At 40.6% G+C, this 72,089-nt stretch overlaps 2 protein-coding genes and 4 pseudogenes across 4 annotated transcripts; all 6 read right to left on the bottom strand.

Moving 5' to 3' along the window:
• Positions 1-1,049, bottom strand: part of LOC115677608 (protein ACCELERATED CELL DEATH 6-like) — a 5,037-nt pseudogene extending 3,988 nt beyond the window's left edge.
• Positions 1-4,405, bottom strand: part of LOC115668002 (uncharacterized) — an 11,731-nt pseudogene extending 7,326 nt beyond the window's left edge.
• Positions 4,406-17,837: 13,432 nt separating this feature from the next.
• Positions 17,838-21,427, bottom strand: LOC130139028 (protein ACCELERATED CELL DEATH 6-like). Its single transcript, XM_056315008.1, has 3 exons — positions 20,403-21,427; positions 19,239-19,777; positions 17,838-18,944 (listed from the first exon to the last, which is right to left on the bottom strand). The coding sequence occupies exons 1-3, from the start codon at positions 21,115-21,117 to the stop codon at positions 18,258-18,260; spliced, it is 1,941 nt and encodes a 646-aa protein (XP_056170983.1). The 5' UTR covers positions 21,118-21,427; the 3' UTR covers positions 17,838-18,257.
• A 12,615-nt stretch (positions 21,428-34,042) lies between these two features.
• LOC115677605 (protein ACCELERATED CELL DEATH 6-like) lies at positions 34,043-71,451 on the bottom strand. Of its 3 annotated transcripts, none has more exons than XM_056317348.1 (3): positions 70,509-71,423; positions 35,728-36,266; positions 34,043-35,474 (listed from the first exon to the last, which is right to left on the bottom strand). In XM_056317348.1, the coding sequence occupies exons 1-3, from the start codon at positions 71,212-71,214 to the stop codon at positions 34,719-34,721; spliced, it is 2,001 nt and encodes a 666-aa protein (XP_056173323.1). In that variant the 5' UTR covers positions 71,215-71,423; the 3' UTR covers positions 34,043-34,718. The 3 variants fall into 3 exon arrangements, with proteins under 3 accessions (XP_056173323.1, XP_030456648.1, XP_030444025.1); XM_030600788.2 differs by lacking the exon at positions 70,509-71,423 and adding an exon at positions 37,208-38,014; XM_030588165.2 differs by lacking the exons at positions 34,043-35,474; positions 35,728-36,266 and adding exons at positions 68,440-69,164; positions 69,429-69,964 and having other exon boundaries at positions 70,509-71,451.
• On the bottom strand, positions 47,087-52,045 carry LOC130139732 (protein ACCELERATED CELL DEATH 6-like; annotated as a pseudogene).
• On the bottom strand, positions 55,408-60,548 carry LOC115677607 (protein ACCELERATED CELL DEATH 6-like; annotated as a pseudogene).
• Positions 71,452-72,089: the final 638 nt, after the last annotated feature.

Raw genomic sequence — 72,089 nt, 5'->3', positions numbered from 1 at the left:
AGGTCCCTGGACAATGGCTTATACTATGAGTATCGACTACTGAAATGTTAGCATTATGACATTCTTCAAGGGGTAATTCTTGCCAGGTCCCAAGTCCAAAATTTATGGGAAATCTTCAATAATTGATGCAGGCTTAAGAAAAAGGTTTAACCATTTTAGGAGAAGAACAAAACATGCAGCTGCTTTATGAACGTGACTTACAGGTTCAACGGCTCGTATGGATCCAAAGTGGACACGCATATAAGTGGTCCGACTAATAAATTTACGCAAGCGAGAGCCATAAGCACAATCACTGACCTAACTTTTGGTGCATCACGGCTCCGTGAACCGGCGACACGCCTTCAATCCAGGACAAAGGGACTTCATTCCCATCCACCGCTTGCAGCAAACGCAAGAGAATCTTCAAGTCCCCCATCTCGACTGCCAAGTACAGCGGACACTTGTTCTCCTCGTTCTTCTCAATCACCGATGTTGACCCTTGACGACGCAGGAGCAGATCGATCAACTCGTAGTCACCGTTCTTCACAGCCTCATGCAACGCCTTGTTCTTCGCCTCGTTCGCTTTGTCCAAAAAACTGCCGCAGTCGAGGAGGAGCTCGGCCATGCGGATGCTGCTCGCTCTTGCCGCTACGTGAAGCTGGGTGTCCCCTCTGACGTTCGCCTGGGCGGCAAGCTGCTTGTCCTGGATGACCTCGAGGAGCACTTGGAGGATGTCGGACTTCTCGATACCCGCTGCGACATGGAGCAACGAGTTCCTTGAAGGGCCCTGTATATGCATAATCTCGGACAAAGAGACCCTCTCTTCGGCAGAACACTTTTCAAGGGCTTCGATGAACTTGTCGATGTTGCCTTCTTTCGTGGCTGTGTGTAGCAGTGGATACACACGATAATTGAATTCCACTGGGGTGTGTGGTTCGTGTACCGACTCTAGTGCTTTCAATCTGGCCCTTCTCTGCTGCCAGATTTCATCATCCTTGATAGTTATGCTCACGCGATCGCGATGCATCTTTAGACTTCGAAATTTGAAAATCGTCTCATCCAAACTTAGACGATAGTCTGGCTGAACTCCTTCGCGGTGTCTCTTCTCCAAGATTTATAGCACAGCCAACAACTTGGAGATTTTTTCTTCTCTAGCTGTCTGTGCACAAACATGCGGCCAAGAGCAATTCTTTGAAAGAAAAAACAAATCTTTGGCGCGTGAAAACATCCACCACAGAATTCATTCTCAAACATCGTACCGCATTTTTGTTAACAACATTATCCACAATCTTCATTTTTGTTGAATATATAAATTTTATTTTTAAACTTAATTTTTAATTTTTAAACTTAAATATAAATTTGATCCACAATCTTCATTTTTGTTGAATATATTTCACGATTGAGCTAAGTTACAACATACTAGTTACCTAACCGTACAAATTGTCTAAAACTAACTCATGGACGTCCTTTGAACTTAGCGCGCGCACAATGACATCATATTATATGCACATAAGAGTCACTAAACAAAATTTTGCAAAACAAGTCAGGTCTTAACTCTTGCATGTGATTGAACTAGATCACATTACACAATTACATTATTGAGATAAAATAGCCCAAAGCTTGAGTCTTGTTATTTGTGAAGGATTGACTGTGGGACACTGGTTAAATATAATGATAAGAAATGTTTCAATTTAATGCATTGATTATACATGATACGAATGTAGTACATTGAAATCCGTAAATTTTTTGTATGTGTGATTGCTTAATAAATGTCTCGAAGTACTCATTAACAAGATGTAACTTAAAAATATCCTTCAAATTTAGCTCAATCGAATGTATTGTAACATAATTCAATGCTAATGGGAACCAAAATCACAATCATGCAAAAATTTAATTTTGAGAACTCAATTTCAAGTTTAATTATATTTATTTTTGTCGTGCCTGAATTTATCGAGTAGGTTTTTAAGTTTGACCATTTTCATTGAATCTTGGGTTTTTAAAGTTTTCGCGAGGCTAATATTGTTCTTCAAACATATAGTTTACTGGGGTCAAAATATAGAAATTAGTGGGGTCAAAGTCGGCGACGCTTGGAATATTTATGCAAATAATCAAAATAACTGCAATTTGTCTAGGGCTAATTGCCCCCACTCCTTATAAATTGTCGAAGCCACTGCTGACTGAAAATAAAGAAAATTAAAGTGCGAAACCGAAATTATACTTTTGCAATCGAAAATGAAATTGGAATTTAAATCGAAACTTGGAAATCACAGCCTACTAGAATCTAATGACCCTTTAAATAATGACATTTAGGAAAACACGCATAGGGAGAGGAGACGTGGGAAACATAAAATCAAAGCTAAAAGTGAAATATTGCAAATTGGAAAGGAAAGTCAAACAAAAATTCGGGAAATTTCTGGCATAGTTGAGGGTGTCATGTTCTTCCACTTCTTCAAGTATTTTAAGATATTGGAGCTCTGCGACTATAGTCTCCTCTTCCCATTAATTTCTTCACATTCTCAATAGTTATTTCATCGACTCGATCTCGATCTTTACTGCTCAAGTCTTTCTATATGTCTTGCTTTAATTTCCCGTTACTCTTTCGGTGTTTACCTGTAATCCTCCCGTTCATTCAATTTTGGCGAGAGAGAGAGAGAGATCAGAAGCTTTTGTTTGTTGCTTCTTCTTTTTTAAGTATTGGGCCTTTTTTTAATGCAGTGCCACATTAGCTCCACCTGTCTTTGAAATAGATTTGGTCTTTTCTTAATGCGGCGCTACATTCACTATCACATTGGTGGGAAAATTATCCAATTAGTCCTAAACTTATTGTACGGATGCCAATTTAGTTTCAAACTTTTCAATTTTGTTAATTTTGTCCTAAGCCTTTGCACGGAATTCCAATGTATTCTCTCAGGCCAATTTTTGCCGGAAGTCGCTAAAATGGCGGTGTGCCACGTAGGACGACCGACGATGACTGGACTGCCACGTAACCAAATTCAAATGAAAATTAATCGGAATGACTACATTGGAATTTCTTGCAAAGGTTTAGGACTAAATTGACAAAATTGAAAAGTTTAGAACTAAATTGACATTTATATAATAGATATAAGAATGATTAAAAAATTTTACCCCATATCGATCAACATCACCCGTCCTCAAAAATATTAAAGAATGACATGTTAGATTTTTGCATAAGTTAAATTGGATAGAGTTAAGGCATGTAATTAATTGCACTTTTCGACAAGGATTTATCTTCTAGACAGAGGCAGTTTATGAGTTTAGGCATAAAAAAAATCTTATTTTGGGTAATCACCGTAGAGTAAATTTAACCATGGTTACTTGTGTGGTGGCAAAATGTAAATTAGGAAAATTTCAAAGTTGAAATATCAAATCTAGAGTATCAAAGTTGAAAGATCTTACTGCATTTTTTAACTTGTGTTGCTGCCATAATCGCTGAGGACATACCCTTGTAATTGAAATTTTTTTTGTCACCAAAAACTGGCATCTTCCCATTTCGGCAAAAAAAAAAAACATTTCCAGGGCTTTTGCGCATCAGATAGATTTTAAATCACAGAGTACTTTCGAAAGCTTGATTTTTAAGCATTCTCTTTTATTTAGAAGATTCACAAAAGTCTATAAAAAATAATGGAATTTAGTGCTAATAATTAGATTAGATGTTCTATATTTGAACATTAGCTGTTTAGCAATCAAACATGATGAATTGTTCATGCAATCCATTACCTTAGTGCCGACACTTTGGCAATGAAAGGAAAAAGAAATCCGCAAAATCTTCAATGTATAATGTGCAGGTAGACAAAGGATTCTTGGTCGGGGTTTCTACGTAATCTAATGCATGTATGGGGATGAAAATTGAAAGCAAAGACAAGGGATGAACCTTAATATCCTATCGACAAAGGGCATCTTTTTTTTTTTTTTCTCTTTGTTATGAATTTATTTAGATGTCTTGTTCTTAGAAATGTTCTTTACAGGGATTAGTTCCAACTATCCAAGAGATTTTACACTTGGCAGAACATAGAATGTGCACTAGACATATTTATGCGAATTGGAGGAAGAATCACAAGGGCAAGTCTCGACGACATTACCACCATATCCATGCTTGAGGACATAAGAATCCAGGGGATGAGAAGAATTCAAGTGAAGATGTCAGTTGCTGCGAGATGGAATGCAGAGTATTGCCCCCGAGTTCTGACGAAATTAGACGAAAACAAGGCTGCAACTGAAAGCAATTATTGCCGTGTGGATTGGAATGGCAGAGAAGGTTATGAAGTGAAGCACAAACCAGACAAGTCTGTAAATAACATGGAAAGGCAAACTTGCTCTTGTAGATCTTGGGACATACCTTGTATACCACGTCCTCATGCAATTTGCGCCATAGATTTCAAGCGAGAGGAACCTAATAAGTATTTATCTAACTGCGACAAGAAGAAGTAGACACAAACATATTTGTTCACCTTGGAGCCTGTGAATGGTGAGGTTTACGTGCATGTGTGTATATATATATATATATATATATATCTTTTTTACACTACTATTTCTTCTGTCCATCTTCAATGATGTTGGTGTACATTGTGCCAAAAAAGAAAAACTAGCTTCTCCATCTTTGCCCGTTAGATAACAGTTTAAATCATCTGGCTCATTAAAGAAATTTATTTGTCAAAAGTATAATGAATATTTCGAAGGAGGACACCAAATTTAGGTTTTTGGCATGAAGTGTCCTCGTTTTCTCAAAAAAAGATCCGAAGTGAACTTTGTCTCAAATAAGGACCCGAAATAGTCATTTAGTCTCAAATAAGGAATCGAAGTAATCATTTAGTCTCAAATAAGGGCTTCACTCGCCGGCCGGCTAACAGATGCATCTCCCGTTTGTATTCCAGAATTCGGTCAGAGGAATTTTCGTCCTAAGATATATTTGTGTTCTTTCTCTTCTTTTACCCTGTTCATATTCTTCTGGATCCGAGCCATGGTGTCCCTTTTCATCATCTTCTTCGTCAATGTTGAAGATAGGCATTGCCCAGATCAAGAACCCCGAAATTGGGGCGCACCATTTTCTGTGTTCTCAGAGACATCTACCTATGACTTTGGTGTAAGTATGAGCAGCAAATGAGAGAGAAGTTTCCGTGAGATGAAAGGCAAAATTGGGGCTAACTAATGTTTGGGTAAGGATTGCTGGGATTGTTTCAAATAGGCACATGAGAAATGCAACATATGACATCTCTCTCTTTTTCGGAGTGTATTACGTATCCATCGACACTCATCCTTGACACGAAAGATTCTGAATTAAGCGGAGGTTTCAACGCGAGCACGAATGTAAGAGATGGCCATGGTGTTTGTGAAGGGGTTCAATCTGAGGTCGCATCGGAGAGAATGCCCCCGACTGTACCATGGTGAAGCAAAATTGGGGAGGAAGAAGATCCACGGCCTGGAACCAAATTGAAAAGACGAGTAGAGGGGAAAAAAGGAAAAACAAAAAGAAAGAAAAGTACAGAAGCGACGTGGCCATACTCTGCCTTTTCTGCAACCACTAAGTCCACTCTGCCAACCTCTCTCGCAAGCACCTCCGCTCCCAGATCTGCGACAACTGCGCCTCCGCCCGCTGCTCCATCGACAACCTCGTCCTCTGCCAGGATTGCGACTAGGATGCCCACGTCGCCTTCCTCATCCCCTCCTCCCACCATCGCTTCCGGATTGACGGCTTCTCCGGCTGCCCCTCCGCCCTCAAGCTCACCTCCTTCTAGGGCCTCGATTTGGACGACATTAATCTAATGCCTAACGAAGAAGAAGATTTTTTTTTTTTGGTCAAACGAAGAAGAAGATGATGAACAAGAATAAGAGTGAAAAAAAATTAAATTGCCTTTGACAAAAATACCCCTGAACGGTTGCCGGAATACACACGGTAGAAGCATATGTTCACCGGCCAGCGAGTCAGGTCATTATTTGAGACTAAATAATTACTTCGGATCCTTATTTAAGACAAAATACACATCGGATCTTCTTTTGAGAAAACGATGGTACTTCATATCTCTATTTGGAATTTTCCTCTTTGCCTATTAGATAACAGATTAAACCATCTAGCTCATTAAAGAAAATTATTTGTCAAAAAGTATAATGAATATTTCGAAGGAGGACACCAAATTTAAGTTTTTGGCTTTATGTTAGTATAAATAGATAACTTTTAGGACTTTTTTTTGTTTGAAATATTTATGGGATTAGAATTCTTAAATTTACAAAAAACTATTTCCTTATCTATAAAGTGCGGAAAATCGCCTAATTAATCTTTTTAGATTACTATAATTCTAAAAGGTACTTTTTTTCAAATACATTGAGTTTATGTTTATTTTTTGAGATCAATAATTTTGAAATTGCTTTATATAATATTATGAGATTGAGTTGGGCTTACATTTTATTATATTTTATAGGAATGGTAGCAATAATAAGGGTTTTCGTATGAGGGCAGTCTTGTCTCTTCAATTAAAAAGCTGTGCTCCGAGCAATTTCGACTGCGAAAATAGTTGTTCCCCTATTATTAAGTAAAAAGGATCTTTTTCTCAGGGACCACAAAAGAAAATCCGGCCAGTGTTGATTAGGAGAGGTCACTGTCTCCGTACGGCATTTATTTCTTTATTTGTCTGGTTTGTCTAATTGAACCAGTCGGCAACCATAATCGCACCGATAATTCCACCTTGTCAAGCTAAGACATAAATTGGTAATTCATTGACCGGAACAGTAACCATGCGCCTATTGTCGTGGCCTCAGTGTCATGGAAATTTCAATGCACAAGCGAATCCAAGGGGACGCCTGTCCAGGAAGAAGAAAATATATGTGGCAATTCTGATGCAGAGGCAATGAAAAGAAGTGGATCCAACAATAATGACACCGGAAGACACTGGAAGAAATGGACAGAGATTTTTGACGAGGACCCATAACAAGATTATCACATTGCTTATCATCACAGATGTAACACACACCCATTTCTGCTTTGGATCATGCCAGTTGATTGAAATGGAATCTCAAAAGAAGACCTGCCAATGTTTTAGAGTGCCTGTGCTGTTGGCAAGACTATGGTCCAAAGAAGCCCTCGAGGAAAAATACATGAGTACGCGTTGAGGTGGCAAGAATTATTCATTATTGCTCCCTCCTGTTTTGGCCTCTCTTTGCCCGTACTTCAGGAAATTTCTTCTCATAGTTAAATTCATGAGAATCAACGTGTGAACCTATACTACTATTACTATATCTACTTTCGTTGTATCTACAATTCATGACCTTTTAAAATAAAAAAAAGGGTAAGTGCACAAGAAATGTAATGCGTGTGATAACTGTGTGGAAATCGTCGCTAATTACGAAACAGTCTGCTATGTTTTCCTTTTTGAGTTTATTTATTTATTTATATATAATTTACATAGATTCTCTCTCTTATATAGTTGTTACGCGAAGTTGCGAGGAGATACACTGACAGGCAAAGGCCAGCCTCGCCAGATTTGGCAAGGGGAGCCTTCGCTGGGGATGGCCCTCGCTTGGCTGGGGCTTGCCTAGGCTATGCCAGGCCGGGCAATGGCAACCCTCGACCAGGTGAGGGCAGCTCACCTTGCCATGGCCGATGGCCAGCCACCGACAAAGGGACGAAGAAAGAAAAAAAAAAGAAAAAATAATTAAAATATTGAAATATTATTAAAATATTATTAAAATTGTCCACGTCAGCACCGACGGTGTCATGTAGGCAAGCTGGCATCCACGTCAGCAAAATCCGGCCAAAATTAGGGAAGGATTGAATTGGTATTAGTTCAAAAAGTTTAAGACTAAATTAGCACCAGAAAAAAGTTTAGGACTAAATTGACATCAATGCAATAGATTTAGGATTTTTTTGACACTTTTCCCGTATCATCCCACATTTGTAATATCCCGAATTGTCCTGTATTAGTTACATTAACAATAATTAGGGTATTCTCTCTCAAATATTAATTTGATCCACAATCTTCATTTTGGTTGAATATGTTTCACAATTCTTGCTCATGATCGAGGTAAGTTAAGACATATGTAGTTACCTAATCGTACAAATAATCTAAAACAAACTCAAGAACGTCCTTTAAATTCAGTTCATACAAACACACACATGAGAATTGTGACAGCAAATTATATGCCCATAAGTGTCATTAAAAAATATTTTGCAACACAATTTAGGTCATAACTCTTACATATGATTGAACTAGATCACACAATACAATTACATTATTGACATAAGTCTTCCAAAGCTAACTAAAAAAGAGTTCTGTTATTTGTGAACGAGTGACTTCAAGACACTAGTTAAACATATATGATAAGAAATGCTTCAATTTTTATTGCATTGATTATGCACAACATGAGAGAAATAGTGCATTGAAATCTGTAAATTTTTCTTATGTATGGTTACTTAATAATGTGTCAAGACACTTGTCAACAAAAATGCAACTTAAAATTATTTTTCAAATTTAACTTAATTGAATGTATTTTAACATAAATTCAATGCTTATGAGAACCTAAATCACAATCATGCAAAAATGAAATTTCGAGAAGTAAACTTTCAAGTCGTTGTTTTTTTTTATTTTGGACAAAGCAATTTGAATATATAGTGCTGGTTTTGAAGTTTGTTCTTTTTCATTGCAGCTTGGTTTTTTTTTTTAGTTTTAGTGAGACCAATTTTGTCGTTCAAAAAATTTAATTTAGCGGGGGTCGGGATATACAAATTAGTGGGCTCAAACTAACCGATGCTTAGAATATTTATGCTAATAATAAAAATATCTGCCATTTGACTAGAGGCAATTGTCCCCACACTTGAAGTTCAATATTAGAGAACGATTTGAAGTTTGCCGACTTTTCCGGTTGGCGACAAGAGTGTCTAAGTATGTTGCTCAAAGGAAGGGATAAAAAGCCACATAAGGAGTTCGAGTATAATATGACTATAATCGATAACTAAGGCTGCGAATGGTAACCATTCTATTTCAGAAATCAATTTCTTGCCAGAAATTGATTTTTTAATTTCTGTTCCTGGAGGAGTTTCTTAATAAAAAAACATGTTTGATAACGACACAAAATTTCTATTCCAGAAACAGAAATTTGTTTGATAACGGCACAAAATTTCTTCTTCTCGGGTGGTCGACGGGCGGTGGATGGTGGCGGGAGGAGGGCGGGTGGCGGCGGGAGACGGTGGCCGATGGTGGGAGGCGGGCGGCGGCGGGAGGACGGTGGCCAACGGTGGGAGATGGTGGCCGATGGATGGCGGGCGGCGGCCAACGGTGGCCGGCGATGGGAGGTGGGTGGCGGCCAAAAGAGGGCGACCGGCGTCGGGAGACGGTGGTGGGCGAAGGGCGACCGGTGGTGGGATATGGTGGCCGGTGGAAGGCGGCTGGCGGTGGGAGGTGGGCGGTGATGGCGAGAGGAGAGAGGCCGGGGGTGGGAGGCGGGTGGCGGCCGGAGATGCTGGTTGGTGGTACGGCCGCCGGTAGGGGGAGGAGGGTAGGCGGCGGCAGGAGACGGTGGCCGGCGGCAGCGGCCAACGACGGGTAGCGGCGATCGGCGGGTGGCGGCGGCCGGCGATGGGCAGTGGGTGAGCGACCGGCTAGTAGTGAGGGAAAGTGATGAGAAGAACAAAAAAATTTTGTTTCTCATTTCTGTTCCAGAAATAGAGAAGCTAAAAATTTTAACTTCTGATTTCTGTTCCAAACCTATTTCTGGAACAAAAATTTGTTCCAGAAATAGAAATTGGAATTTCGTTACCAAATAGATTTCTGTTCCAAACCTATTTCTGGAACATAAATAGAGAAACAGAATGGTTACCATTCGCAGCCTAAGAGACGGGAAACAAATAGAATCAGATGAAAACATGGAAGTGGCGGCGGTAATAAGAGATGATGTTAACCAATTCATCCTGCCTTTGACAGTGATTTTGGATTTTGCTCCAATGAAAGGAATAGTAAACACCCCAGCTAGAGAAATTAATAAGAGATGATGTCAACAAATTCGTCCTGCCTTTAACATTGACTTTGTAGATTGATCCAGGGGAAAGAATACTAAACGAGAGGAAAAAATCATAATAAATAATCTGCTTTGATGTTCTCAAGGCTTTTGTCCTTGGTAAGGAAAAGTTGGTGGAGAAACCTACGAGAGGAAGTTTCTCTTATATGTGGACAACCACTTGAACCTTAAGAACCATTAAGGAGGAAAGTGAAGGTGTAGAGTGCCCAACCATGAATACATTATCTCAACGTAATGGGAAACTGCCCCCTTTTTTTTTGGTTACTTTGATCTTGCATTGTTGTGCAGTGCGGTTTTAATAGATTGGTGCACAAAATATGCAGTGCAAGGACGTATGACGGTTTGACCGACTCATATTCTGACGATTTATGGGATGTTAAGGGTGATCTAAACCTTCATACATCAGAAAACGGTTACAATTACTACACTCAACACGGTTCCTGCTACGGCCATGCAACATGCAACGAAGCATTGGCAAAATCCGATTGTTTCAATTGCTTGGGAACTGCTAGTGACATCGCCAATTCAAGGTGTGGCACGAGCCATGGAGCTCAAGTCCAACTTCAAGACTATAAAATGAGATATGAAGATTATCCATTTACTGAATGATTAAGTTTGAGGACCGGCGCGAAATTATGCCCTATCTACAATGCATGCATATGAATAAGCTACTATCCATAAGAATACAAATCACAGTAACTTGAAGGATGGGCGCTTTTGCATAAGTTACTTGCTCTCATCCTCTCTTTTATTTGTATTTATTATGGATACATATATATATATATGAATAAATTATTAAATGGAGCGAATGCATGTAGTCTTAGTTCATTTTGATTAGATGTTAACTTTACATAACACATTTAAATAGAAGTAATGGGATTCCCATTAGTTACCATGAAAAATCCCAAACCGATACATATGTGATAAATTTATCCTAAACTAATTTTTTGACTATAAAAAATCCTAAACTGGTACACCTGTGATAAATTTACCATCCGTTAGTTTCCGTTAAATTTTTATAGTCAAATTGTTGAGTTGGATGGCACGTGACAATTGACGAGTGTACCGGTTTGAGGTTTTACTCTCTATTTATCACAGGCATACCAGTTTGTGATTTTTCGTAGTATTAATCCAATTTAACGAAAACTAACAGGAGGTAAATTTGTTATAAATGTACTAGTTTGGGATTTTTGGAAGCCAAAAAATTGGTTTGAGGTAAATTTATCATGGGTGTACTAGTTTGGGGTTTTTGGTGGTTAAAAAATTAGTTTGGGGTAAATTTGTTGCAGATGTACCAATCTGGAGTTTTTCATGGTATTAATACTTATCTATACATATGTTTTGCTTACCACTCATAATATACCTGAGCATGTTATTCGCATCAAACAATTCCTTTAATATACAGTCTATTAGACAATGTAATAAAACATCCTTATAGTTATGATTCGCCTTGATTGGTGCAAGATGTGAAGCAATTTGTATGTTTGATAGCGAGTCCATCAATGTATTTTTGATTAATTACTAGATAAAATAATACTCTTTAGACATTGAATTAACTCAGGCAAATCAAACTGCCGACCAATTGGTGATACATAGTTGGATCCTCCAGATCGTTCCCTTCTTCTGCTCAAAATTTTGCATTAACCTCCATGGGTGTTAACAATGGCCTGCAATCAAGCATCCCAAACCTTGCCAATAAATCTTTGGCATATTTTTCTTTGGCCCAGAAACAGACCATTATCTCTTCTATCCACTTCAAGTTCGAGAAACTGTTTGAGCTTGTCAAGCTCCTTCATCCGGAATAGAACTGATTGCTTCTCCTCAACAAGTGAATTTCCCTTTCATCGTCTCTGGAGATGATGAGGTCATCCACGTCTACTAGCACTGTAGCCCATTTATCATCTCGTGCCTTCACAAACAAACTTGGATCCGCAGATGCTACTGAATAGACACTTTGAACCAGAATTCTAGGCAATCGTGCTCTACCATGCCTGACCGCTTGTTTCCACTCATACAATGCTTTTTTCAACTTGCACACGTAACCGAGATTTTTCGTACTTTCAAATACTTAAGTTGATCATTTAGATCTCACGATTTAGCTCTCCATGTAAGAAGGCATTCTTCCATCCATCTGCTAGAGCTTCCATTACTTGCTGGCAGCAAGAGATAGTAGAACAAGTACGGTTTTAGTCTTGGCTATTGGAGTGAAAGTCTCATTATAATCTAGTTCATTGCTGAGAGAATCCTCGAGCCACTAATCAAGCCTTCTATAGCTCAATTGAACCATTTGGCCTTGTAAACCTATTTCCATGACATGGGTTTCACATAACTCGATCGTGGTACAAGATCCCAAGTGTTGTTCTGCTTCAAGGCTTAAATCTCCGCTTCCATCGTCTTTCTTATTCCTCCTTGGAAGCCGCTTATTCATATGAAGATGGTTCTCTCACTCCAACATCCTCAGTTAGCGCTGCGTTTGCTTACTTCATATCTGGTTTCCTTGGTCGAGTTGATCTCCATGGAATTATCTGGGCCTCTTCTTCTTACTCGTGACTCAATTTTCATTCTTCAGGAGTCCAGACTAGTCAATCTGTCCAGTGTGTTATTTTCAGAATCCTCTTTCTTCCATGGATTTACCCTCATGTGTCGTTCAGCTAATTTAGGAATTTCCACACTTTGAGCGTCTCCTCCAATCTCTTAAAATCAAGCAATAATGTTACATGAGACGAGCACCATGATGATACTTCATCGAACACCACATCTCGTGGAATGTATGGTCGATTGTAAGGCTCACACTACCCTCATCAACTTTTGCTTTTCGAACACGAACTTGATGCGAAGATGGCCGATGCAAGAACGAATGTATGGTCGTGCGCGACAATGATAACGACGATTGTAAGGCTCTCACAGCTGAGTTATCTGGATAAAGGGACAGTACTATCTTAGGATCCTTTGCCTCCTACTTTTTGGTAAGTAGACCATCCTCTACAGGAACGAATAAAATTCCACTCTTGATTCGAGCGGCAAGTGTCTTAATGACACAGTAGTTTATGTTATATTCCAGCTACTTCGGCCATCGCCGAGGATTATCTCAATTTGAGAGTAGCCTTTTGTGATGTTTGCACAACTTACCGATGCAACTATTGAAGTAGATTTCAGTCTCCGGATGACGAGGGAATTTTAAATCCACATGTAATTAACCCTGGATTTTCGCTTTGTCAATCCAATAGTGCTTCCTACTGGGTGTCAATTAGGGAGATAATTCCAAGTTTGCGTCCTAATTGGGTTTAAAACCTACCACAGGGCTAATGCAATGTATGCTATCCAAAGTGTGATTTATACTCAGGTTCTAAATCCAATGTATAGAATATCTTACTTCCGACCTAGCCGTCAAAATAGTTTAGTCCATTTGTTATAACCTCTTTTATGTTAAAAACCAGGAAAAAAGGCACCTAAAGTCATTGAACTTTTTCAAATCATTTAATTAGGTGTCTAATCTTTTGTTTTGTGGAGTTAGATCCCTGAATTATATGTTTTTTTTTGTTCAAGTGGGTTCTTCCATCAAAATAGAAATAAAAATGCTGATATGAACTAATGCGTCAACACAACGACAATGCTGAGTAACAAATTAATGTTTACTTTTAATTTCATTATGTTAATTGGATAAAATATTTATAAAAAAAAAACCAGAAAGAGAGAGAGAGAGTGCAAAATAGAGAAGAGGCTGGGAGGGTGTTAGCAGGAGAGTTGGAGTTCGAAACCGATTGAACAATTCATAAAAATTAAGGGATTTCTCGTGCCTTTTTCCCTAAAAGCTTCCCTCAAATAACGTTTTTTTTAAATAAGCGATAACAAATTAGCAATTAAAAGCAAAAGATCAAGAATAACTTAGGAAAAAAAATCTCAACTTGTTCACTTTCTTTTATGATCATTTCATGTTGGCACCTGAATTTTTGCCGACAAATCAAAACATACATTTTTGCAAAAATAAATAGATGGATCAAGTAGATAAAAATAAGTAACAAATAAGAAATAACGTAATAAAACAATAAGCCCATCAGATCGGCCCAGCACTCTCCAGCCCATCCATAAAAACCCGACCACCTCAGCTTCATTGGGCTCGGCCCGTCAAGCTCGTGACATCCACAAGCACAGCCCAGACCAATAGATTGCACCCAACCAAGCCCATGAAGCAGGACCCCCTCCAACCACCGATAGCCACCGTTCATTCTCCATCGCCGACCCGCCCCCCACCGACGCAAAATACATACACGTAGAAAACAGAGCATGCTAAGAGATACGGAGAGTTGAGCAAAATCCTCACGGTTCATAAACTTCTTCACTCTCATTCCTCTCTTCCACCACCATGACGTGCGCCATGTGTTTTGGTGTTTAAAAAGGACCACCATTCGTGCATACGATGATGTGTCATGCTCGTGTTTCCTTTTGAATAAGTCCGATCTTGGTTATTCTACCCATGATTTGATTGGTTCATGACGTTGAGGCCATTGGATGTCATCACATTGTCTTCCATTGAAAATTTCGTTAGTGTTGGCCGCATATTTTGTTGCGAAATTCACCAAAGAATTGCGCGGGAATAATCACAGACACTTGTTGGCCAGACTTAGTTGCTGCGTCGCATGATTCGTGATGAGTTTTGGCATCCGTTAAGCCTGATGGTATCATGAGTGCTTTTTAGAATTGCATATTTAGAGATTTTCTCGATGTATGTCTTCGTTTTTAATATATTTTAGTGAAAATCTTTTAATAGATAGCTCTCTCTAGTCAAGATTAGATTTTGACTTTGATTTTGAAATTAACTCACGGGGTTCATGTTTGGGGGCTCAAATAATGAGCCTCCGTGTACTCTTTTGCCCAATGTCGTATTGGGTTTATTTTCCCGCATTTCATAAATGTGATAATTTCGTGTTAATTTGTCACGCCCCGGATCCCACCGAGCCCGCGACATCCCGTCCATGGTCGAATTGAACGTGACGTCCCAGGACGCGTCGCCAATCCAAACGAACTACGCAAGCGAAAGCGAAATAAAACAACCCAGACAACTAATATGATGACGAAATGATAGCACGAAACAATAATTGCATAACATCATAAAGTAGTCACTATTACAGAACGATAACTGGGCTACCAATTTCAAACCACAATTTTAAAAAGGGGGCGGTGGTTGACAAGCTTATCTCCTCTACAAAAAGGTACTCAAAAGACAGGGTAAACTTGATCTATCCTTCAATCCCTGTAGTACTCTGGCGGCATCTTCGAATCGATCACGGTCGCGAATCTGAAAGTGGTTATATAATAACCGTGAGAACGAGTCTCAATAAGCAACACCCTAAACCCTACGTAGGCCAATGTGTACCCAGACAAGTCGTACAAGCAATCTAACCCTCAACACAGAGAATTCACGTCATTGTACTTACCTCACCATCAAACGCATGCTCTGCACGTTAGTTAAACGTGATAATGCAATATTAATAACCTAATAACATATCACAATCACTCAAGCACCAACCACACTAGCACTCAATCAATCCAACCAATTCAATCACACATTCAATCGGCCAGTCCAATCAGTTCAATTAATTCAATCACACTCAACTCGCATGCGTGGCCGAACAACTTTCCACGACCTCCCAGGTCCTTTCACACTGCCCGCGCCACTGCGCCTCAGGCCCAATCTCACAGCCCGCGCCACTGCGCCTCAGGCTCAGCCCTCAAATCAAGCCGGGCTCGGTCCCGCGTAACCACACCTCAGGACATTTTTCCCCTTCCAATGACCCGCGTAACCACGCCTCAGGTTGGCAGCCCTCCGATCAATCCGGGCTTTTCTCATGCACATGCACCGTAACACAATTCGCCATTCTCACAAGTCGTACCAATCAAACTCAAGGCATGCTCGCCACAATATTCCACCAACCCGACCTTCAAGTCGGCCACATTCAGCTATCAATTCCACTCACAAACGCCACGATAAGCCAATCATTGACCCACCAACAATAGCCACAAATATGCACCCACAATCATCCCAATTCCAAATCACAAGCTTATGATTCCGACATTCAAGCCGGCTACCATCACACGTCAATTTTCCCCACACACGCCACGACAATACGGATATTTAACCCACCATAATTAGCCACTAATTAAGCTCCACAATTATCACAATTTAATCTAACAAATACGCACATACGAATATTGATGCTAATCCACGTTTAGCCCCTAACCGATACTAAACACATCCTAAACAAGTCTAAAAATACCCATAGTCATAAATAAGGATTAGGAGGTCACTTACTTCAATTTGGCCCGGGAAAAATCCGCACGGGCTCAAAATGACCCGGATGAATAGTAACGGGCGAGGGCGCGACGGGCGCGGGGCTCGGCCACGGCCCGGCACACGGCCACGGCCCGGGGCAGTCCGGCCACGGCCTAGGCACGCTCGGGACGGCTGGGCAGCGGCTAGGCGAGCTCGGCCACGACTTGGGACGCTCGGGCAACGGCGATGACAACAGCGGTTGGGCTGTCCCGACGAGCACAGCGGCTGCAAGTGGCTAGGCAAGGTCGTCGGGGGCCGGGTGGTGGCGGACGGAGCAGCGGCGGCGGTCGGAAAGGCGGCGCGCGGTGGCTGGGTGAGGCGGCGCTGGGGAGAGCCCAAAACAGGGGAGGCGTCGGGGAGGAAGAAAAACAGGGGAAGGAAGGTGGTGGCGGCCAAGGGAGGCAGCAGGGCGGCGGAGGTGGCTGGGGGGAAAGGCTGGGTGGCGAAGGCGGAGCGGCAGCGGCCGAAACGGCGGCACACGGCGGCGGCGAAGTCAGGGGCCAAAACAGGGGAAGGCGTCGGGGAATAGAGAAACAGGGGGAGAGGAGGTCGCACGGCGGCCGGAGGCGGCACGGCGGCGCCGCGAGTGGCCGGGGCGACGCAGACGAGCCGGCGGACAGCCGGGCAACGCCGGGCAGCGGCAGACGTCAAAGCTGGCTGCTCGCGTGCGCCATGAGCGGGCAGCCCGGCAGGCGAGCGGAAGGGGGCCGACAGCGGCAGGGGCCAACAAGCGGCGGTCGTGGGTGATGAGCGGCGGCGCGGCTCGGTCGGGTGACGGCGGCGCGAGGCAGACGGCGGACGGTGGCTGGGCTGATCCCGGTGAGGAGCAAGCAGGAGGCCAGAGCAATCGCGGCCGGAAGAGAAGACCAACGGAGAAGAAGAAGAAGAAGAAGAGAGGAAGAAAAGAAGAGAAAAAAAAGGAAAAAGAAAGAAAGAAAAGGAAGAGAGAGAGAGAGAGAGAGGAGTGGATGGGTCTGACAGGGGGGGACAGACGTGCGCAGGGAGAAAGGTGACCGGAGAGAAAGAGAGAGAGGGAAAATCAAAATGTCATCGAGTGCGATCTAACGGTCACGATTCGAACCCACAAACGATCCAATGGTCCAAAATTAATCCTAGAATATAATAAGGGAGAAAGGCCAAATTAATTAAATCACACTATCCCGAGGGAGGTCTACTAGTCCAAATCCGCACCCGGTCAAAAATTCACTTTACACATATCATGGGCAATCTCGAGGCTGGCCACAACAATATCGACACCGTCCAATTAAATTCGTCCCGGAACTCCGAGAAATTCGACACCAAAGTTTGGGCTCTAAATAACGGCAAAATTCGATCGAATGCGATTCTATTGAAATCTCAAATTTAAAAAAAAACAATAACCGATAGTGATCAGTTCCCGGGCGAAATTTTACTATAAGCACACTGACGAATTACACGTTTTATAAATTCCAAAATTGGGCCGAAATTTGGAATGTCACATAATTCCTTGATGGTGATTATAAAAAAATGATTATTCAGTGTGAGAAGATTAATTTCATGTTAATCAATCTATCTCTATTATTTAATAGTTCCAAAACCATTTTCTTATCAACTGGGGATTAGAATGGGCACCAAATGTTTCATATAAATAACCAAAATATGAGTTAAATTACATTAAAATCACATCACCGACTTTTTCATCGTCCATGACATCAAAATATAGTATTTGATAAATATAGGATGGGCAATCAATCCAAATCCGAGAAGTAGGAAGAGCTATATGCCAATCATCGAACGACGATCTTCGGGATTTGGGGATTTTATTGTATCCTAGAAGCGACTTTGCTTATCCCATAAGCAATATAGTGGGGGCAAATATCACTTCAAGAAAAGGGATCACACACCTCAAATCATGAGTTTTTACGGGCGACGTCCATCTAAGGGTTCACCAGTCATCAGGATCAGGAACTCTCTTACACTGGGCAACTGCAAATCCGTCCTCCTCGAAAGTTCCATCGGTCCCGCTCCTTGAAATTAATGTAACAGCTCTAATGATGTAGTTGGCGAAGAGCTGTACAAGACGACAAGTGTACGCAAGCGGAACGAACAAGGCGATGTAAAGAATCAATATAACGAAGAGGGCGGTGATTCCAACGATCAAGGCAACAACGGTGATCCAAGTGCGTTTGCTTATGGTCACATAGACCCCTGCCATGAAGGCCACGGACATCGTGGCAAGAGCTATGAGTAGTGGCAGTCTTGCCATTCGAAGGGCATGAAGCACCACACACGAATCATTGACCTGCGTCCAAAGAAGGATCACAACTGCAATTATCGAGTTGTACATGGCAACGGAGTTGCAGATCACGAAGACATCGTACATGGGTTTGTTCAACAGCGTAGCAAATCCAGCATCTGATTCAGAGTCGTTAAATCCTCCAGGAACAGAAAGGCCAGCGGCGAATGTCACAGCAGCAATGAGCGTTGCCACGACCATACGGGTATTGACCTGGTCCTTTAGTCTATCTAAGTCCGGATCCCATCTCTGCGGGCTTAAACCTCTTGGCTTGGAAATTGCTTTGTCTTTGCTTCTTTGGGTTCCAGCAGATACTAAGACTATTTGTGTTAAGCGCTGGTGAAGCGTAATAGGAAAAAAAAAGATATCGTTATTATTCATGAAGATGGACTAACAATCAAAGATTTAGGATTAAAATAAATGAAACCCCCGTCAAGCGATACACAGATTTGCAAACGCATTCTTTCTGATCTTACTGTAGAAACTTAATTCCACTTGGTAACTTCAGGGGAGTTCAACGGTCAAAATAAACTTTAATTTCTTTTCTCTCTCCCAGAAAGAAGTAGCCAAAACAATAGTGAAAAACAATAGTAGACAACTTGTTAATTTATTTTGTAGATGTATCATTACCTCGTGAAGTGGAGCATCGATATCCCACGGTTGATCATCTACGATGTCAAGAGCCGTCAAGTTGCCGTGGTTTGTAATATTAAGATCGACTCTGTTGTCCCGGGTGAGATAGAGCAGAACCTCGGGTTGCCACTGTAATGTGGCTACATGTAGAGGAGTGTTTCCTGCCTCGTCTTTCGCATTTATAAGCTTCTCAAGCTTGGGATCGCCAAGTATGTACTTCACTACCGAGGCCCTTCCATACTTTGCCGCAATATGAAGTATATTTTGCCGTTCCTTTAAAGTAAGCAACTCTTCTGGATCTGGCCAATGTCGAAGCAGCTCCTTCATTGTTTCAAGATGACCCATCTTACATGCGACGTGGATCGGAAAATAGCCCTGTCTGTCACCCTTGATGGCGCTCGAAGCGAACTTGTCGACCAAGAATTCAACTCCATTGATGTAATTCTCATATGCTGCTAGATGGAGGGGAGTTCCCCATCCAGCATCTCTCAAATCAAATAGTTCCTTCTTTTGCTCTGACATCATTATCAGCATATCTACATCATTAGAGAGTAGGAAATGAATGACTTTGTGCCGTGCTCATGATCAAGGGTCTAGTAACTTTACCCTCTAACTATTATATTTTTCTTAAGATGAAACAAACATGCGATATTACGTGGAATAAATAATTGAAACCTCAACTTTTGGGGGATAATTTCAGTATAGACATTGGAGAATGCTTCAAAGCAAAGAGACATTCATCTCCAAGTAGTAGTTTTCCACATGGGAGTAACAAAGGGCAGCCATGACATGAGTCTCTTCCTCTTTCAAAAAAGGTTCTTGGACCATAATATAAGTGGTGTAGTATCTATAGTGGCTTATACTATGAGTATCGACTACTGAAATTTTAGCGTGATGACATTTTTTAAGGGGTAATTCTTGCCAGGTCTCAAGTCCAAACAGATCGTATTTGTCTTCTTCTGGTTTAAAGTTTATGGGAAATCTTCAATAATTGATTCTGACTTTAGAAAAAGGTTAAACCATTCTAGGAGAAGAATAAAATATGCGAGGACAGCTGCTTTATGAATGTGACTTACAGGTTCAACAGCTCGTATAGACACACATATAAATGGTCCGACTAATAAATTTACCCAAGCAAGTGCCATAAGTACAATAACTGACCTAACTTTTGGTGCATCACGGCTCCGTGAACCGGCGACATGCCATGCATGATTTGCATCCAGTGCGGAAGGACTTCATTCCCATCCACCGCTTGCAGCAAACGCAAGAGAATCTCCGAGACCCCCACCTCGACTGCCAAGTACAGTGGACACTTGTTCTCCTTGTTCTTCTTATTCACCGATTTTGAGCCTCGACGCAGGAGAAGATCTGTCAACTCGGAGTCACCGTTCTTCACAGCCTCATGCAACGCTGTGTTCCCTGCCTCGTTCACTTCGTCCACAATACTGCTGCAGTCAAGGAGGAGCTCGGCCATGCGGATCCAGCCTGCTCTTGCTGCGACGTGGAGCGGGGTGTCCCCTCTGTCGTTTGCCTGGGCGGCAAGCTGCTTGTCATGGATGACCTCCAGGAGGGCTCGAAGGATGTCAGAGTTCTCGATACCCGCTGCGACATGGAGCAACGAGTTTCCGGAAGGGCCCTGTACATGGATAATGTCGAACAAAGAGACCCTCTCTTCGGCAGAATACTTTTCAAGGGCTTCGATGAACTTGTCGATGTCGCCTTCTTTCATGACGGCCTGGAGCAGTGGATACGCACGACAATTGAATTCTACTTGGGTGTGTGGTTCGTTTACTGACTCTAGTGCTCTCAATCTGGCCCTTCTCTGCTCCCAGAGATCATCATCCTCGATAGTTATGCTCGTGCGATCGCGATCCATCTTTTGACTCTGAAATTTGAATATCGTCTCCTCCAAAGTTAAAACTTGTTTGGACTCTTTTGCGGCAACTCTTCTCCCAGATTAATTACACGGCCACAACTTGGAGATGTTTTCTTCTCTAGCTGTCAGTAAACATCTTGTGGCCAAGAGCATTTCTTCAAAAAAAGATATCTTTGGCGCGCGAAAACATACACTACGGAGTTCATTCCTGAACATTGTACCGCATTCATATCAAGAACATTGTCGGTAAAGACTATTCTACGCAAGTAATCCCTGGAAAATCTGCTAGCGCTGCGAAATTGCACAAGGCGTGAATCTAATATTCAGAAGATTTGGAAAAACAAATCCAATTCTAATTCGACCACAAAATGATTGAATTATCAATGTCGCGACCTTCCCGCGGCGCCGGCTCTCGAATGGGCTGACAAGGCTAGTTAAGAGGCGAATGGATTGTTAAGTCTAAACCTATGACTTAACTCGGGCTCTCCCAAGCCCATACCAACTCGCGACTTAGGGTTCAAATTATGGACAGGCAAATTAATTTTATCTAGGAGTCGTCACTAATCAGTTTATGGTGAGTCGATTAGAAACCTAAGTAAGGCGACGGGAGAATTGCCTTACTCTTATGAACCAGAAATTCACATTAGTTCGTTGACTTGATTATACTAATTATCTAACTAGTACTCTTTCGGTGCCTAACCTTGTTTAAACAACATTTAAAGACATTCATGCAGTCTTCCTAAAAATTGTAAATCCTAGGGTTTTAGTTCTAACTAAACTAAGGAAAGGACCATTAATGCATCGAAAGTGTGCAAACAATAGCCCAACATGCCTCTAATCGGCCATATGCAAGGTTGAATTAAACACGCGATTCAAAATATACAAAGCAAATAACGTGCAATTAATCATTGCATTAATCACATAAAATATGTAAGAAAAGGCAATTCCAAAGCCCAATTTCATTTTTTTGATTTTCAAATTTTTTTTAAATTTTTTAAATTAATTTTTTTATATTAAAATATTATATTATATTATAATAAACGGACCCGGGTCGGATACATCTGACCCGGGGGCGCGGCCTGGGTCCACTACTGGACTAGAATGGGCCTAGTCTGGCCAACCCTAAAAAAACAAATAAAAGATAAGCCCGGCCCAAACATATTTTCTAATCCAGCCCAGCCCACTAGACAAAACCCCAGAGTTCCGGGTCGGATTTTCATGCCCGACCCGGATCCGACCCAGCTGACACGCGACTTCCCCTGGCCAGACCCAACTCTGGCTTCTCTCCCAGCGCGACGTGGTGGCGACGGCTGAGACGAGCGGCGTTGCTCATCTCGGCCTGGCAGCGCGCCCACTCTGGCGTCGCCTCAGCCAGCTCAGGCCGCTGTTCCCTGGCCGGCTCCGACGCCATCGGCTGAGGTTACCCCTCTCGGCCAAGTGTGAAAACAAAACGGGATGCGACGAAACGGCCGAACGGCCAACACCCGGAAGTCATAACGTCACCGGGACCCCTTGACCGGGCGAGATGGTGCCTGGACGACTCGACGCTGGCCAAAACAACTAAACAAAAACCGGATATCATTGTGGCATTTCAACGAACAAGTGGTGGGCGCTTCAAAAATGAACGATTTTTGGCACAACCAAGACTCAAACACGAGCCGGGACGCTCGACAGACCACTTTCAACAAGCACAGCAGCCAAACAAAGGACCGACGGGGGCTGGAGCTCGCGCAAGCCGGACCAATGCGAGCTCCGGCCGGCGTGCCCCAAAAACAGGGGAAAAACAGGGGCTGGCCGGTAGCGAAAACCAGGGGCGTTGACCGCGAGTTGTCCCTACCCTGCTCGGCGACAGCGGCTTGGAGGCGAGCCCGAGACAAGTCGGGCCATGGCCAGCCGCCTTGGGGCCGTCGAACCGAGATCCTTGGGAAAAACGACCCCTAAACCAAACAAAAACGAAAACCAGCGAACCGGAACCTACCAAGGCTTGGCACGGGGGAGGGGCGACGACCGCGAGTTGTCAGCCGCGGCACGAGCGTGGCGGTCGACCGAAAAGCTCTCCGGCTGTCTGTCTCGCTCAATCTCTCTCTGGATCTCTCTTGTCTTTTTTTCTCTAAAAATTGGCACCCTTTTCCTCTCTCCTCTCGTCGGCTTTTATAGCGGGCCGGCGGCCACCTGCTCACCCCCTCTCCTCCACTCATGCTCTGCTTCATTCTACTCCACTTATTTTCGCTTGGTTGAACGGCGACCAGCCTCTGCTCGGCTGTGAATCGGCCACCGCGACGGGGGAGGAAAGAGAGGGGAAGGGGAAGGGGGGATGCCGGGCCAGCCAGGGAAAAGCTCCTCCGGTCCCGCTCCTTGAAATTAATATACCAGCTCTAATGATGTAGTTGGCGAAGAGCTGTACAAGAAGACAAGTGTACGCAAGCGGAATGAACAAGGCGATGTAAAGAATCAATATAACGAAGAGAGCGATGATTCCGACATCAAGGCAACAACGGTGATCCAAGTGCGTTTGCTTATGGTCACATAGACCCCCGCCATGAAGGCCACGGGCATTGTGGCAAGAGCTATGAGCAGCGGTAGTCTTCCCATTCCAAGGGCATGAAGCACCACATGCCAATCATTGATCTGCGTCCAAAAAAGGATCACAACTGCAATTATCGAGTTGTACATGGCAACGGAGTTGCAGATCACGAAGACATCGTACATGGGTTTGTTCAACAGCGTAGCGAATCCAGCATCTGATTCAGAGTCATTAAATCCTCCAGGAACAGAAAAGCCGGCGGCATAGGTTTGGTAAACACTTGAGATGCCTCATTATCCAGCATGAGAATTGTGACAGATTGTGAAAAAACATAAAGATGACACAACTTGAGATATAATTTGCCTCATTATAATGCCTCATTATCCGCCGGCAAATTATATGACGATAGATTGTGAAAAAACATAATTTGCCGGCGACAGATTGTGAAAAAACATAATTTGCCGGCGGCATATGTCACAATTCTCATGTGTGCAAAAATATCCAGCATAAAAAATATCGGCATATAATTTGCCGGCGGCATAGGTTTGCAAAAATATCTACGTGAAAAAGTTATGGATAATGAGGCATCTTTATGTTTTTATCGTAAACACTCCATGTATGCTATTAATTTTTGTCAATCCAAAATGATGAGATTTCATTGGCATTTAAAAAAAATTATTTTTGTACAATGTTTGATATAATTAAATTTCATCTTTTAAAGTTTCACATTGGAAAATATAACTGTGATTTTACTTTGGAAAATCTTTAAAGAGGGATTTTTTTTTTGTTTCATCCTATCATCGCGTTAGATTTATCTGTATATAAAAGACAACCGATAAGAAAGGATTTGATGGTGATATGCACACCAAATTTAAAGTTTATAAACAAGTCATTGTGTTAAAAATTGCATATCTTAATTTTTTTTTTAAGATTTTATTTGATAAACGATCTATAAGTTTGCTCAACAACGTAAAAAAGAATCATGTTTTTTGAATGTTTTCTTTTCAACAAAACTAATTTCTATGGAAGTAAAATCTAACAATAAAAAAGAAAACACGTGAAATTCTTAATTATGCAAAAACAAACGTGTGAAATTCTTAATTATGGCAGTTAAATCTTAGATAGAAATAGAAAAACTAAGAAAAGAAGGAAAGTAAATAAATTTTCCTCACCGATTTAAATTGCAATTAAATGATTTGGGGCAACTTTGTCTTTTTGTTGAAAATTGGGTGGATTTAGCCATATAAGGGATGGAAATAGTGCCGCCTGTTAGATAACAAATTAACTCATATGGCTCATTAAAGAGAATTACCTGTCAAAAGTATAATGAATATTTCGATGGAGGAAACCATATTCAAGTTTTTGGCTTTATGTTAGTATTTTTTTTTTTTGGACATATGTTAGTATAAACAGATAGCATTTAGGACTTCAATGGAACTGTTTTCAACCATATAAATTTAAGAATTCTATTCCCACAAAATTTTCAAAAACTATTTCCTTTCTAAATAGTGGCCAAAATCGCCTAATTAATCTTTTATATTACTATAATTCTAAAAAAGGTACTTTTATTTTAGATATATTGAGCTTATGTTTTTTTTTTAGATCAATAATTTTGAATTTGCTTTTATATAATATTATGAGATTTAGTCGCGCTTCCATAGGGCAGTCTCGTCTTTTCAACGAAAAGCTGTGCCTCGAGCAATTTTGACTGCAGAAATAGTTGTTGCCCTAGTGTTAAGTAAAGCGGGTCTTTTTCTCAGGTGCCATGAAAGAAAATCTGGCGAGTGTTCATTACGACATGTCACTGTCTCCGGATGGCATTTCTTTCTTTATTGGTCTGGTATCTAATTGAACCAGTTGGCAACCATAATCTCACCGACAATTCAATCTTGTCAAGCTAAGACATAAATTGGTAATTCCTTGACCAGGAACAGTAACCGCGTTCTTACTCTAGTGCCTTGGTGTCGTGGAAATTTCAATGCAAAAGCGAATCCAAGGCGACGCGTGCCCAGGAAGAAGAAACAATTTGAGGAAATTCTGATGCAGAAGGAATGAAAAGAAGTAGACCCAACAATGATGACACCGGAAGAAACAGACGGAGAGATTTTACAAGGACCCCATAGCAAGATTATTAAATTGCTCATCATCACGTGTAATACAGCCATTTCTGCTCTGAATCATGCCAGTTGATTGAAACGGAATCTCAGAAAAAGACCTGCCAATGCTTTAGCGTGCCGGTGTTGTCGGCACGATTTCAGTTTAAAGCAGCCCCCACGGAAAAATACACCACGATGCATTTAGGTGGCAAGAAATTACATTATTGCTCCTTCCTGTTTTGCCCCTTGTTTTCCCATACTGCAGTAAAGTTCTTTTCATAATTAAATTGATGAAAAATCGTCGGGTCGATCCTATATTATTAGTATCATAATCACTTTCTTTCTAACTACAATTCATCACAAAAATAAGTACATTAAAAGTTTTAAAAGTTATTGCAAAAATGTAATCAAGTCATAAAATTTTTCAAAATAGTGCAAGAGTTGTCTGTTGTTGGGCTAAGTCTGTATTTTTAATTCTTAGTAATAAGAAGGCTCTTGATTTTGTATTAGTTGGTAGTATATTTGGTTTGATCAAGTTGTTTGTCTTCCGGGCTTTATTTGAAACAAAACTTTCCATATACAGATTATGTATATATGTCTATTATCAGAATCCAGTCCTTGATCTTACATGAAACACCCACACCATGTTCAACAGTTCTGCAAATACCTCAAAATAGTACATACCCGGGAAAATTGTCCAAAATAATATTTTAATAATTAATGAATTTTTTTATGTTTTTTCTCTCTCTTTTTCTGTGCTCTGAAGTTAGGGCCGGCAAGGGTGGCTGGCCGACCCTCGCCGGCTCTGGGCGGGGGCCGATCGACCCTTGCCAACTCTAGGCGAGGGCCGCGACACCCTCGCCTAGATCCGGCAATGGTCCCGATGCGCTCGCTAGATTTGGCCAGGCGAGGGTTTGGTGGCCCTCGTCGGCCCCAGGCGAAGCTTTTGGCGGCCTCGTGTGCCTCGCCTGGGGCCGGCGAGGGTCGCCAAGCCCTCGCTTGGCCAGATCTAGTGAGGGCATCGTGACCCTCATCAGATTTGGGCGAGGGCTCGCGCGTCCTCACTTTGCCGGCGAGGGCCTAACAACCCTCGCCCAGAGCCGGCGAGGGTCGGCCGGCCCTAATTTCAAAACCTAAAAAAAATAGAGAAAAAGAAAAAAACATAAAAAAATCATAAATTATTAAAATATTATTTAAAATGTCCACGTCAGCGCCACGTGGCCGTCCAGCATCCACATTAGTGATTTTTTGCCAAAATTGGCCGGATAGACTCAATTGGCAAGAAATGAAAAGGTTTAGGACTCAACTGGTAAAGTTGAAAGATTTAGGACTGAATTAGCGAAAGTGCAATAGGTTTAAGACTTTTTGGACAATTTTCCCGCACATACCCACGTGAAAAAACTGAACTTCAATATGATCATCAGTCTGCTTTCTCAATGGAGCGCACTAAACTGGACACTAAACTGTTGGACATCAGGACATCAATAATGTTGTAATCTTCTCTTGTTTCCTTTTCATTGGGAATCTTTTTGAACCGTGTGGTTTTACACTAACAGCTTGCATTCACATGCATTTTTTTAAGCGGATGTCCATATAATGAACCATCAAGAACGGCAAAGTCCGTTCCATTTGTCAAAAACAACCAAATTGAATGATGGTCCAAGCTTTTTTCCTTTTTCAAACATAGAAGGACACCGGAAGAAACAGACAGACAGATTTGACAAGGACCCGTAGTGAGATTATCCCAGTGCTTATTACTACAAAATCATATCATGTGAATCCCGTTTCTAACACACCCATCTCTGCTTTGGATCATAGCAGAAGTAGCCTCCTCTTTGCACGTCTTTTGAGCTTAGTGATGCACATGCCACATTTTCATTGTATTTCGAGGCAACAAATGTTAGCTATGGCCACCGATTGAGGGGCCACGTAAAAAGGCTTCTTTTGACCTTAATTGAAGAACATAGCGGTCATGTATTGCGAGCACTTGAGAACATCCTTTAACTAGTTTATAAGGAGATGATCTCAACAATAATATTGTTCCGGCCATATGTTTTAGATCAGGAGTTATATGTAAATGTTGCTGCTCTTTATCAATAGCTTGAATCATAGTAGTCCCTCCCTTTATACAAAGGCTAGCAAGATGATGAAACCCTAGGTCGCTTACACGTGTTGATTTGAACCCATGAGATATAAGTAGGAAAATCGCGAAAACTAACTTGAAGTTTATACTTACATAGAAAACACTATAATCGCTGTACTTCACTTATTGCTCGTGACTTTACTTCTCCTCGAAAAATATTGGGACTTTTTCTAATGTGCAGCTATATTTAGCATCAGTTGTCCCCAAAAATACTAAAAAAAAATGGCATGTTATATTTTTCATAAGTCAAACTAGATAGAGTTCATGTAAGTAATTAATTGCATTTTCAACAAGGGAATATCTTCCACACAGGCAGTGCATAAATGTATGCACAATCAAACCGTAAAGTAAACCCTGGGTTAGTGGCAAAACCTAATTTAGGAAGATTTCAAATTGAATTATAAAGTAGAGTATTAACAAATGAAAGATATTATTGCATTTTTTTAATTTGTGTTGCTACCGTCATACCTGAGGTCATACATATATCCTTGTAATTGAATTTTTTTTATCACAAAAATTGTTATCCATTTCGAAATAAAAGAACAGGCGTTTCAAAGGTTTCTTGCACATTCGTTCAATTTTAATCCACAAAGTGCTTTTGAAAATTAGATTCTCAAGTCTTCTCTTTTATTTAGAAGTTCAATAACCGAATATTAGTTGTTTAGTAATCAAACTGGAATGAATTGTGCGTGCAAGACATTACCTTTGTGTTGGCACTTTGGCAATGAAAGAGAAATCAGTATAATCCTTAATGTAAAAAGTGCAGGTAGACAAAAGATTCTTAGTCATCGTTCTGCGTAATCTAATGCATAATATGGGGATGGAAATTAATGGCAAAGATAAGGGATGGACCTTCATATCCAATCAACAAAAGGCATCTTTTATTTTTCTCTTTGTAATGAATATATTCTTATGTCTTGTTCTTAGAAATATTCTTTACAGGGATTAGTTCCAGCTATCCATGAGCTTTTACCCATGGCAGAACATAGAACGTGCGCTCGTATATATGCAAATCAGAGGAAGAATCATAAAGGCACGGCCCGACAAAAGCACTATTGGAGGTGATCCCAAGCAACATCACCACTATATCCATGCTTGACATAAGAATTTAAGGGATGAGAAGAATTCAAGAAAAAATGTCAGTTGCTGCGAGATGAAGTGGAGAGTATTGCCCACGAGTTCTGAAGAAATTACAGGAAAACAAGGCTGAAAGCAATTATTGTCATGTGGATTGGAATGGCAGAGAAGGGTGTGAAGTGAAGCACAAACATGATGAGTTTGTGGTTAACATGGAAAAAGCAAACTTGCTTTTGCATCCGATATTACAAGCAAGAGGAACCTGAAAAGCATTTATCTAACAGGTACAAGATGTACATACGAACTTATTTGTTAACCTTAGGACCTGCGAATGGTGCGGTTTATGTGCATTTGTGATCTATATATATCTTTTTAACTCACTTGAGGAAGGCATCAGACAACTCCTCCGAGGTCTCCATCAAGTTGATCTTCTTCATAATGTACCATCGTAGAGCAAGCCCATCTAGGCTTTCTTGAAATGTTTGAATCATGAGAGGCATGTTCTCGGCATAATGTGTCATCTTGATCGGATAGTATCGCAGGTGGAGTTTAGGGCATGTAGTGCCATCATACATGCTAAAATCCGGCGATTTGACTTTTTCGGGCACTTTGACCTTTGAAAGCTGGGAAGGATTCTTAGGGACATCCTCTTCAAAGCCAATGAGCTGCCTTAGCTTTTCCTCAATTTTCTCGAGTCGTTTGTCTCTTCCATCGTTAGGCGGGTGTGCGATTGCCGAGGAATCGTCAATCAGTATACCTTTGCCTTTGTCTTTCGAATCAATGCCGGTAGGTTGCCCAGAGGCCGATGGGTCAGCATGGAGCTGCACAGGCACGAGGGGAGCTGGGGGATTGACCAGTATTTGCTCTAATCGTCGGGACAGTTGAGTAAGAATGTCTAGGTCATTGTCCATCTTGCCTTTGAGGTTGATAATTCGAGTGGTCTGCTCGTTCGAATCGGCCATCGTAGCTCGGGAACGAGTGCGGATCGACAATCTCCATTTGGCCATGATGTGACAATTTAACCTTGAATTTAAGAAAAATGGACAATAGAATAACAACTTGGAAAGATCGGTCCACAACAATGGTCAAATGTCAGTTAACTCAATTATGGTAAAAAAACGTTCCTTTCACAAAATCAAATTCCTTAGAACATCAAACTAGGAAAATGAAATTACAAACTAGAAACCATGAGTTTAAAGCATTTTTCAAATGAAGAATGGCTTACTTGCCATGGACCGACACGAAATTAAAAATATGACAAAGTAAATAAATAACATAGAGAAGAGTGCAGGAAACTTATCAGAAATGATCACAAACCGTAATAGGCTTTTTATTTATTTCACCTTATCGGGAATGATCATGAGACTTGCCTTTATATAGGATTGTTACATGATTAATACTTTAAAATGACTTATAAATATACCTAGCATCCCAATGAGATAGATTCCCGAGAATTTACAAAATATTAAACTAGACATAGAAATTCAAACAGACTTTTGAAAGTAAAACTACAATAAAGAATCTCTCAATTCATGCACCAGTCTCGGGAGCCAAATAAATATCGACATCAAACTTGTAAATCGACAACCAGGTAGCCGATCAACAATCATAAAATCGACAACTTATCCACTGAATCGATAATCTCTTCGCATAATCGGCAACTTCCTCTGAAATGAATTTGATTTAATTACTAACAAGAGAGATGATGTGAACGTGAACTCTCTTTGAAAGAGGACATCTGTGAGATATATGGGACATGAACTGATGGACTGATAAGACTCAGGTCTCTTCTAGTGAGCGTCTGTGAAGATGAGACATTTATTGATGAATCATCATGGACGTCGGTATGTTGAAGATGGTGGGCATGAAATGATTGAGAACGTGATAGTGTGGCCTCCTTTTGCAAAGTGGATCGGTGGTCACTTCTTATAGCTCCAAGAAAATCTCTCATGTACCATGGACGGATTCAATGTACCCGTGAAGTCCCTTGATCACGGAGATTTTACTTTCCTGTAAGAAGCTAATTGGCAATCTTTTATTGACTAAGGATTATTGACTTTTTTCTCTAACATGCCACCAAGAATTTCTATCGTTTGGCCGTGAATCTCTTGAATTCCTTACTCAGTTTCCCGACTTTACAGAAATTATTGTTTCAAGAACATGAAATTAACCTCTTCTTTCCATGGTAGCCTTTGGTCGAAATCACACTTTTATTAATTGAAATTTCTTGCCGAGAACGTGGTCCTCAATCACGGCCAGATTTTTCTCATTAATTTCCGATTGCCCCAATCACGCGCCCACTTTTCTTGCCAACAATCATATGTATTCAGCCCATATTTTTCTTTTTGCTCCGTCCCATAATCTTGCCAAGAGCCGAATTTCCCATCTTGTATTTGGCTGAAATTCTTTGCTTTGGATGCTTTACTTTTCCAACTCAGACGTAGTGCGCAGGGTACACGTGAAATTCAGTCATGTAATCCACCACCAAGCCAATGAAATTTATTCAATGCGGACATGCTTTAAAATGTCTAAATGGAATGCAATATTAATATTTTTGTTTATGGATCGTGGTTGATCTCTAAATTTTTCATGTGATAAATGACTAGATGGAAAAGTTGAAATTTAAGTGTTAATAGCTGCCTCTTTTTTAAGGGAAGCTCACAAAGGTTTCCTTTAAGGACAAATGACACCTAAATTTAGACCGTGTAAATGCAGTTCAATGATCTTTTCGTTGGGAATAGGCTCCAAGGAATCTAGTCCCATTTTCAAAACGCAATGACATCTAATGTTGATGCTAACTAATTTAGGTAGAATACGTACCTGTCGTCACTTACCTAGAGGTCTAGGAAAGCAAATTTGGGCATGGGAGAAATTCATTGGTGGACTTGATATAATTGAAAGATTTAGAACTAAATTGATAAATAGTTAAAATGTTTAAGACTAAATTGGCCAAATTGAAAGTTTAAGAATGAATTGGTACAAGTGTAATAGGTTTAAAACTTTTTTGGTAATTTTCCCGTTCCAGGTGAAACGTTATTTCCATAGCTTGTAAATTTTTTAGGTTCGATACTCTAGCCAACATGCCCATTGATCAGGTATAATTCTAGGTGAAATGTTTTCTGTGATATTTACTTAGAGTCGGTTCATTGAAAAATGGCAACATATAAGGCTTATTTGACAGATATAAAATGTTACGGAATCCTTCTCATTATTTTCTGAACGCTACTGAAATAAAATGTGATTCTTTAGTGGTATTGATAAAAAAAGAAATGAGAGACTCCAAAGAAAAAACAGTAGCAAAAACATTTCCTAGGATTTGAACAAAGAGAATGCTTGTTCAATCTCCGCACTGAACATAGAAAAACCTTATCGTATTCTCACTGCTATCCTCCATAACCATAGGAGCAAATTTGACAGGGCACACCTGCTTTGACTATGATTCACCAAAAGGGTGTGATGTCATTTGCCTTCTCTAGTTGCCCGTGCTTTTTCATGATCTTCTATTCGGTTTTGAATATGAACTTCTTCATTTGCCTTCCCAGGTTGATGCAAAATAATAGCAGCGGCCCTGGAAAAGGAAGATGAATCATGATATTCCAAATCAAAGTGATTACTAGGACCGGACAGGGTACTATGTTAATCCATTCTGTTATGTTCAAATTGCTCGAGTTGCTAATTCTGATGGGCCATGGAGGACTTGTCCTAAGCATAACTCAAGGAATATGTCATCTTTAACAGTCACTGATCTTTTTCAGCAAGCATTAAGATGTAAGCACTTGCCAGGCAATTTTGCTTATTAAGATCTTAAGTCAGCTCGTGGTGCATTTCCATATTCCAAGTAATTTACACACTGATAGAGTGATCTAAAGAAATAGCTAAGTCGATGTTTCATCGGATTGTTATCTAGTTTCGAGTTCATCGCTAGGCCTACAGAATTTGGTGAAGGTTTGAAGCCTAGAAATGAAAGGAACCTGAGGTTCGATCCAGATGTTAATTTCACGACCCTATCCAACCGTCAGATAAGTGCATTTCGAGACGATCTCTCTATCTGGATTGTGTCTTTCCATACAAGAGAGTCTGCGATGTTTAACCTTAAAAATCCGAACCAGAGCTTGATGTGGTCAGTTGACATCATCAAACTAAGTTTAGAAAACAGCGCGCTCTTCAAATCCTTCGTCCTTCTGAATCCAAGGCCACCAGTGAATTAAGCGGTACGAAATTGTTTACCATATGATTTAGTGGTGAAAGGAGTCTTTTTTTTTTGTTAACAAAAGTTGCTGAATTTTCTAATCCTATACTGCGATAGACAAATTGAGGCCACGTATACTTATCGCTTATCAGGACCACGAGCATTCAGAGAACCAATAGAATAATTAGTAGCCTCTATATTTTCTAATGTCATTTCTGTTGGGGTGTGGTTCATACTTCCCACTGACAGGAAAACACGGGGTCCCGCTCCTCGGTGAGCGAGCGGGGGTCGTAGGGAGGAGCGCCCAACAATGCCAGAAGGCCTTCATAATATGGGCATTTATTTTATTAGTAGTTTGAGCTTGGATCTATGAATATCTACTGAATATATATAATCTATTTCTCTTGTAATTAAGAGATGTAATAGAGATGTGCGAGGTTCTAATTATAGTGTAATACTCTGATGGACGTAGCCCTAGTTTAATAATGAACCAAGATAAAAACCTTGTGTCTTGATTTCTTTTTGTCGCTTGTACTCTCTATTTTCTTGTGATTATGTGCCGAATCTTAACACTTTTGAAGTCTGACTTGAACGGTTATAGGCAGTGGAATTCCATTTGAAAATATACCATTTTGAGTGAAGAGACATTTTTCTTTTTATCCAAGAGAAGATCTTGCACTGAGTGAAATAATTATAGAGAACAGGGGAGAGTGTTTTACAAATTATTGCTAATCTCTCGTATCTCTTAAATGTATAATTCTCTCATTTAGAATCTTTCATGGAATTCAAGAGAAGTTGCAAAGAAAATTACGATTGCATTGTTTCTCATGATTTTGAATTTAAGCGCCATAATTGAGGCAAATATAAATTTAAAAGTAAAGTGATCACATAACACAGAAACTAGCAGGATTTTGCAATTTATTCAATGTGAAATCGCCAGATAAATAAACGAGGAACATTAATAGGACACCAGAGATTTACGTAATTTGATCCGAGTGTCAGTATCTACTTCATGGGGAGAGCCAATAGCAAATAATCAACTATAATCGGAAATCAGAATTTCGATCGCTTACTTCCCACATGTTGATTAAACCCAAACTAAAAGTGTTGACAAAAAACAAATATAAAACTTACAGTACAAATCGCCAAGTGTTCTGGCCCAAAGCAAAAACTTTACTTGCGGCAGTCCAAGAAGCGTCTCTGGCTTCTTTTCTTTTTCCCTGTGTGCGGCATCTGCAGGTAAGAAGAGTAAAAGCAAAACCCTTGCTTTTTGTTTCTCTCTCTCACAAAGACTTCTCAACCTGTAAAAGTGTATGTATATATATAGATATCATAATAGAACATGGAGCCCCTAATTTTGTTTTGTAGTGCCACAGAGATTTTCCTTTTTGTTTTATCCGTAGTGGAAGCTCTTTTTCTTTGAATTTCTTTGTGCGGTCAAACTTAGATACTTATCCCACATAACCAAAACAAACCTCAACATATATAGTTATATGCCCTTCCAGATAATTGGATTTCTTTCCTATGATTTAACAAACCGATCTATATCATCCACCTGGGTCGAGACATAACTTAATCCGCCTCAACGCTATGGGTTTTTTCATCAGCGACATTTGTTGATGGTGCCGAATCAATTTTGGGAGATCCAGCACAAGGTTTGAGGATTCCAAGAGGATACTCAGGCTGCCACGTGGCCCTTTCTACGGTCACACTTTTTGAAATTGATATACCAGCTCTAATGATGTAGTCGGCGAAGAGCTGTACAAGACGACAATTGTACCCAAGCGGAACGAACAAGGCCATGTAAAGACTCAAGATAACGAAGAGGGCAGTGATTCCAATGATCAAGGCGACAACGGCAATCCAAGTGCGTTTGCTTACGGTCACATAGATCCCTGCCATGAAGGCCACGGACATTGTGGCAAGAGCTACGAGCAGCGGTAGCCTTGCCTTTCCAAGGGCATGAAGCACAGCATGCGAATCGTTGATCTGTCTCCAAAGAAGGATCACAACTGAAATTATCGAGCTGAACATGGCGACAGTGTTGCAGATCACAAAGACGTCATACATGGGTTTGTTCAACAGCGTAGCGATTCCCGCATCTGGTTCGGAGTTGTTATATCCTCCAGGAACAGAAAAGCCAGCAGCGAATGTCATAGCGGCAATCAGCGTTGCCACGACCATACGGGAATTGGCCTCGTCCTTTAGTCTATCCAAATCTGCAGGCTCCAAATCTATCCCCGGGCCTAAGCCTTTTTTTGGCTGGCAAATTGCTTTTTCTTTGCTTCTGGGTGCTCCAGCAGACAATAAGATTGTTCGTGTCAAGCTCTGGTCAAGCATATAAAAAAGACCGTTTATTATCCATGAAGATAGATTTAGAGTTCAGAAAAATGAAACCTTCTCAAGTGATACCCAGACTTGCTCCAGAAGACAATAACCTGACTGTAGATATTCCACTTGGTAACCACCGGGGGTAGTTCAAACCTTAATTACTTTCGTCTCTTCCGCAAAGGAAGTAGCTAAAGCAACGCTGGAAAAAAAAGGTAGATAACTTCTTAATTCATTTTGTGGAGATCATTACCTGGTGAAGTGGAGCATCGATCTTTTTCAGTTGCGCATCTACAATGTCAAGAGCCGTCAAGTTGCCGTTGTTTACGAGCTTAAGATTGACTCTATTGTCCCGGGTGAGAGAGAGCAGAACGTCGGGTTGCCATTGCAATGTGGCCACATGTAGAGGCGTATTTCCTTCCTTGTCTTTCGCATTTATTAGCTTCTCGAGCTCGGGATTACCGAGTATGTACTTCACTATGGAGGCCTTGCCGTACTTTGCCGCAACGTGAAGTATGTTTTGCCCTTCCTTAAAATTTAGCAACTCTTCTGGATCTAACCAATGTTGAAGCAGCTCCTTGATTGTTTCGAGATGACCCATCTTGCATGCGACGTGAATTGGAAGATAACCCTCTTTGTCGTATTCAACGGCGCTCGAAGCGAACTCATCGACCAAGAATTTGACTCCATCGATGTAATTCACATATGCTGCTAGATGGAGGGAAGTACCACCTCCAGCATCCTTTAAATAAAATAGCTCTTTCTTCCGCTTTGACATCTCTTTCAGCATTTCTACATCATTACAAAACAACAAATGAATGAATTTGTATCATGCTCGTAACCAAGGGTCTGGTAACTTTACCCTCTCACTATTATATTTTCTTATAATGAAATGAAAAATGCGATATTACATGGAATACATAATTGAAATCTAAAGTTTTGGGGAGAATGCTTCAAAGCGTAAAAACATTCATTTTCAAGTAGTAGTTTACCGCATTTGAGTAATCAAGGGCAGCCATGACATGACTCTCTTCCTGTTTTACAAAAGGTCGCCGGACAAAAATAGTAGTGTAGTATCTAAAATGGCTTATACTATGAGTATTGGCTACCAAAATGTTAAATTTATAATATTTTTCTGGGGGAAATCTTGCCACGACCCAAGTCAAAAGGTACGGTAATCTGTGTCCCTTCTGGGCCAAAATATATAGGAAATTTTTAGTAATTGATGAAGGCTCTAAAAAGTACAACCCTCATATCTATTCTCAATTCTCACCCACAACTTTTTTTCTATCTCACATAAAATCACAAATTTTGCTCGAATTCCGATTTTTACCCAAACTTTTATTTTTGTCTAATAACTCGAGCTCGTGTCTCAATTTTGATCCAACCTTTGCTTTGTCTCATAAAAAAGTACTCACTATCAATCAACACTCAAATCCAGCCCCATCAAGTTTTTGTTGCAGAATGGAACATTGAATCTTTAACGGCATTACTAAACGGAAACTAGAGAAAGGCTAGATTTGAGTACCAATTGACCTAATGTTGATACTTTCTTATGAGAAAAAAAAATGGCTAGGGTCAAAATTAATACCCAAGTAGAGTTGAAAATGCTTTGTGAATGGGGGGCATCAACGTTCAGCGGCTCATGTGGAACCATAAAGTAGACACTTATAAATGTGTCTGGTCCGACTAATATAATTGCCGGAGGGAGAGCCAGAAGTACAATCACTGACCTTTCCTTTTGTAAATCACGGCTCCGTGAACCGGCGACATGCCTTCCAATAAAGAGACTTTCTCCCCATCCACCGCTTCCATCAAGAGCACAAGACTCCTCAAGTCTCCCATCTCGACTGCCAGGTACAGCGGGCACTTACCCTCTCTGTTCTCCTGGTACACCAAATTCGACCCTCGATGCAGCAGCAGACGGGTCAACTCGCAGTGACTGTTCTTCACGGCCTCGTGCAACGCCGTGTTGCCCGCGTCGTTCGCCATGTCCGCGATCCCGTCGCAGTCGAGGAGGAGCTTGGCCGTGTGGATCCTCCCGGCTCTCGCCGCGACGTGGAGCGCGGTGTCCCCCCGGAAGTTCGCCTTGGTGGTGCGCCGCTCGTCGCGGATGACCTCGAGGAGGGCTCGGAGGATGTCGGCGTTCTCGATGCCCGCCGCGAGGTGGAGCAGCGAGTTCCCGGAAGGGCCCTGTATGTCTATGATCTCGGACAAACGGACCCTCTCTTCGGCGGAATACTTTTCGAGGGCTTCGATGAAGTTGTCGACGTCGCCGTCTCTCGCGGCGGCCTGCAGCCGCGGGCTTACACGCCATTTGAGTTCTGCTGGGTGGTGGGGTTCGTTCAAACACTCCAGTGCTTTCAACCTGGCCCTTCTCTGCTCCCAGATTTCATCATCCTCGATAGTGATACTCACGTGATCGCGATCCACCTTTAGGCTCTGAAATTCGAACATCGTCTCCTCAGATGTTAACGATGGTCTGGTTGAACTCTTTTACAGGGTCCCTCCTCTCCAAAGATTTATAGCGCAGCCAGAAACTTGGAGATCTTTCCTTCTCTAGCTGTCCGTGAACATCATGTGGCCAAGAGCAATTCTTCGAAAAGAAAAATATATTTCGCGCGTGAAAAAACAGCCACCACAGAATTCATTCTCAGACACATCGTCCTGCAGTCGTGTCAGGAACATTGTTCTGCGCGAGTCAATCCAGGAAAGCTGTGGGTCCTGCAAAATTGCAAGGGGCGTGAATCCTGGAAAGCTGTGGGTCCTGCAAAATTTCAGACGATTTGGAAAAGCAATTCCGATTCTAATTCGACCAGATACTGATGAAATTATCAAGTCCATGTTTCTCAAATTAAAATGGATTTGCAAAAATGTATGTGAAAATTCAAAGAAAACTAAACTTCTCGACTAGCAATGGCGGGGCTAGGATTATTTTTTAGTGAGGTCAATAAGTAAAATGCTAAATTCTTTTTTATTAAGAAAATTTATACACGATTCTAAAGTTTTGATCAACACCAAAAATTTAAACATAGATATTTTAGTTTATAAACTTCAATGTTAATTTGACCCCCAATCTTCATTTTGTTGAACATATTTCACAATTCTTCCTCGTGATCGAGCTGAGTCGTAACATTGCTAGTCACCTAATCGTTCAAGTAGTTTAAAACTAACTCAAGAACATCCTTTAAACTAAGTTCACACCCATACACACGTATAAGAATTGTGGCAGCAAATTTTGTGCACATAAATGTGACTACACAAAATTTGGCAAAACAACTTAGGTCGTAACTCTTGCACGTGATTGAATTAGATCACACGACACAATTGCAATATTGACATAAAGTCGCTCAAAGTGTTGCCATGCCACTGCTGAGTCAAACAAAATATAGTTAAAGCGTGAAATCGAAATTAAAGTGTTGTAATTGAAAATGAAATTGAAACTTGGAAATTCAACCTATAAGAATCTAATGACGCTCAAATCATTGCATTCGCGAAAACATGAAAATCATATTCACGGGGCACACAGCGAAAGGAAAAGTGGACAGTTGAGTGGTCATCTTCGTCCTCGGTTTTCAAGTATTATAAGAGATTGAAGATCTGTTGACTATCTTCTCCTTTTCCCACTAAGATCTTCACGTTCTCAGTAGTTGTTTTCTCGACCCTATCTCGATCTTTACTGCCTCTATACCTTTTGTTTTCTTTTTCTTTTAATACGGATCTTTTTTTTAATGCAATGCCACTTGTCCTAAAAAAAAATTGAGTCTTTTTCTAATCCGACGCCACATTCAACACCACATCAATCAAGACCACTTGTCCTCAATATAATTGAAAAATGACATTTTAGATTTTTTTTTCATAAGTCAAAATGGATAGAGTTAACGTACTTAATAATTGACTTTTCGACAAGGGTTTATCTTCTATACACAGGCACAGTATAAATCTAGGAAAAAAAAATCTTAATTTGTGTTGCTAGTCTAATACCTTGAGGATATATACATTCCCTTTTGATTGAATTCGTTTATCACCAAAAACTGGTATCTTCCTATTTCCAAATAAAAAGAAATATTTGAAGGTTTCTTGCACATTAGATCGATGTTGAACCACAAAGAACATTTGAAATTTAGATTTCCAAGTAGTCCTTTTTATTTAGAAGATAAACTTTCACAAAAGCCTAAAGATAAATGATTGGATTTAATGATAATGATAGACTAGATGTTCAATAACGGAAAGGTAGTTGTTTAGTAATAAAATATGATGGAATTGTTCGAAAGAGACATTACCTTTAAGTCGGCACTGTCGCAATGAAAGAAAAAAAGTCATCATAATCTCCAATGTAAAAAGAACAGGTAGACAAAGGATTCTTGGTCGTGGTTTCTGCGTAATATAATGCATGATATGGGTTTGAAAGCAAAGACAAGGCATCGACCTTAATATCCAATCAACAAAAGGTTATCCTTTTTTTCTCTTTGTTATGTATCTATTCTTGTAAATGTTGCTTGCATATTTAGATACACTATTAAATTGCATATATGTTTCGCATATATCCAAAGGCTTTTGCCCTTGGCAGAACATAGAATGTGCGCCCGATATATTTATGCTAATTGGAGTAAGATCACAAGGGCAAGGCTTGAAAAAAAAGCGCTTTTGGAGATGCCCTAAAGCAACAACCTTACCACTATATTCACGCTTAAGGACATAAGAATCCAGGTAGGAAAATTATCCAAAAAATCTTAAACATATTGTACGGCGATCAATTTAGTCATAAACCTTTTAATTGTGTTAATTTAGTTGTAAACCTTTCGACGATTTGTTAATTTAGTCCTACATCTCTCAATTGTACCAATTTAGTGCCACACTTTTTGATGATTTTTCAATTTAATCTCAAACCTTTTAACGATTTGCCAATTTAGTTATTCCTACTAATTTTGGCTGGAAATCGCTGATTTGGCGATCTAGTCAGTGTCAATCGTCCTATGTGGCATGTCCAACACTGATGTGTAGACCTTTGGTATTTCTTTTAATTTTCTGAAATTTTTTCTTCTTTCTTTCCTATCCTTTCCTTTTTTTTTTCTTTTCCTTTCCTTTTTTTCTTTTCGTTTTTTCCCTTTTTCCCTCCGTCGGCCATCATGGACCCTCAAGTGAGGGCCGCCCTCCCATAGCCCTCTGACCTCGGACAAGGGACACCTACACCTGGACTAGCGATGGCTGCCCTCGCCAGATAGGGCAAGGGACGCTCGCACCTAGACTAGTGATGGCCACCCTTGCAAGATCAAGCGAGAGTCACCCTCGCCTAAGGCCGATGGAGGTTGCTAGCCATCATCGAGGCCCGACGATGGCTTGTAGAAAGAAAAAAGAAAGCAAAAGAAAAAGAAAGGAAATAAAAATAAGAAAAAAATCAGAATTAAAAAAATTGTAAAAATTGTCTATGTCAGCGTCAGCCATGTCACATAGAACGGCCGGCGATAACTAAGTCGCCACATCAGCGATTTCGGACCAGATATGGCCAAAAGAACTAAATTGATAAATTGTCAAAAGTTTAGGATTAAATTGACAAACAATCAAAAGGTTGATGACTAAATTTGCACAATTAAAATGTTTGGAACTGAATTGCAGCGGTACAATAGGTTTATGACTTTTTAGACAATTTTGCCGAATCCAAGGGATGAGAAGAACTCAAAGAAAAGATGTCAGTTGCTGCAAGATGGAATGGAGAGTATTGCCCACAAGTTCTGGTGAAATTAGAGGAAAACAAGGCTGAAAGCACTTATTGCCATGTGGATTGGAACAACAGAGTAAGGTGTGAAGTGAAGCACAAACAAGATAAGTTTGTGTTGAACATGGAAAAGCAAACTTGCTCTCGTAGATCATGGGACATATCTGGTATACCATGTCCACATGCAATTTGCACAATAAATTACAAGCGAGAGGAACCTGAAAAGTATTTATCTAACTGGTGTAAGAAAGAGAAATACATACAAGCATATTTGTTCACCTTAGAGCCTGGGAATGGTAAGGTATATGTGCATTTATCATCTCTCTATATATGTGTGTGTGAGTCGAGGGTGTAATGAAAATTTCCAAGGGAGGACACCAAATTCAAGGTTTTGGCTTTATGTTAGTGTAAATAAATAATGTTTAGGACTTCAATGGAACTTTTTGGAACCATACAAGTTTAAGAATTTTAATTTCACAATTTTTGTACAAGCTATTTCCCTATCTGTGCAATCTTCAGATTACGGTGATTCTAGAAGGTACTTTGATTTCAAATATATTGAGTTTATTTATATTTTGAGATCAATCATTTTGAATTTACTTTTATTTAATATTATAAGATTGAGTTAGGCTTGCATCTTACTATATTTTATAAAATGAGCAGCAATAGTGAGCGTTTTCGTACGAGGCAGTCTCATCACCACTTTATTTCCCTTATATCAAGTAAAGTGGGTCTCTTTCTTAGGGGCCAGAAGAAGCAAAAAATATCTGGCGAGTGTTGATTAGGAGAGGCCATCGTCTCTGTATGCCAATTCTTTCTTTATTGGTTTGATTCATTAACAGGGAACAGTAACCCAAGGTGATACCTCCCCAGGAAGAAGATATCTGAGGAAATTGCGATGCAGAAGCAGTGGAAAGAAATAAACCAAACGTAAAAGACAAAAGTACTGTTTTGGCGAACTTCAGACAAGTGGCCCAAATAGAGAAATATAGACCGGCATCAACGACATTTTAGCGTGGGAAAGAAGACCCAACTGTGAAAATAACAACAGAATGAAATGACGGTCCTGCTTTTTTAAGCACGTAGAAAGACACTGGAAGAAACAGACAGAATGATTTGACAAGGACCCATGCTTCGGTTTGGAACGCACCCATCTCTGCTTTGAATCATGCCAGATGATAATGAAATCTCAAAAGAAGACCCGCCAATGGTTTAGCGTACCTGTGTTGTCGGCAAGGTTCCAGTCCAAAGAAGCCCTCAAGGAAAAATACGTGAGTACGCATTTAGGTGGCAAGAAATTATTCATTATTGGTCCTTCCTGTTTTGGCCTCTCTTCTCCCGTACTTCGGGAAATCTTTTTTCATAACTGAACTCATGAGAAATGGTCATGTGGATCCTATATCACTATTACTATAGCCACCTTCATTCCGACTACAATTCATCACCCCTTGAAAAAAATAAAGAGCAAGTGCACAAAAAGCTTCAAAACTTATTGCGAAAGTATAATTGAAACATAAAACTAGTCAAATTGATGCAATCGAGCAACTCCATTAACCAACTGTTCTAAAAGTTTAAGCTGTTAGATGAAAATGTGGTTTAATACTTAATTGCTCTATCACTCCCCCTCACGCTTAGTCTGGTCTTTTTGCCTAATACTAAACGTGGTCATATTTTAATTAGGAAAGTAAATGGGGCCTGAAAAGATTTGAACTCAGGACCTCTAACTATGATACCATATAAGATTTGGTGGGACCACAGCCATCTGTTCTAAAAGTTTAAGTTGTTAGATGAATGCGTGGTTTAATATTTAATTGCTTTATCACTTGGAATGCCCGTTGATCTACTTTCATTGTCGGCCTGGTTAGGAACACATTTCACCGAAGCACCACATTGACTTCCCCGAACAACTTACATTAGCATGCTTAATTAGATGATGAAAAAGTAATGTATCTTTAAATAGTTTCGATTATATTAGTGTTCCTTTTCTGTGTTCTTATAATTTTTGCGAGCTTTTTTAGGTAAAATGCATAAATAGAAGTATTGCAATATTGTGATTATTTCAATTTAAGTGTGCGGTAGGGGTAAGTGGTTCCCGATCCAGTTCGGTCCAATCCAAGAACCGGGAACTGGACTGGGAGGATCGGTTCCCAGTTTCTAGGACCGGGGACCGGACCGGCTAGTCTTAGGACCATGAACCGGTTCCAATGAGACCAATCACTTATTGGTAAAGGCAAGAGGGAATTGGGGAAATTATATTAGACTTTCTATTTTTTTCAAAAATTTTAAAAAGTAAATAAATATATATATGAAAAAATTAGAAAAATATATATATTTATCGGTCCGGCCCGGTTGGTTTCCACCCTAGAACCGGGAAGCAGACCGCCCGAAAACTGGTTTCACTTTTAGGAACTGGGAACCGGATTGATATTCCGGAGAACCGGACCAAGCCAGTCGGTCCGATTCGGTCCCGGTTTGGATATCCATCTTGCTCACCCCTAGTGTGCGGTATTATTGAGTGTTTGGAAATTAATAAGTTTTTGTATGTAGCATATTCAATGTAGGAGTACCAATGAGAGTGTGATAATTTAAATATTAGTAAGACGAATAAGGACTTCTTTTATAGAAAATTTGAAAAGCGGGTAATAAACTCCTTTCTCCTAACTTTTTTTCCTTCTTCTTTTGGCCAATTATACCTCAAAACTGAACTCCATCACACTATTAGAGTGATATGCATGTGAGGGTAAAATGAAAAATTTGAAAGTGAGACAAATCGACATTTTGACTCAATATTGGTTGATATCACTGAAAAGAAATATTGAGAAAGGTCCACCATTTGTAGGATTTGTAGCTTTTATGTAAGATACAAACGTTATCCTATTTTCCTCGGTTTACAAGCGTAATCTGAGACAATACCTGCCCAGGCAGAAAGAGCTGTAGGAAATTTCGATGCAAAACAAGATCAACAAAAACAACTAAAAATGAAGGTAAAAGACAAGTGTTGTTATGGTAACCTCAAGGCTGCGCATGGCAACCATTCTGTGCCCGAGAACAGATTCTGGTCAGAAATAATTCTTTTTTATTCTGTACCCAGGAACTGATTCTGAGCATTTGACGGTGTTTGGTAACGGCCCAAAATTTCTATTCCTGAAATAGTAAAAGAACAGAAATGCGTTTGGTAACGACATAAAATTTCTTTTTATTAATAATATTTTAATAACATTTTAAATATTTTAATATTTCTTTCTTTTCTTTTTTTCTTCTTCTTCTTCTTGGCCATGGCCGGTAAAATATTTTTTAATTAATAATAATTTTATTAAAAATAATTTTTTTTATTTTTTTGGCCATTGCCGGTAAAAAAATTTCTTATAAATAATTTTTTTATTAATTATTTTTTTAAAATATTTTTATTGAAAATATATTTTTCTTTTTTTTTCGCCATGGCCTGGTCGCTGGCCATGGCCGGTAAAATATTTTTTTATTAATAATATTTTAATAAAAAATATTTTTATTGAAATTATTTATTTTATTTTTTTTGCCATGGCCTGGTCGCTGGCCATGGTAGGTAAAATATTTTTTATAAATTTTTTTTATTAATAATATTTTAATAAAAATATTTTTTATTTTTTTCGCCATGGCCGGTACAAAATTTTTTATTAATAATATATTTTTTTTATTTTTTCGCCATGGCCTGGTCGCTGGCCATGGTCGGTAAAATTTTTTTATTAATAATATTTTTTTATTAAAATATTTTAATCTCGTCAGATACGGCGAAGGTGGCCCTCGCGCCGGACATTAGAAACTATATTAAAAACCAAGAAAAAGAAGAAGAAAAAAAAACTAATTCTCATTTTTGTTCCCAGAATCAAGAAGCTACTTTTTTTTTATTCTTGATTCTGCTCCAAAACTGATTCTGAGCACAAATTTGCAAGAATTTGTGCCCATAATCAAAAAATTAAACAAACGGATTTCTATTCCCAAACTAATTCTGGGAACAAAATAACAGAATCAAACACTATTTGGCAAGTTGCCATGTGTAGCCCAAACGTGAAACATATTAGGGACGATGGAATGCTTATTTCAGTGATATTTTTTTCTCTTTTGCAACATAGTATTAACATGGTATTCTTTTTTTCCTATTGGACAACCTAATCTGCATAAACAACTATTATTAATATAATTTAAAAAGAATTGCTTGTTGTTGGGCTAAGCCTGTCTGTTTAATTCATAGGAATGAGAAGGGTCTTGATCTATTAGTTTTAGCAGTTTATTTTGTTTGATCAAGTTGTTTATCTTCCGGGTTCTTTCCTTTTCGTCTCCTCATGGAAATGTCCCTGAGCTTGCATTGAACACCCACGCTATGTTCAACACTTTTGCAAATGCCTCAAAATAGCACAAACCCACATGAAAAAAGTGGACTTCAATTTGATCATCAGTCTGCTTTCACAATGGAGCTCTAACACAAAAATAAGGAAAAAAATTGGGGAGCACTAAATTGTTGGACATCAGGACATCAATAATGTTGTAATCTTCTCTTGTTCCTTTTCATTGGAAATCTTTTTGAACCGCATGGTTGTTCTCTAATAGTTAGCTGACGTCCATATTATGAACCATCGAGAATGGCGAAGTCCCTTCCATTTGAAAAGACAACCAAATGAAATGACGGTCTTAAAATAAAAATAGAAAAAAATAAGAAGAAGAAGATGATGGTCCAAGCCTCTTCTTTTTTTGGCTCTTTTAACCATGAAAAGACACTGGAAGAAATAGAGACAGATTTGAGAAGGTCCCATGATAAGATTATCACAATGCTTTTTAATACAAAAATCATCTCGTGGTGTAACTCACCCATCTCTGCTTTAAAATTTTAAAAAATAAAAATAAAATAATTAAAATGAATGGTGAATGAAGGATGAGGGAAAATGTATTCCTCTTTTTTAAGGTGTTTTTTCCATTTGGGGAAAATATTGTCGATAACTAGTTTATTTTTGGTGAAACAAACGCCGAAAAATTCGGTAAACATTTTCCTGAAAGTTATTTTCCAATGAAACAAACGGAACCTAAAAGTTTTCGCATAATCATTATTAACCATTCTATATCATGTGGTAATCACATGAGAAAATTAGTGTTATCTTGAGGTAGCGTGCAACCATTATACTGATTCTCAAATCTGAATTGCATTATTCTTCCTTTGTCATTGAATCAAGTGCCTATTTACATATATTTTGAACCATTTAACGTGGCAGTATTACCCCTCATATGTTTATTTGGCATCCATCATAACAAGACTTTTAAGGTGGTAAATCTTCGAGGGCTAAAACTGTCCTTTTGCTTATTTTATGTATAGCATAGTATAACTCAATTTTCAAGATTAAAGGAAAAATTGTCATAGCTGGTAATCAATTTTCTTCTGTGACATATAGTTGAGAATACATAATAGAAGAAATTAAAGGGTCCGATTTCTTGCCTATGAAAACACGAGGCGTCTAATTAAGTTAGAGCGACAGGAAACACAAATGAAAGTGGCGTGTTTTTATTAAATGTTCATCTTCTTAAGATAATTTATTGCGAACAAAACGAGAAGTAAAATTGAAATTGAATTGGCATTTGTTATTACACCTAGTACTATTCACAACACTTATGGTTTTACGGTCTAGCATGTGATATACAAAGTATTATTTAAAAAAAAGCATATAGAGAAATTAACGCTAATGTTTACTAACAAAGGATGTGCAATCCAATACTAACACGAGAATAATCAATAGGGTCAGATTACATCACTGTCAAAGCGAGATATATATCCATTTTTCTCATAGAGCTACTTAAAATAAAACTATGGTACCAAAGTTAGATATGCAAAATATAGTTTAATAACGGTAGAAATTTTCATTCACATCTTCTCAGTTTTTCAATCCTCACCATCCCTCTTTCCCCCACCCACACTTGGTAATGGTTCCGCAAGTCCTTCGAGGATTTCGAGAAGGTACTCAGGCAGCCGCGTCTTATTGTCTAGTTTTTCGATGAGCAGGTAGTTCGTCCCTTCCTTCGGTCTCACATTCTGAAATTGATACAATCACCAATGAAGAGCCGGACACGACGATAAAAAACTGCCCGATGAAACCGAATCTCAAAGAACGTGCCGATATAAATACTCGAGATACGGATGAGGGCAGTGATTCCGACAATCAAGGTGACAACGGCTATCCATGTGCGTTTGCTTACGGTCACGTAGACACCCGCCATGAAGGCCACGGACATTGTGGCAAGAGCTATGAGCAGCGGTAGCCTTGACTTGCGAATGGCCGAATACACTGGATCCAAACCATTTTTCTGCGCCCAAAGAAGGTGCACAACTGCAATTATCGAGTTGTACATGGCAACGGTGTTGCAGATCACGAAGACGTCATACATGGGTTTGTTCAACAGCATAGCGATTCCGGCATCTGGTCCAAAGCCATTATATCCTCCGGGAACAGAAAAGCTAGCAGTGAATGTCATAGTGCCAACGAGCGCTGCCACGAGCATACGGGTATTAGCCACGTTCCTTAGTCTAGCCAAATGCCAAATGCTGAGGCTTCTGAAATCTGTCCGGGCCTAAGCCTTTTGGCCGGCAAATTTCTCTGTCTTTGCTTTTGGGTGCTCCAGCACGTATTAAGATTGTTGCTGTGTTTATCTGGTTCAAGCGTAATATTAAACAAGACCGTTATTATCTGTGAAGATGGACTCACAATCAAAGATTTAGAACTCGAAAAAATGAAACCTTCTTAAGTGATACATAGACTAGCAAATGCAATCTTTTCTGAGCTTATAGTAGAAACTTAATTCCACACGAGACATTTCAATTGCTTTCGTCTCTCCCAGAAAGGAAGTAGCTAAAATAACAGTGAAAGACAAAATTAGATGAGATTTTAATCCATTATGTAGATATCATCACCTCATTAAGTGGGGCGTCAAATTTGTTCAGATCATTGACAATGTCGAGAGCCGTCAAGTTGTCATTGTTTACAAGCTTTAGATCAACTCTGTTGTCCCGGGTGAGAGAGCGCAGAACCTTGGTTCGCCACTGCAATGTGGCCACATGTAGAGGCGTATTTCCTTCCTTGTCTTTCGCATTTATAAGCTTCTCTAGTTTGGGATCACCGAGTATGTAGTTCACTACAGAGGCCCTTCCGTACTTTGCTGCAACGTGAAGTATATTTTGCCCCTCCTTAAGACTTAGCAACTCTTCTGGGTCTGGCCACTGTCGAAGTAGCTCCTTGATTATTACGAGATGACTCATCTTACAGGCGACATCGATCGGAAGAAAACCCTCTCCGTTGCTCTCAAAGGCGCTCGAAGCAAACTCATCGACCAAGAATTTGACTCCAGCAACATAATTTATGTATGCAGCTAGATGGAGGGGAGTACCACCTCTAGCATCTCTTAAATTAAATAGCTCCTTCTTATGCTTTGACATCCTTTTCAGCATTTCTATGTCATTAGAGCAGGAAAGGAATGAACTTGCTCATGACCAAGGGTCTGATTTTTCTTAAAATAAAACAAAAATGCGATGGAATAGACACTGAGGAATGCTTCAAAGCATAGAGACGGCAATTTCCAAGAAGTAGATTACCACATTGGAGTACTCAAGGGCAGCCATGACACGAGTCTCGTCCTGTTTTACAAAAGGTCCTTGGACAATAACAATATAAGTAGTGTAGTATCTACAAAGGCTACGAGGATCGACTACTGAAGTATCAACTTGGTGACATTCTTCAGGGGGCAAGTCTTGCCAGGACCCAAGACCAAACACATCGTATCTGCCTTCTTCTGGACTAAATATTATGGAACTTTCAATAATTAATGCATGCTCCAGATAAAGTTGAACCATTCTAGGAGAAAACCAAAAAATGTGTATGAGACCTACAGGTTCAACAGTTGGTATGGACCTAAAATAGACACACGTATAAATGTGTATGGTTGGAATGACAAATTTACCCGAGCGAGAGCCATAAGTACAATCACTTACCTAACCTTCGGTGTATCATGGCTCCGTGAACCGGCGACATGCCTTGCATCCTGGACCAAGGGACTTCATGTTCATCCATGGCCTCCATCAAAAGGTTGAGAATCTCCAAGTTTCCAGTCTCGACTGCCAAGTACAGTGGGCATTTGCTCTCCTTGTTCTTCGGATACACCGCTCGTGAGCCTCGACTCAGGAGCAGACGGGTCAAAATCAGAGTCACCGTTCTTCACAGCCTCATGCAACGCCGTGTTCCCCGCGTCGTTTGCCAGGTCCACAATCCTGCCGCAGCCAAGGAGGAGCTCAGCCGAGCGGATCCTGCCAGCTCTTGCTGCAACATGGAGCGCGGTGTCCCCTCAGCAGTTTGCCTCGCCGGCAAGCTGCTTGTCAGGGATGACCTCGAGAAGGGCTCGGAGGATGTCGGCGTTCTCGATACCCGCTGCGATGTGGAGAAAGGAACTCCCAGAAGGGCCCCGTATGTCAATAATGTCGGATAGAGAGACCCTCTCTTTGGTGGAATACTTTTCGAGGGCTTCGATGAACTTGTCGACTTCGCCTTCTTTCACGGCGTCGTGTAGCAGTGGATTCACACGACACTTGAATTCTGCTTGGCGGTGTGATTTGATCACGCTAGTACTTTCAATCTGGCCCTTCTCTGCTCCCAGATTTCATCATCCTCAATAGTTATGCTCACGCGATCGCGATCCATCTTTAGACTCTGAAATTTGAATATCGTTTCCTACAAAGTGAGACGATAGTCACGTTGAACTCTCTTGCGGTGTCTCTTCTCCAAGATTTAGTGCACAGCCAACACCTTGCAGATTTTTTCTTCTCTGGCTCCCAGTGCATATCATGTGGCCAATAGCAATTGTTCGGAAAAAAGAGTATCTTTGGCGCGGGAATCCACCGCAGAATTCGTTCTTAAACATCGTGCTGCATTCTTACTAAGAACATTGTCGGTGCGGCCTATTTACGCAAGCAATCCCGATTCTTATTCGACCACAGAATGATCAAATTATCAAGTCCCTATCTTTCTCAAATTAAGATGGATTTGTGAGGGATAAGAACACTATGATTGCAATAACATTCGTACGGCGCTTCCTTAAGTGCTATAAATTTGAAAAATCTATCATTTGAGTGCCATTGGCAATTTGGCTCGTCAGAAAATCTGACGTGGCATTAAAATAACATTCAAAAAGCCAACGTGTGTTACCGGCAAGTTGAATTCAGCAATTGACATGCTAAACGACGTTGTTCACCCATCTAATTATAAGAACCCTTGCCTTACTTCAAGAAATTGGGGCAAAATTTAATTTTCATCTTGAGGAACGCTAACCCTAACCTTGAACTTGCAAACTCTCTTCAAATTGGGGCAAATCATCTCATCAAATTCATAATAGGGAGCAGAAGCAAGAGAAGCGACTCACGAGTTTATAAACAAAGCGAAAATGAAAGTCAATATTTCTGTTACTGTGGACCGCGAAGTCCAACTCACCCAGGATTATATATATAGCCTTGCAAGGTGGTCATTGCTGATTCACACGGAATTCCACGCGCCCCGTGCTACTCAGATCAAAGCGTAAGCTAATGATGCTTTCGGCTACTAGACTCTCACCATTCTTCTGGGGGTAAGTCTTGCCAAGACCCAAGTCCAAACATATCATAACTGCCTTCTTCTGGGCCAAACTTTGTAAGAAATTTTCAATAATCGATGTAGGCTCCAGATAAAGTTAAACCATTCCAGCAGAAGAACAAAAATGTGAATGTGACTTACAGGTTGAACTGCTGGCATGGATCCAAAGTAGACACACATATAAATGTATATGGTCCGACTAATAAATTTACTCAAAGTGAGAACCGCAAGTTCAATCACTGACCTATCCTTTGGTGAATCATGGCTCCGTGAACCGGCGACATGCCTTTCATCTAGGACCGGACTTCATGCCCATCCACCGCTTCCATCAAAAGCATGAGATTCTTCGAGTCCCCCGTCTCGACTGCCAAGTACAGAGGGCACTTACTCTCCTTGTTCTCCCGATACACCGATGTTGAGCCTCGACTCGGGAGCAGGTGGGTCAACTCGTAGTGACGGTTCTTCGCAGCCTCATGCAATGTCGTGTTCCCCATGTCGTTCGCCATGTCCACAATACTGCCGCAGTCAAGGAGGAGCTCAACCATGCGGATCCTGCCGGCTCTTGCCGCGACGTGTAGCGCATTGTCCCCTCGGTAGTTCACCTTGGCGGCGTCCCCTCAGTACATCTTCACCTTGGGGGCGAGCAGCTTGTCACAGATGACTTCGAGGAGGGTTTGGAGAATGTCGGGATTCCAGATACCCGCTGCGACGTGGAGCAACGAGTTCCCAGAAGGACCCTATCTGCCGATAATGTCGGACAAAGAGACCCTCTCTTCGGCAGAATACTTTTTGAGGGCCTCGATGAACTCGTCCACGTTGCCTTCTTTCACGGCGGTGCATAGCAGCAGATACACACGATAGTTGGATTCTGGTTGAAGTTGCGTTCTATTGACTACGGACTCCAGTGCTTTCAATCTGGCCCTTCTCTGTCCCAGATTTTATGATCACCAATGTTTATGCTCGTGGGATTGCCATCCATCTTAAAACTCTGAAACTTGAATGTTGTCTTCTCCAAAGTTAGACGATGATCTGATGAACTCTTTTGCGGAGTCTCTTCTCCAAGATTAAATGCACGATTCTGTATTCCTTGAGTGGCTCATGGGATTTACACAAATCACTCATCGGTTGCCACGTCGGTATGGGCCAAATCATTTCATCTTCTTATTTAAGATGTAATTATCAAATGAGACCCACCACACTCTGCACAAAGTTGGCTAGACCAGACCATCACAATACACGATTGTGCCTATCGTCTAACTTCAGTCATAAACCACGAACGAGGTTTCGAATTTCTTTTTTCATTTCTTTTCTCTCTGCACAATACATATACTCCTTTTAGTTTTGACCCACTTGCACAAAGTTATTTGTAGAATGAAGAAAAGAAGGTGAGAGAAGAGAGAGAAAGTAAAAGGAGAGAAAAAGAAAAGAAAGTGAGAGAAGATGGGAGAGTAAAGGCAGAGGGAGAGATTAAAAAAAGGAAAAGGAAAGAGAAAAAGAAAAAGAAACTCTGCGGCTTTTCTTCTTTAGCTAAAAGTGAGAATAATCTGTGTGCCTGTGCAAGGTTCAGTTGATGCAAATTTATGGAGAATGGGTCTCCCTTGATATTTTACATCTTAAGATGTGTTTGTATCGCGGAAAAGTCAAAATTTCAAAAACACTTTCCGAAAAATAATTAGTTATATCGTTTAAAAAAATTAGTTAATAGACAATTTATACCTAATTATTCTTGTGTATGATAACAATATTTTTATTCATTCATTTTTGTGAGCGATATAATCAATCATCTCTCCATGTCTCTATCCATTGACTAATTCCACATGCCATTCCAAGCGCAGAGTCACCACCATCTTCTTATTCTTCTGTGCACCCAGCTCTACCATTCTGGTGACTTGTCTCTTAGCTCTGGAAATCCTTTTTCTTCCATTTTCAATGGCCGCGAAGATTGGGACGTTCGGGCACAGCTTCTTCGAGAAGGTCAAAGAGAGGCTCCTCTCCAGAAAAGGGTACTCCGACTTCAGCCTGAACAGCACCGATGGGAGCGATTATGGCGTCAAATGCAGGTGCTTTAGGTTGAGTTCGAATGGGATTGTGAATATCTGGCATTGGTTGCAGGATATTGTGGTTAAGCTGTCTGAGATGGGTCATTCCGATCCTCTGAAGGTCATCTTCGCCGTGAAGATGGGCTTGTCTTTGGCCCTTGTTTCGCTGGTGATCTTCTTGAAGGAGCCTCTCGAGAATGTTAGCCAGTTCTACATCTGGGCGATTCATACCATCATTGTGGCTTTTCAGTTCAGCGGAGGTATTATGGATTATTGTTATTGGCAAATGGAATTTTTTTTGCTGTTGCGTTCACTTTCATTTTGCTGAATTGAAAATGAAACAAAAAAACGAAAGAAAAAAATGGCCGGTTCCTGGGTAGACCCTGGAACCAATTGACAAGGTAGGTTCCAGCTTTCAGGGTATGCAGAGTAGATTACAGATTTCAAAAATTGGGAAACCGATCCCAACAAGGTAGATTTTAGGTTGTACTATAACTTAGACCAAACCTGAAACCGCTCACCTCTATATATAGCTATCAAAATGGGTTATAAACCCATATATTAACATATATTTGCTTAAGTGGGTTATAAATAGTTTACTTTATATTTTAAAATATAGATCTTAATGGGTTTTAAAATAAAAAACCCAAAACAAATGAATTTTAGTGGATCTATTATAAACCCACTTTCAACCCATTTAATAAAATAGGTTAGGCTCAGCCCACCTCTTCTTCTCCTTCATCTAGTCTCTTCTTCTTCGGTTCGTGGCCTGAGCTCTGCTCAACACTTCACCAATGGAAGCCCTCCCTCGCGTGATCAATCTGTGCAAATTCCATTGCCCGACCTCTCGCACCGTTCGTCAGCCAACCCCACTTAACCTTTCTCGATCGCTGTTTTGCATTTCCAGCGACTCTGACTCCCACAATTCAATGCTGAGAATCCGATTCTCAAGTTCTCATCCCGTTGCCAAAGCTAGCGATCACGACCCCAACCATCACCACCACCATGATGACGACCACAATTACCACCACGGAGGCATCACGAAGTTGAGTGGACCGCAAAGGGTGTCGGGCAAGTTCGCGAGAGCGATTGGATGGGTGAACTTGGCGAATTTGTTGAGGGAAAATCAGCAGATGTGCCATTGCTCGGCGGCTTTGTTTATAGCTGCTGCTGCTTTGCCCTTACCTGATTCCAAAGCCGGCGGTGAAGCCATTTCAGAATTCTTTGCTGTTCCTCGCATTTCCCCCTCGTTGGAGTAAGAATTTCATTTGGCTTTTCATGTTACTTTGCAACCTAAATGAACTCGAAGCTTTGTCGATGGAAAATGGAGCCATTGTTTGCGGATCCTGTCATTTTCGTCGTGCTTGCCAACATTGTATTGTATGGTCCGTCGTGAGCAAATAAAGGGGAAAAAGTCTTTTTCTTAAATGGGTTTTAGTGGCTTTTCATATTATGAATTGGATGTCATGGGCCAAGTTGAACCAGACAAAGCCTTTTTCATCTTCGAGTGGGCTCGGCTGCTTAGTGATTTTAGACCACCTACGCTTTGGAATCTATTTCATTCATCATCTTTCTTGTTCCTTGTCGATAAGATTTTCTTTTATATCGTCCACACTAGTCTTTTTTGTTCTTTTTTTTTGTCGGAATCGTCCACACTAGTTAACTTAGCTACGAATCCTACAAATAGTATTTTCATTTATAATATTTCTTTTCGACTTTCACGTCTCAGTCCATAATCTGACGCCCAAGCTCCTTCGCTGACTCGATGAACCGGTTAATGGAGCTGCCCATTTTTCAAATGTAACAATTTATGAAGAAAATTGTTTAAAATGGATCTTAGGTTGGATCGAGTTGGGCCGTGTATGGATCACTCATTTCATATAGTATATAAATTGGTCAAAACGGGTTAAATGCGTTATTTTCGGTCGGACCATTTTTTACCCCACCCGATCCACTCGTTTGATGAGCTTATCACCTATTTATATAATGACTCAGTCTATTATATGTGGGTTAAGAAGTAAATTTATGCATATTTTAACGGCAATAGCAAAATCTAAGAATGTCCACCGCACCACCTGAAGACTTACTTCTCTGTGCGATAATTCCACTTGCGGCTTGAAGAAGTCGACTTCACACACAAAGACCCCACAAACGTAGGATCTCCTTTTTGTGTAGCTCTGAGGAGTCCACTTATTGTGCAGCAATCTTGGATAAGACCACAAAAAAAACAAACTCTCATATATTACATTGATGCATAAATAGGAGAGTGGATTTCGTTACTAACAGACTAGATTTAATAAATTAATTTACATTTTTCAATCGGATCGGTTTTTGAACACGAACTCAAACTCGAGACATAATTCAACAAATAGCATGAGGCACCTAATTAACTAAAATGAAGGGAACATAAAGGAAGATGACATGTTTTTATTGAAGTTCATCTTCTCAAGTTAATTTATCGCATGCAAAAGGACAAATTGGAATATGTTATTACACCTAATACTATTCACAGCGCTCATGTTTTTACAGTATAGCACATAAGTAGCATGTGATATCAAGAAAATTATATTAACATTAATGTTTACAAAACAAAGGACGTGCAATCCCATACTAACACGAGAATAATCAATAGGGTCATATTACATCCCTATCAGGCAAAACATGTATATATTTTTGACAAAAGAGCTAATTAAGATATAACTTAAGTTCCAATTCGCACCATCCCTTTTTCATTACCAATATTTGGTAATGGTTCCTCAAGACCTTCAAAGATTTCAAGAGGGCAAAAGTCTTGCAAGTCGTACCGCCAGTTTCAGGAAATAGAAGAGAGGCCAAAGGAACAAATAACTGTAAAATCTAAAGATACGGAACAGGGCAGTGATTCCGATAATCAAGGCAACAACGGCGACCCAAGGGCGTTTGCTTACGGTCACGTAGACCCCCGCCATGAAGCCCACGGACATTGTGGCAATAGCTATGAGCAGCGGCAGCCTTTCCTTTCTAAGGAAATGATGCACCGGCCGAAATTCGTTGGGCTGCGTCTTAAGAAGGATCACAACTGCAAATATCGAGCTGTACATGGCGACAGTGTTGCAGATCACGAAGACCTCGTACACGGGTTTGTACAACAGCATAGCAATTCCTGCATCTGGTTCAGAGCCATTATATCCTCCGCGAACAGAAAAGCCGGCGGCAAATGTCACGGCGGCAACCAGCGTTGCCACGACCATACAGGTATTGGCCGCGTCCTTTGGTCTACCCAAATGCAGAGGCTCCAAATCTCTCCCCGGGTCTAAGCCTTCTCGCCGGCAAATTGCTCCGTCTTTGCTTCTGGGTGCTTTAACAGCTTTTAATAAAGGTACTGCTAACAGCTGGAAAGCCTAATAGAAAAAAGACCGTTATTATATAAGAAGATGGACCAACAATCAAAGGAATGAAACCTTTCAAGGGATGCACAGACTTGCAACCGCAATCTTTTCTGAGCTTACTGTAGAAACTTAATAATCTAGGTAACTTCCGGGGCTGTTCAACGGGTCAAAAATAAACTTTAATTCTTCTCGTCGCTCGCCCCCCCCGCGAAAGGAAGTAGCTAATAACAGCGAAAAACAAACGTAGATCAATTGCTAATCCATTTTGTAGATATCATTACCGTGCGACGTGCATCACCGTGTTTCCGTCGCTCGTCTGCAATGTCGAAAGCGGTCAAGTTGTCGTTGTTTACAAGTTCAAGATCAACTGCATCCTCTCCAATGAAAGACAAAAGAGCCTTGAATTGCAAGTGCGATGCGGCCACATGAAGAGGTGTATTTCCTTCCTTGTCTTTCGCATTTACAAGCTTCTCAAGCTTGGGATCGCGAAGTATGTAGTCTACTACCAAGTCCTTCCCATACTTTGCCGCAACGTGAAGTATATTTTGGCATTCGTTAAGATTTAGCAACTCATCCGGATTTGGCCAGAATCATAGCAGCTTCTTGATTATTTCAAGATGACCCATCTTACATGCGACGTGAATCGGAAGATAGCCCTTTTGGTCACCCTCAAAGGCGCTCGATGCAAACTTGTTGACCAAGAATTCGACTCCATCGACGTAATTTACGGATGCTGCTAGATGAAGAGGAGTACCATTTCCAGCATCTCGTAAATTAAATAGCTCTTTCTTCCGCTCCGACATCTCTTTCAGCATTTCTACATCATTAGAGAGCAGTATGTGAATGAATTTGTGTCATGCTCATGACCAAGCATCCGGGAACTTTTCCCTCTAATGATTATATTTCTCTTTAAATTTAACAAAAATGCGATATTACAACAACTACATATTGAAATCTAAACTTTTGGGGGAAATTTTCAGTATACCCATGAGAGCACGCTTCAAATCATAGAGATGTTCATTTCCAAGAAGTAGTTTACCACATCGGAGTAACCAAGGGCAGCTATGACATTAGTCTCTTCCTGTTTTACGAAAGGTCCTTGGCGAACAATATATGTAGTATAGTATCTACAAAGGCTTATACTATGAGTATCGACTTCTGAAGTATTCGATTGATGACATTCTTCTGGGCCAAAATTTATAAGAAATTTTCAATAATCGATGGAGGCTCTAGATAAAGTTAAACCATTCCAGCAGGAGAACAAAAAATGCGAATGAGACTTACAGGCTGAACGGCTGGTATGGATCCAAAGTAGACACACATATAAATGTATATGGTCCGACTAATATAATTGCCGGAGGGAGAGCCAGAAGCACAATCACTGACCTATCCTTTTGTAACGACCCGGTCCGACGAAGGCAGGGATGGGTCATTCCGATCCTCGGAAGGTCATCTTCGCCGTGAAGATGGGCTTGTCTTTGGCCCTTGTTTCGCTGGCAATCTTCTTGAAGGAGCCTCTGGAGAATGTTAGCCAGTACTACATCTGGGCGATTCATACCGTCATTGCGGCTTTTCAGTTCAGCGTAGGTATTATGGATTATTGCCATTGGCAAATGAAAATTTTTGTTGCTACGTTCACTTTCATTTTGCTGAACTAAAAATGAAACAAAAAAAGAAAGAAAAAAAATGGCCGATTCCTGGGTAAATCCTGGAACCGAACCAATTGATAGAATAGATTCCAGCTTTCAGGATATGCAAAGTAGATTACAGGTTCTAAAAATTAGGAACCGATCCCAATAAGGTAGATTTTAGGTTGTACTAGAACTTGGACCAAACCCGAAACCGCTCACCCCTAAATAAAGCTATCAAAATGGGTCAACCCATATATTAACCTATATTTGCTTAAGTGGGTTATAAATAATTTACTTTATATTTTAAAAAAAAGATCCTAATGGGTTTTAAAATAAAAAAACCCAAAACAAATGAATTTTAGTGGGTCTATTGTGCGAATGGTAACCATTCTGCTCCAGAAATCAAATTCTTGCCAGAAATTGATTTCTGGAGGAGAAATCTGTTTAGTAAAACATGACTAATTCTGCTTCAGAAATTGATTTCTAGAACAGAAATCTGTTTTGATTTGTTGATTTTTTTTGCACCTAAAAAAATTTAAATTTTACTCAAAGTGGGTGGCCACAGATATTATAAGCCATTCTGTAAAGTTTTGAAATTTTTGATTTTTTAAATTTTTTTGGGCACCTAAAAATATTTAAATTTCACTCAAAGTGGGTAGCTACAGGTATTCTAAGCCATTTTGTTAAGTTTTGAATTTTTTTTATTTTTTTGGGCACCTCAAAAAATTTAAATTTCACTCAAAGTGGGTGGCCACAGATATTCTAAGCCATTCTGTGAAGTTTTGAAATTTTTATTATTTTTTGGGAACCTCAAAAAATTTAAATTTCACTCAAAGTGGGTGGCCACAGGTATTTTAAGCCATTTTGTGAAGTTTTGAAAATTTTTATTTTATTATTATTTTTCTTTTTTTTTGGCACCTTAAAAAATTTAAATTTCACTCAAAGTGGGTGGCCACGGGTATTTTAAGCTATTCTGTGAAGTTTTGAATTTTTTGAATTTTTTTTATTTTTTTAAAAAAAATTCACCAAATTTCATATTTTCTCGAAATCTGACTTCTTTTTATTTTCTGGAAATTTTTATGATTTTTTCTAGAATTTTTCAATTTTTATGCATTTTCTGAAAAAAAAAATTTATGAGAAAATAGAGAGAATGCATTCCGGAATCAAAAAGCTACAAAAAGTAGCTTCTCTTTTTCTTGCCAAAAACTCATTCTGGAATTAAAAATGCATTCCGGAATCAAGAATGCATTCTGGAATCAAGTATTTTTAACAAACGCATTTTTATTCCAGAATACAAAAATTACTCCAGAATGCATTCCGGAAATTTTTTAACAAACGCCATTCTGTCCCGGAATGCATTCCGGGACAGAATTTTTATTCCGGAATGCATTCCATGCGCACCCTTATACACCCACTTTCAACCCATTTAATAAAATAGGTTAGGCTCAGCCCACCTCTTCTTCTCCTTCACCTGGTCTCTTCTTCTTCGGCTCGTAGCCTGAGCTCTGCTCAACACTTCACCAATGGAAGCCCTCCCTCGCGTGATCAATCTATCCAAATTCCATTTCCCGACCTCTCGCACCGTTCGTCAGCCAACCCCAAATTAACCCTTCTCGATCGCGGTTTTGCATTTCCAGCGACTCTGACTCCCACAATTCATTGCTGAGAATCCGATTCTCAAGTTCTCCTCACGATTAGCCATCTCATCCCGTTGCCAGAGCTAGCGATCACGACCCCAACCATCACCACCACCATGATGACGACCACAATTACCACCACGGAGGCAACACAAAGTTGAGTCATTCCGACTAATATGGTCCAAAGTAGACACACATATAAATGTATATGGTCCGACTAATATAATTGCCGGAGGGAGAGCCAGAAGTACAATCACTGACCTATCCTTTGGTGAATCACGGCTCCGTGAACTGGGGACATGCCTTGAACATGCCCATCCACCGCTTCCATCAGAAGCATGAGATTCTTCAAGTCCCCCATCTCGACTGCCAAGTACAGCGGGCTCTTGCTCTCTTTGTTCTTCTGATTCACCAATGTTGGGTTTTTAGACAGGAGCAGACTGATCAATTCACTGTGACGGTTCTTCACAGCCTCATGCAATGCCATGTTCCCCATGTCGTTCGCCATGTCCTCAATACGGCCGCGGTCGAGAATGAGCCAGTCGAGGATGAGCTTAGCCGCGCGGATCCTTTCAGCTCTTGCCACGACGTGGAGCGCGGTGTCCCCTCGGAAGTTCACCATGGTGGTGAGCTGCTTGTAAACGATGACGTTGAGGAGGACTTGGAGGATGTCAGCATTCTCGATACCCGCTGCGACGTAAAGCAACGAGTTCCCAGAAGGACCCTGTATGCGGATAATGTTGGACAAAGAGACCCTCTCTTCGGCAGAATACTTTTCGAGGGCCTCGATGAACTCGTCCACGTTGCCTTCTTTCACGGCGGTGCATAGCAGCAGATACACACGATATTTGGATTCTAGTGGAAGTTGTCCTTCATTTACTACCGACTCCAGTGCTTTCAATCTGGCCCTTCTCTGCTCCCAGATTTTATGATCATCAATGTCTATGCTCTCGCGATTGCCATCCATCTTAAAACTCTGAAACTTGAATATTGTCTTCTCCAAAGTTAGACGATGATCTGATGAACTCTTTTGCGGAGTCCCTTGTCCAAGATTAAATGCACGATTCTGTATTCCTTGAGTGGCTCACGGGGTTTACACAAATCACTCATCGGTTGCCACGTCATCATGGGCCAAATCATTTCATTTTCTTATTTAAGATGTAATTATCAAATGAGACCCACCACACTCTGCACAAAGTTGGTTGGACCAGATTATCATAGTACACACGATTGTGCCCGTCGTCTAACTTCAGTCATACACCACGAACGAGGTTTCGAATTTCTTTTTTCATTTCTTCTCTCTCTGCACAGTACATATGTTCCTTTTAGTCTGGACCCACTTGCACAAAGTTATTTGTAGAATGAAGAAAAGAAGGTGAGAGAAGAGAGAAAAAGAAAAGAAAGTGAGAGAAGATGGGATAGTAAAGGCAGCGGGAGAGGTAAAAAAAAGGGAAAAGGATGAAAAAGAAAAAGAAACCCTGCGGCTTTTTTTTCTTTAGCTAAAAGTGAGAAAAATCTCTTGCCTGTGCTAAGGTTCAGTTGACGCAACTTTACGGAGAATGGGTCTCCCTTAATATTTTTTCTCTTAAGGTGTGTCTGTGTCACAGAAAAGTCAAAATTTGAAAAATAGTTTTTGAAAAAATACTAGTTTTATCGCTTAAAAAAATTAGTAATTAGACAATTTATGCTTAATTATTATATGATAACAATATTTTGTATTCATTCATTTTTGTAAGCCATATAATCAAATATTTTATGGGAAAATATCTTCCAAATTTTCGGTTTTCCATTAAACAAACACACCCTTAAACAAAAAAATAAAATGAATTGGTTTGTGTTCGCGCACTTGGCAACGAGTGAGTGGATTTGCGGAAATCACTTGTGGCAATCAAGGTATCCAATATTCTCTCTAATTGTGCCACCACAGCTAAAAATAGTAACGGCAAATTATATGCACAAAAGTGTTACTAAACAGAAATTTTGTAAATCAATTTAGGTCATCACGCCGCGCATGATTGAGCTAGATCACACAACTCAATTACATTATTGACATCAGTCGCTCAAAGCCAACTAAAGAAAAGATTATTGCTCTTTATTAACAAGTGACTACAAGACGTTGGGAATTACTTAGTGCTCGGTGGGATTTGCTCGCAGAAAGCAAATTCCTCAAAGTTGGGCTCCTAAAAAATCAAAGAAAAAAAATATATATATATATATGTGCGAGCACACGAGAAATTGAATAGCCAAATATAGCTAGTCACCGTTAGGAAAAAAGGTACTGCTAAACAAAACTCATGTAGTATCATTAGAAAGATCTATTAAATTTCAAAAATTGGAGAAAAAAACACTTCAGTGTTGTTTTCACGATTACCGAAAATATCATTATGTATTTAAATGGTTACCGATTCATAACAATATGTGAAATCTAGAAATGATCAAAGCATGAATACTGTAATTTTACTAGATGAAATTATCAAGGGTGCCTTACATGCTTGCGAGGCTCTTCAATTATTGATGACCTAATGTGGTCAAATATACATTATGTATGAAAGACTCCTGTTAGCACATAACGACACCGTTCTCTTAATTATATAATGGAGATGGACCACAGGAAGAGCAAAAGAGTCATGGTTCTCGAGCAAGTAACGAAAAATTAAACTGCAATATTTTCATTTAAAAAGAAATTTACAATATGATACTATTAAGCAATGAGATATTCGAAAAAGTACTAAAAAAGTCTTAACCTATTAAATTGATACCAATTTAGTCATAAACGTTTTACTTGGATCAATTTAGTCCTAAACATTTTCATATTGATATCAATTAAGTCCATTGGGTCAATTTAGGTCGAAAATTGCTGATGTGGAGGCCAGCCATCCTATGTAGCACGGCTAGTACTGATGTAAACATTTTTTTCACAATTTTTTAATAAATTTACTATTTTTTCCTTTTCTTTTTTTCTTTCCTTTCTCTTTTTTCTTTTTTCCTTATTTCCATTTGCTAGTCGCCAGCCTCCATGATGGCCGGTGGAGGTACACTAGCTCCGTTCGTTTGGCGGAAAATATTCTCCTGGAAAATATTTTCCGGATTTTCCGGTGTTCGGGGGGCGGAAAACGTTTTCCGTGGGAAAATATTTTCCTTCCCCCCCTCACAAAATAGCCTAAGTCTATGGAAAATGACTTCCGCTTCTTCAAAAGCGGAAATCATTTTCCGGAGCTTCTTCTTCTTCTTATTCTTCACTAAGGTCGCCGGCCGCCGCCGCCGCCGCCGGATGCCGGACGTTGGCCGTCGGTCGCCGGCCGCCGCCGCCGCCCGCCACCGGTCGCCGGCGAAAAATATTTTCCGAAACTTTTTCATATTGGTCGCCGAACACCGGAAAATTATGTTCCGGGAAAACATTTTCCAGGAAAATGACTTCCGGGAAAATATTTTCCAAAAGGAGAATATTTTCCGCCAAACGAACGGAGCCTAAGAGTGTCATGCGCTCACTTAAGTGCCATAACTTTTTTTTTCTCTCACTTAAGTGTCACGTCGGTGTAAAATCAATTACTTGAGCATCATTTCTGACAAATCATCTTACATGTATTTTTTTCTTAATTTTCCATTCCGACGTGGAATTTTTTATCCAACATGGCAAGAGTATAACAAATGTATTCGTTTCTTGCTCTTTCTTTAAAATCTTTCCTAATTAGAGGAAGCCGTTTTTAGACTCTCTCTATTCCTCAAATGACGTTGTTTTCAAGCTTTCTCTCTTCCCGTCACTTAAGTGGTCACTTTTAAAAAATTGATGAACCCAAGTGTTCACTTCTAAAAATTTATGGCACTAAAATGATCACTCATGAAGTTGTTGGAACTTCTTATGTCCTTCAATCAAACACTCAAGCGACGTCATTTGCCTTCTCAAGTGCTGACTTCAGCTTTCCGACATGCCACATTGGATGATGTATTATAAATTAATGCCACGTCGGCTTTTCTGATGAGGCAAATCGTCAATGGCACTCGAGTGATCGATTTTTCAAATTTGCAGCACTCAAGTGAGCCAAAAAAAAAGTAATAACATTCAAGTAAGCGTTGTGCAAAAATTATGGCACTCCTAGTGTACTTATACCGCTAACTTTGTCTTGAACCATTGCCGTGGGAAAGTGAGGCTGGCCGTGCCCAATGGCTGGCGTCTGTGGCGAAAAAACAAGAAAGGAAGGAAGAAAAGAAAAAGAAAAGAAAATTCAAAAAAAAATTTAAAACAATTGCCAAGTGGATAGCCGGCGCCAGCTAGCATTCACGTTAACGCCGGCCAGCCAAAATTGGCCAAATGGATTGAATTGGCATAAATGCAAAAGTTTAGTATTGAACTAGCATAAAAAAAGGTTTAGGATTTAATTGGCACAATCACAATAGGTGTAGGACTTTTTTGGTCATTTTCCCCGATTAGAACGAGCAGCAAACATTTGAAATAAATAATCAGAATTTATTTATTTAAACGCCTCTTGTGACAAAGTCATTACAGTAGCATGACATTACCGAATTTTACATCAACCATTAACCATGACATCAAGATCTAGTATTTGCCAAGATAGGATGTGCAGTCAATCCAAATCCAATAACTAGGAAGAGTCATCTGCGAGTTAGCGAATGAGGTTCTTCATCTTTATATGGAGTAGACATAACGGTTTATCAACATTAAGAATTTTCGCATAATCATTATTAAACATTCTATATCATGTGCTAATCACACGAGAAAATTAGTCTTTGCTTGGGGTAGCGTGCAACCATCATACTGATTCTTTTTCTTTTTGGAGGTATTGTTTGGTTCTCAAATCTGAATTGTATTCTTCTTCTTTTGTCATTGAATCAAGTGCTTACTAACATATATTTTGAACCATTTAATGTGGCAATTTTATCCCTCGTATGTTTATTTGGCATCTATCGTAACAAGTTTTTTAAGGGGGTAAATCGTCGAGGGCTAAAATTGTCACGCCCCGTACCCCACGAAGCGAGAGCATCCCACCTTCGGTCGATAAATTGCAACGTCCCAGGAAGCGTCGCCGACCCACGCCCATACAGAGATCAAGCACAAGCGGAAGTATAAAAAAAACAAACCTAGACAATTACAATATGAGCCAAGGATAGCCATCCAATAAACAACGATCAACGCAGAAAATATTTACATACTTATATTACTATTTTAAAACTCTTTTTACAGTGTTCACGACAACCAAAAAGGAAACACCAACAGCTGGGAATAACCCAAACAGCCACTTCTCCGTTCTGCTCCATCCCCACCGGGGTGCATGCTCGACGACTGCTGGATAAAATGCGATATTCCCAAAAAGAGGTGGTGACCTCGGCATCCTACTGCTGGGGGTCTGATGTTTCGGTTTACACAACCGTGAGACGAATCTCAGTGAGTTCAACCCCTAAACCTAGGCTAGGCTAGCATGCAATCTCCTGACCGGAAACAAACATTTAAAATCATAACACAACTATAATCATACAATTCTCTGACCCTGCAGGTTAGACAGTTCAATATGTAATAATCACGGGACATACGTGGCACACATTATCACACGTACGCCAATCACATGCTCATACACCGAGTCTCACACACTCGCATGCTATTCAATGCATGTTTATGCATGCAAATGTCATTGACATGTCATGCACATTTCTTTGGCCCACTGGCCCACACTGGCACACTTGCCCAATTAATTATTATTACGACTCGAATCATCAATTTTTCACGGCCCGGTGCGTCTAGCCTGCTTCAAAGTGCATGAGGCGCAACACTGTTCTCCTTGCGAACCAGAGCCTGCTTCAAAGTGCATGAGGATGGTCGCCTTCCGAACGTACCGGGCATCGTCCTGCTTCAAAGTGCATGAGGACGGTATCGACCCGAAGGTCCTTAGGTGATCACACAGCTCATTATTATCTGAACCCAGCGTATAACGCTTCAGCGTATTTTAGGTGATTACATGCTCATGGCAGACACGCATGCTCGCACAATTTCATCACATGCCTCACTCTTGGCATACGCAATGCGTGTCCATGTTATGCAATGCAATGCACCACGAGCACCAACATAATTCGGACACCCAATGTCACAACACGTGCTTAATTGGCCCAATTAATACCGTGTGGCCTAACGTGCGATTCACAAATCAGCAATTCATTGTAACCAAACAATGGCCAATCGCACTCCACAAAATCAGCCACACAACATACGACATAGCAGTACGAAATCAACCACAATTAAGCACAATTGACGTACAATCAGTCAACCCGGGTATACCCGGCAATTTCACCAACGAGCTCCTAAATTGGTCATTAAACCCCATTATCCTCCCCAATGATTCTCATTAATCCACTAAATTTTTTCGATAATAATTTCTCCCAATCAGTTCTCAACCCAGTCTGAAATACACACTGCTATAATCTAAGCCAGTCCAAAATGCACCGATAATACCTAAACCAGTCCAGGAAAAATGCACTATCAGTCCTAATCCGAGTTTAGGAATTTTACTCACCTAATCCAAAGTCACGACGTCGGGGAACGGCGGCCGATCACTGGTGAACAGTGAAACCCGCGGCGGAATTCCCGGCAACGGCCGGGGGGGGGGGGGGGGGTGGGTGTACGGACGATGAACAGTACTCCCCGTACGGACACTGTACGGACGGGCTGGGACGGTGGCCGGCGAGATGCCGGTGACAGCCGCGGCGTCCCTTACGGCCGGCGTGAACAGTAATCCGTACGGCCGTGAACAGTACCCCCGTACGGACACTGTACAGACGGTGGCTGGGCAGCGACGTATGGACGTGCTGGACGGCCGGGTGTCGACGGAACGGCGATCGGAGCTCCGGCGAAGCTCCGGCGGTACTGTTTGTAAAACAGAAAAATGAGAAAAGAGGGAAAAAGGAGAGAGAGGGCTGTTTCTGGACTGAAACCGGGGCCTGTGGTGGCTGCACAGAGGTGGAAATGGTTGCTGGTGGTGCTGGCTCGGCGGGGGCAGCTCCGGCTGGTACTGTTCCAGCGTGAACAGTACCAGGAAATGCAGAAATGTGCCCACGGTAGAGAAAACGTTGAGGAAGAAGAGGAAAAATTGGGAAATGGCCGAATGGGTCTGCACGAGAGAGAGAGAGAGAAATATAGTCTGGTCAAAGCTGGTCCAACATGGAATTAGTGGATTCCAAGTGTCAAAATCTAGGGCTATTGGACAATTTTGCCCTTGATCCAAGGGCTAGGATTCAATCTAATCCAATAATTTAGGAGGTGAAATGGTCTTTTGTCTCTAACCATGGTTGACCAGACCTGGTTTAATCCCAATTAACCTTGGTTAACCCCAAAATTTTGACCAATTTTCGGAATTAAATAAAATGGTCTTAGGGGCATTTTCGTAATTTTCCGATCCCAAACTGAAATTTCAATTTTCGCACATACGTGTTCCATATGTGCGTGGCCAATATAGTATGACGTCGGAATCGCGAAATTCATCGCGCAAGCCCTCGAAAATCCACGTCAAAGTTTCGGGAATAAAATAATATTATTTTTTCAATTTTTGTCGAAATTCCAATTTTTGGCCAAAACGACTCCTGGTATGCGTGGCCACCCAAAAATGGCGTCGGCCACGAAAAATAACCTCATTTGGCCTCGAAAAGCGACGCTGGCATCCCGGGGGCAAAATCGTAATTTTTCACCCCCGGACCGAAATTCCAAATTTTTACTCGTACTAACTCTACATATGAGTGGCCAGCGTAATATGACGTCAGATTCCCAAAAATAGTCTCTTAAGCCTTCGAAAATCGATACCGAAATTTGGGCCCAATTCCGTGAACAAAACCCGCTAAACTTTCAATTTTAGGGTCTCTCACTAACGGGCGGCAGTTTAGAGATTACGCGTATCGACCTAGGGCTACCCGTATCGTAATGGTCTCGATCATTGAGAGAATGAGAAATTATCACTAGCCCCAGAGGCTACGATCGTTCGGTTTAGGTTCAGGACTGATTGGCCACGTGCACTTTTCGGTCATGCAGATTCACCTGCGATCCGAGTGTACAACGTTGGCCTTGGCCAAACCAAATCCGTTACCTTTCCTAAGATCGGCCCACATCGGTTCAAAATATTCCCTCAGCATCTCTCGCGATCGGTATCCGTTTCACGATAGGGTCCCCGGTCCACGTACCGCTTTCTAGTTAGCCATGCCCCATTGGTTAGTATCCCGAGAGTGATCAGCTCTGGGCGAGACTTACTAAAATGAAATGCGAATTAATATCCGTTTTATTGATCCCGGACTTACATCGAAATTCGGGCTGTTACAAAAATTGTCCTTTTGCTTATTTTATGTATAGCATGGTATAACTCAATTTTCAAGATTAAAGGAAAAATTGTCATAGTTGGTAATCAATTTTCTTCTGTGACATATATTTGACAATACATAATAGAAGAAATTAAAGGGTCATATTTCTTTCTTGCCTATGAAAACATGAGGCGCCTATTTAAGCGAAAGGAAACATATATGACAGTGGTATGTTTTTATTAATTGTCCATCTTCTTAAGATAATTTATTGCGTAGAAAAGGAGAAGTAAAATTGAAATCGAATTGGCATTTGTTATTACCCCTAGTATTATTCACAACACTAATGATTTTATGGTCTAGCATGTGATATACAGAGTATAAAATCAAATAAAATAAAAGGCATATAGAGAAATTAACACTAATGTTTTCTAACAAAGGATGTGCAATTCAATACTAACTTGAGAATAATCAATAACATCCCTATCAAGGCGAGATATATATCCATTTTTGGCACAGAGCTACTTAAAATAAAACTTAAGTACCAAAGTTAGATATGCGAAATATAGCTTCATAACAGGGTACAGAGATTTTCATTCACGTCTTCTCAGTTTTTCAATCCTCACCATCCCTCTTTCCCCACCCACACTTGGTAATGGTTCCGCAAGACCTTCGAGGATTACGAGAGGGTACTCAGGCAGCCGCAGCTTATTGTCTAGTTTCTCGAGCGAGCAGGTCGTTTGGCCCTTCCTCTGGTCTCATATATTGAAATTGGTATAAAAGCCCCAATGAAGTATTCCCAGAAGAAATGGCAAATCCGATTGCGATTAGGTGCCCACCCTAGCGTACATAACGAGCCAAGGTAAAGTTTCCAGATACGGATGAGGGCAGTGATTCCAATGATCAAGGTGACAACGGCGATCCAAGTGCGTTTGCTTACGGTCACGTAGACCCCCGCCATGAAGGCCACAGACATTGTGGCAAGAGCCATGAGCAGCGGTAGCCATGACTTGCGAATGGCCGAACGCACTGGATCCAAACCTTTTCTCTGCACCCAAAGAAGGGTCACAACTGCAATTATTGAGCTGTACATGGCGACGGTGTTGCAGATCACGAAAACGTCATACATAGGTTTTTCCAACAGCGTAGCGATTCCAGCATCTGGTTCAGAGCCATTATATCCTCCAGGAACAGAAAAGCCAGCAGCGAATGTCATGGTGCCAATGAGCGTTGCCACGACCATACGGGTATTAGCCACATTTCTTAGTCTATCCACATATTGAGTCTCCTGAAATCTATCCGGGCCTGAGCCTTTTGGCCGGCAAATTGCTATATCTTTGCTTCTGGGTGCTCTAGCACGTACTAAGATTCTTGCTGTCCTAATCTGGTTAAAGCGTAATAGAAAAAAAAGACCGTTATCATCCGTGAAGATGGACTAACAATCAAAGATTTAGAATTCAAAAAAATGAAACCTTCTCAAGTGATGCATAGACTAGCAAATGCAATCTTTTCTGAGCTTTTTGTAGAAACTTAACTCCACGTGGACCATTTCAATTGCGTTCGTCTCTCACAGAAAGGAAGTAGCTAAAAAAACAGGGAAAAACAAAAGTAAATAAGTACGTTAATCCATTTATGTAGATATCATCACCTCGTGAATTGGAGCATCAAGTTTCCTCTCATTGGCAATGTCGAAAGCTGTCAAGTTGTTGTTGTTTACAAGCGTAAGATTGGCTCTTCTGCGCCGCCGGGTGAGTAAAAACACAACTTCAGGTTGCCACTGCAATGTGGCCACATGTAGAGGCGTATTTCCTTCCTTGTCTTTCGCATTTATAAGCTTCTTAAGGTTAGGATCGCAGAGTATATAGTCCACTACAGAGACCCATCCGTACTTTGCTGCAACGTGAAGTATATTTCGCCCCTCCTTAAGACTTAGCAACTCTTCCGGGTCTGGCCAATGTCGAAGTAGCTCTTTGATTATTTCGAGATGACCCATCTTACAGGCGACGTGGATTGGAAGATAGCCTTCTTCATCACACTCAAAGGCGCTCGAACCAAACTCATTGACCAGGAATATGACTCCATCAACGTAATTTACGTATGCAGCTAGATGGAGGGGAGTACCACCTCCAGCATCTCTTAAATCAAATAGCTCTTTCTTCAGCTTTGACATCCTTTTCAACATTTCTACGTCATTAGAGCAGGAAATGAATGAACTTGCTCATGGCCAAGGGTCTGGTTTTTCTTAAAATAAAACAAAAATGCGATTAAATAGACATTGGGGAATGCTCAAAGCATGGAAACAGTCATTTCCAAGAAGGAGATTACCACATTGAAGTTCTCAAGATCAGGCCAAGACACGAGTCTCTTCCTGTTTTACAAGAGGTCCTTGGACAATAATATAAATAGTGTAGTATCTACAAAAGCTTATACTATGAGTATCGACTATTGAAGTATTAACTCGGTGACATTTTTCAGGGGGTAAGTTTTGCCAGGACCTTAAGTCCAAACATATCGTATCTGCCTTCTTCTGGGCCAAAATTTATAGGAAACTTTCAATAATTGATGCAGGCTCTAGATAAAGTCAGAACATTCTAGCAGAAAAACAATAAATGTATGTTAGACGTACAGGTTCAACAGCTGGTATGGACCTAAAATTTACACACGTATACATGTGTATGGTCGGAATGATAAATGTAACGAAGTGAGAGCCATAAGTTCAATCACTTACCTAATCTTTGGTGCATCACGGCTCCGTGAACTGGCGACATGCCTTGCATCCTGGACCAAGGGACTTCATTTTCATCCATCGCCTCCATCAAAAGCTTGAGAATCTCCAAGTTTCCAGTCTCGACTGCCAAGTACAGTGGGCATTTGCTCTCCTTGTTCTTCGGATACACAGCTCTTGAGCCTCGACTCAGGAGCAGACGGGTCAACTCATAGCGACTGTTCTTCACAGCCTCATGCAGTGCCGTGTTCCCCATGTCATTCGCAATGTCGGCAATACTGCCACAGCTGAGGAGGAGCTCGGCCGCATGGATGCTGCCAGCTCTTGCCGCGACATGGAGGGCGGTGTCCCCACGGTAGTTTGCCTTGGCGACAAGCTGCTTGTCATGGATGACCTCGAGGAGGGCTCGGAGGATGTCGGGGTTCTTGATACCCGCTGCGATGTGGAGGAATGAGTTCCCAGAAGGGCCCTGTATGTGGATAATGTCAGATAAAGAGACCCTCTCTTCGGCGGAATACTTTTTGATGGCTTCGATAAACTTGTCGACATCCCCGTCTTTCGTGGCCGTGTGTAGCAGCGGATTGATACGACATTTGAATTCTACTTGGCAGTGTGGTTGGTTTACCGATTCTAGTTCTTTCATTCTGGCCCTTCTCTGCTCCCAGATTTCATCATCTCCAATAGTCATGCTCACGTGATCGCGATCCATCTTCAGACTCTGAAATTTGAATATCGTCTCGTCCAAAGTGAGACGATAGTCTGGTTGAACTCTTCTGCGGTGTCTCTTCTCCAAGATGAATTGCGTAGCCACAAACTTGGAGATTTTTGTTTTTTTCTCTAGCTGTCAGTGCGTATCATGGCCACGAGAAATTCTTAAACATCGTACTACATTTATATAGAGAACGTTGTCGGTGCAAACTATTTTAAGCAAGTAATTCCTTGAAAACTGTTGGTGCTGCGAAATTGCACGAGGCGGGAATCTAAATTTCAGGCGATATGGAAAAACAAAACCGATTCTCCACAAAATGATCAAATTATCAAGTCCTGTGCTTCTCAAATGAGCATGGATCTGCGAAAATGTATCGATAAGGAAAATGCTAAATTGTTTTTGAACAAGAAAATTTATACACGATTGAAGTTTTGATCATCTATAAAATATTATGTATCGATAATATATCTTTTAAACTTAAATATTAATTTGATCCACAATCTTCATTTTAGTTGAATATGTTTCACAATTCTTGCTCATGATCGAGGTAAGTTAAAACATATGTAGTTACCTAATCGTACAAATAATCTAAAACAAACTCAAGAACGTCCTTTAAATTCAGTTCATACAAACACACACACAAGAATTGTGACAGCAAATTATATGCCCATAAGTGTCATTAAAAAATATTTTGCAACACAATTTAGGTCATAACTCTTACATGTGATTGAACTAGATCACACAATACAATTACATTATTGACATAAGTCTTCCAAAGCTGACTAAAAAAGAGTTCTGTTATTTGTGAATGAGTGATTTCAAGACACTGGTTAAACATATATAATAAGAAATGTTTCAATTTTTAATGCATTGAT

This window comes from Syzygium oleosum, unplaced genomic scaffold (genome assembly GCF_021117445.2).
Source record: "Syzygium oleosum isolate NSW1041296 unplaced genomic scaffold, Sole_v2.1 Sole_v2.01, whole genome shotgun sequence".
NCBI lineage: Eukaryota > Viridiplantae > Streptophyta > Magnoliopsida > Myrtales > Myrtaceae > Syzygium > Syzygium oleosum.
This window is presented reverse-complemented; position numbering and strand designations above follow the sequence as displayed.

Excerpts from the sequence above, each read along its gene's own strand:
- LOC130139028 (XM_056315008.1), bottom strand. The coding sequence starts at position 21,117 with ATGGATCGCGATCGCACGAGCATAACTATCGAGGATGATGATCTCTGG. Across the intron at positions 19,778-20,402 it reads CGTGATGCACCAAAAGTTAG|ATATGCTGATAATGATGTCA; the intron begins GTCAGTTATTGT and ends CTAATGATGTAG. Across the intron at positions 18,945-19,238 it reads TCGATGCTCCACTTCACGAG|CGCTTAACACAAATAGTCTT; the intron begins GTAATGATACAT and ends ACGCTTCACCAG.
- LOC115677605 (XM_030600788.2), bottom strand. The coding sequence starts at position 37,931 with ATGTTCGAATTTCAGAGCCTAAAGGTGGATCGCGATCACGTGAGTATC. Across the intron at positions 36,267-37,207 it reads CGTGATTTACAAAAGGAAAG|AAATGCTGAAAGAGATGTCA; the intron begins GTCAGTGATTGT and ends GTAATGATGTAG. Across the intron at positions 35,475-35,727 it reads TCGATGCTCCACTTCACCAG|AGCTTGACACGAACAATCTT; the intron begins GTAATGATCTCC and ends ATGCTTGACCAG.